Here is a 72,089-nt window from a genome sequence, read left to right as displayed (position 1 = left end):
AAAAAATATCCTATATTTTAAACTGGGGTTACACAAAAACCCTCTTCTAAAACAGGTATTGACAGAGACTAATAGTAGATACAGTAACAATCTTAGAATCCAAATGATGTCAAACCTCTTGAGCATCATATACAGTTTATGGTACAGTATTATCACAATCCTTCAATGGAATGACAGTTTTGTAGCTACTCTCTTCCTATCAGTTACACTACACAGAAACTGTGCAGTCCACATACAAAGAGACCACAGTTGTGAATGATTGCACTTGAGTCTTTTCCCCCAACCATATTTCTAAGCCTGAGAATGATAAATAGCACACCAGTTATAAATGGGGAGCAGAGTCAGTGGAACCAAAAGTTCAAAGTGCAAAGAAAAGTCTCAGTTCTTAAGAGTTCAGGAAAAGGCCAGAGACTGATGTTGCAATGCTGAATGATAAATAGCCTGGGTTGTTATACTCTAAGACAGGTGATTGGAAAACAACTGTGGCAATGTGAATACTACGGCCTCAGACCATCCAAATCACCTTACTATTTCATATTAGAGTTTTCCCATATTAGTCTAAAGTTTTTCCTTGTCAGAAACTGAATAGCCACGAATAAAACTGCCAAAAGAAGTTCTGACAATAAGGAAATTAATCAGATTAATTAAAAAATAGATCAGTCACATCTATGTACTAGTCCACATAATGGCACAAAAGTCTGAGAGGAAAGAGACCTTACCATTATGTCCATGAACAAGATTCATCATAGCAGCCAAATCTACTGCCAACTCAGGTGCCTAAACTAGGAAAAATTCAGGAACTGGAATTTCCACAAATCTCCACAGATACTTGAATCTGTGCAACTCAGAAGTAGAAGCTGACAGCTTCTCTTGTGGAAAAGGTGTAATGTTAGACCATTTTCTCAGGCACTGAAAAAATTGAGTTCTAGACACACTCACATTTTTGTTACTCTCACAATCCAGATGAAATCCTGCACACCAGGAGCATTTTCCATCCTACACTAGTGTACAATTAGGAGGTGAAAACAGATGACTCTGGAAGGAGCACCAGCAGGAGGGAACCTGGTCTTTTACCATTCCCATGCAGGAAGTAAACATAAGATGGTCCCTCGTTTCAACTCCAACATTCTACATTTTAGACAACAGACATTAATGTAAAATAACCACCATGGTGGGATATGGTCTGGAATAAATCTCCTTCCTCCTAGATAAGATCCAGATTCTAGATAAGCTAAACTGGCTAGACCTCCAGACATCTGAACAGACTTTCCAAGTCTGCATTCTAGGGTTTGTTTACAGCTGGAGGCACCAGATTCCCAGAATCTTCTCATGTCATAATCTTACATGGTTGAATTTACAGGATCAGAATCTAAAATTGGATCTCAAAAGTGACCACATACTCTCACATACAGGAAAAAAATAAAAACCACCACAACAAACAAAAACCTGCATTAGGAATTAAATTACATGTTTGGGTTTTTTTTTCTAAATCTTCCTCTTAAAAATAAACTGTGGTGGTTTTAAGGCTATGCCTTTAATCTCTTCTCACAGAATTGGAGCAGAAAAGTAAAAGAATGTAAATAAATCACAATTGGATGTAAGAAAGAAAAATAATGATTATTCTAAACGCTCCCATTGGGGAGATAGAAATGTTTAAGAGTCAGTACTCAAAACAAAGTTCAGTCTGTCTGGTGTTTCTCTGCTGGGCAATCTAGCAGGGTACTTCTGCATTTCTCTTCTGGCTTTGCTTCGGAGATAACACACCTGCATACTGACCTTGAAAGCTAAGTTCTAACAACCTCTCTGCTTCTTGTCTTTTCTTCCTTTTGCCGGTGGGTCTGGGGAAGGCAGGGAAGGGGGAGGCAGAGGGCCAGCTCTCCTGGCTTTGGCTAGGAGGGTTTTCTGCTGTTTCTGTTAATTGTACATATTTGTAAACATTATAAATAGTGCATATTTGTACATATTCATTGCATTCCATTGTAGACTGTAGTTTTTGCTTGTAAACACAGCTTCACTTGCTTCCAAGCTGAGCTAGTCTGGTGTTGATAATGTGGGAAGGGAATTTCAACCCACCACACTACAAACACAAACACAATCTTTACTTATTGATTTTACTTGCATCTCTGTAATAACAACGATAATAAAATACCACTCTGTCAAGTATGTTTGCTAGAAGATTCTTAGAGACAGACTGTGAGGAAATTTTACATGAAACAGCTGTTTGTGCTACCTGAAAATATTCTCCAGAGATGCATATCAGTACCTTCAATGCAATTACATAAAAGATAAATAATTAGCCATCTTCACTTACATATTATAATGTACATAATGGATTAAATGTCCCAGTAATGTTTAAATAATTAATCTATAAAGTCAATGACAAGGCCATAACATGTAAAAGAACTTGCTTATCTTTAAAGACTAGAGTTGCCATGGGAATAAGGAACACTGTTCACAGTATCCAGAACATCACTGAATGTTATTTTAAATATCACAATCCAATCTCCCCATCAAATCGCTCCTTACCATGGGACTCTCCCCTTGTTTTCAGAACTTAAGAATGCTTTCTTTTTAGTTAAGTAAAACATTTGTAAGACAGGAAATGGGGAAATTAATTCCCCATCTCACTCATATATACACACTGAACACAGAGCCTCTATGTGCTCATGTAACACTTGCTAAATGAGCATTCAGTCATTACAAATACTAAATGGGTAACTATTCAGCTTTTCACTGCAAAGTCACTCACTACCCTGGGTTTCTGAACTACAAATTGCTGAAGGTTAGGAAAATATTTTTGGGAAGTATCAGGGCACACTGCTATGTTCTTCCTTGAGCATCCACTACTGGCAACTATCAGAGATACAAACACAGGATCACAAGATTCTCAGGGCTGGAAGGGACCTCAAGGATCATCTCCTTCCAACCTCCTGCCATGGGCAGGGACACCTCCCACTACATCAGGTTGCCCAGAGCCACATCCAGCCTGGCCTTAGAAACCTCCAGGGATGGGATGGGATGGGATGGGATGGGATGGGATGGGATGGGATGGGATGGGATGCCTCTCTGGACAACCTGCTCCTGTTCCAGTGTCTCACCATCCTTATAGCAAAGAACTTCTTCCTAATACCTAATCTAAATCTACCCTCCTCTAGCTTGGATCCATTCCCCATAGTCCTATTACGACCTGACACCCTAAAAAGTCCCTCCCCAGTTTTCTTGTAGGCTCCCTTCAGATACTGGAAGGCTAAAATAAGATCTCCTTGAAACCTTCTCTTCTCCAAACTGAACCACCCCAACTCTCTCAGCCTGTCCTCATAGGAGAAGTGCTCCAGCCCTCTGATCATCCTCACGGCCCTTCTCTGGACACGTTCCAGCACGTCCAGATCCTTCTTGTAACAGGGGCTCCAGAACTGGACACAGTACTCCAGGTGGGGTCTCACCAGAGCTGAGTAGAAAGGGAGAATCACCTCCCTTGACCTGCTGGCCACAATTTTCTTGATGCAGGCCAGGATGTGATTGGCTTTCCAGGCTGTAAGTGCACACTGGTGGCTCATGTTGGGCTTCTCATCCACCAGCACCCCCAAGCCCTTTTCTTCAGGGCTGCTCTCCAGCCAGTCACTGCCCAGCCTGTATCGGTGCTTGGGATTGCCCCGACCCAGATGCAGGACCTTGCACTTGGTCTTGTTGAACCTCATGAGGTTGGCTTGTGCCCACCTCTCCAGCCTGTCAAGGTCACTCTGGATGGCATCCCTTCCCTCCAGTGTGTCTGCTGCACCACACAGCTTGGTGTTGTCAGTAAACTTGCTGAGGGTGCACTCAATGTCATTGTCCAGATGTCAACAAAGATGTTGAACAAGACTGGTCCCAGTAGTGATCCCTGAGGGACTCCACTTGTCACTGGCCTCCACTTGGACATGGACCCATTGACAGCCACTCTTTGGGTGTGGCCATCAAGTCAGTTTTTTATCCACTGAGTTGTCCATCCATCAAACCCAGACTTTATCAGCTTGGAGATCAGGATGCCATATGGGACAGTGTCAAAGGCTTTGCTCAGGTCTAGATAAATGATATTGGCTGCTCCCCCCTTGTCTATTGATGTTGTGACCTTGTCATATAAGGCCACCAGGTTTATCAGGCAGAATGTGCCCATGTTGATTGTACCCAATCACCTCTTCGTTATTCTTCTGCCTCAGCAGTGCCTCCAGGAGGATCTACTCCATGATCTTACCAGGCACAGAGGTGAGATTGACTGGCCTATAGTTCCCTGGGTCATCCTTCTTTCCCTTTTTGAAAAAGGGAGTTAAGTTTCCTCTTTTCCAGTCAGTGAGGACTTCACCTGACTGCCATGACTTTTGCGAGTATAGTAGAGAGCGGTTTAGCAATCTCATCCACCAGTTCCCTCAGTACCTGTGGGTGTATGCTGTCAGGTCCCATGGACTTGTACACTCTCAAGTTCTTCAGATGGTCATGAACCTGATCTTCACTTACAATGGGCAGTTCCTTCTTCCAACCCCTGCCATTATCTTCTGTGATTTTGGGAGGTGGTTGTAGCCCTTGCCAGTGAAGACTGAGGTAAAGAAGTCATTGAGAACTTCAGCCTTCTCCCTGTCACTTGCAACCAGTTCTCCCATTTCCTTTTTGAGGGGACCCACACCTTCGTCTTCCTTTGGCCATTAATGTTCCTGTAGAAACTTTTGCTATTTCCCTTGCTCTCCCTGGCTAGATTTAATTCTAACTGAGCTTTAGCTTTTCTAACCAGGTCTCTTCCTGCTCAGGCATCTTCCTTATATGCCCCCCATTCTAACTGTCCTTTCTTCCACTCCTTGTAGAGTTTCTTTTTGTGTGACAGTGTGTCCAGGAGCTCCTTGCCCATCCAGGCAGGTCTCCTAGCATTCTTTCCTGCCTTCTTCTTTGTTGGTATACTGTGCTCCTGGGCACAGAGAAGGTGATCCTTTAATATGGACCAACTATCCTGGCCCTCCCTCCCTTCTAAGGCTTGGTCCCATGATACTTTGGCCAGCCGATCCCTGGACTGATCAAAGTCTGCATGCCTAAAGTCCAGGGTTATAAGATTGGGATATGTCCTCCTAGATACCCTGAGGGTCTTAAATTCTAGTGCACCATGGTCAGTGCAGCCAAGATTGTCCCTGAGCCTCACACTGGTCACCAGCCCTTCCCTATTGGTGAGAACAAGGTCTAGTTGGTTCCTCCACCATTTGGAGGAGGAAGTTGTCATCTGTGCATTGCAGGAACATCCTGGATAGCTGGTGCTTTGCTGTGTTGTTCCTCCAGCAGATGTTAGGGTAACTGAAATCCCCCATGAGTACCAGGGAGTGTGAACATGAAGCCACTTGCTTATGTAGGACCTCATCTGCTTGGTTCTGCTGTTCAGGTGGCCTGCAACAGACCCCTACTGTAACGTCACCTTCCCCTGCCTTTCCTTTAATCTTAACCCATATGCTCTCAACCAGTTCATCATCCTTCCCCAGGTGGTGCTCCACTGATTCCAGCTGGTCACTGATGTACAGGACACCACCTCCTCCCCTCCTCCCCTGCCTGTCCTTCCCAAAATGCCTGTACCCATCTATCCCTACATTCCGGTCATGGGAATCATCCCACCAAGTTTCAGTAAGAGCCACTATGTCATGGCTTTCCAGCAGCACAGTGGTTCTTACTTCATCCTCTTTATTGCCCAAGCTATAAAGGCACTTCAGCTGGGCTGGTTGTGTTACCCTCTGTAACAGTGTGAGAGCTGAAATCCTCATCCCACACTAACAATAACCAGGCTAGCTCAATCTGGAAGCAAATGAAAGCTGTATTTACAAGCAAATCTACAATCTATGATGAAATGCAATGAATATGTACAAATATACACTATTCACAGCATTTACAAATATGTACAATAAAAAAGCACAACCAAGCCCCCTTTGCTTCCCCCAAGGGGCCTTCCCCAAGGGGCCTCTCCCCCAGCCAGAAGGAATCCCCCTAGACCTCCCCCGGCAGAAGGCAGAGAGTCAAGAAGCAGAGAGGCTGTTAGACTTAGCTTGTCAAGGTCAGTGTGTTATCTTCAGCCAGAAAAAGAAGAAACAGCAGACAGAAGCCCAGCAAGCAAGCTGAAAACCAGACTGCCCAACTCCCCAGCCTTGTTTTGAGTAGTAGTTCTTAAACTTTTCTCTCTCTCCAATGGAAGTGTTTAGAATAATCATTATTTTGCTCTCTTACACCCAGTCATGACTTACATTCTTTCACTCTCTGCTTGAACTTTGTGAAGAAAAATTAAAAAGACAATTTTAAACCATCACACCATCTTAGGCAAATCCACCTTGATTATCTTGGGGTGACTTGGTGCATTGTTCCTGGCTTGCCCCAAGGCAACAAGTTGAGAGTCCTCACTAGTACTCCATCCCTTTGCCTCTGCTGTGCTGCCCCACTGTGTGTCACAGGCAGGCATGAGATTATTAACCCCTTCCCCCCTTCTATTCTAGTTTAAAGCCCTGTCAATGAGCCCTGCCAACTCCTGCCCCAGATTCCTTATGATGAGAGGTTCCATGGAGCTGTGTGACTACCCAACAGGAACACAGCAAAAATATTGGGACTGTTTACAATCCTGGTATCACAGACATTACACATGCAGTTAACACTGCTTCCTTTATTTTCATGTCAGACAATTGTACTCACTGTGTCAGTTTGTTTGCAATATGCATTGGAAGACATGCTCACCTGAGTGTAAAGAACCTGTTTTCACATCTAGTTGTATATTTTGACATCTAATAGTCTTTAGAGGTAACTTTTCCAAATGAGTCTACCTTAGCAAGCAAGCAAGCCTGAGTGGTTTATAAATTCTTTGCATCTTAAAAGTCAATTGTTTCAAGTAATTATGTTCCAACCACTGGCTCCCCTCCTGAAACATGCCTGAACGCTCACTTGGGCACAGCATGGGCAAATCTTGTTTGGTCTGATTCCCCCGCTGCTTCACAGCCAGCAGCATGGGAAAGAGAAGCAAGGAGGCAAGGAGTAGTTGTCAGCAGTTTGATCAGAGGCCTGTGGTGGACAGCAAGGGAATAAAGTCAGTAGGAGACAATGATGAAAGACAAGAGAACAAGGCTGAAATTACATGGATGACTCCGAATAGATTGATCTAGAATAACACAGTAGCTCCCATTCATGAAAAGAATAAAAAACACCGACATAAGAATCAGTTCACAGAAATCCACTGTTGGACAGTCATCCCTTCCTGAGCTAACCATTTTGTAGCTCATTTAGGGGGGACTAGATTGATTTTATAGAGAAGTGGGGTGTCCTTTAACTTGTCCACTTGCCATCTTTTGCACTTACCTCCTTTTCCAGTTCCTTCATTATCTACATACCTTCCACAGCAAAGCTGGGATCTCACAGATAGCCTAAGTGCTACACAACCCTAATTCACTCTTTGTAGGTGATTTGGGCAATGCATGGCATTTAGCAAGTATTCTGCAAGTGGCAGAAGGTATGAGAGAGGCATCTGCTCATACGCCCTTTTGACCCTGTCAATAATACCCATGTGGTATTATTACAGACTGCCCTACAAACTAACAGAAATCCCCTGGAAGATCAAGATTCAAACAACAACAAAAAAAGTTACACCAGGTCAGAAAGAACGGAACTCAAAGTCTGCCATTCATTCACAGTTATGGATCTAGACTGACCTCAGAATCACCTATGCTCTCGGGGTACATACCCTACCCATCCAACATAGAGAGTCACATGGCTGATTTGCTTCAAGTCGGATTTTACATGACAGAGTTAATTCTTCTCAGCAGTTCAGAAAGGAGGTTTGAACCTTGGCCTCCAAGATGCCAAAACTGTAACTTCATTCAGCTATTTTAGATAAAGGACATCCAGCTCTGCTGGAGCTATTCCTCTTTGCATAAATGGTGGAAGAAGACCCTGCCTGGACAGCTGGTGGCTACCCTCTGGCCACACAGGAGAGACAGCCACCTCAGCTTGAACCTCAGCTTCCTGGTAGGAGCTTTCATAACTATGCTTTTGACAGCAGAACCTTTCTCTTTCTCTTCTGACCACTCACAATGTGATCAGGAAGATCTCCTGTGAATCAGAATTAGATTACATTTCTTTAAATAGAAGATTCAGTTCTATTCATATGAGGCAGATACAGGGCAGAGGAAAAGCTATGCAAGCATCCTGACAAGTGGTCTGTTGAAATGAAAACCAGAATTCAACTTCAGTGAGGTCTGCTTTCTCGGCAACAATTTCAACCTGAGACAGAATTAGCAACTTTGAGAGCAAAGATCAACCTTGCTTCAGAGCCTACAAATCAGAAGCTGGCAATTATTGCAAGGCAAACACTGAACTTTGAAGTCTTGTACTTTTATTTAGTGCAGTGAAAGTCCTTATCACTCACACTTAAACCACAGTGACTTCTCCAAAGTGCAGATTGCACTGAAGATCTCTCGCAAGAGACTCTGAACTGTATCTTCCACTTTGAGAACAATGCTCAATTTGGCACTTCAAAAGAGAGATTTGACTCATCCTTGTCTGAAATGATTGTCCCTTATAGCCCTAGTGCAACTGCAGCCTCAGGAGCATTTCAAAGATAAACGCTCTAGCACCTTATTCATTTGGTATCACAAAAAGTAATTAGTCTGAGCTAGTGTAATTCCTATTAGAACTCCCCCCCCCCGCTTTTTTTTTCCAAATGTACTACTGCTTAGTGAGAAATATTTTTCTGTCCTATTTTTAAGCTATGATACCTAATATAGCTGTTACTTAAGATTAAAAAAGGTGTTTCAATATTTTTCATTAAATCTGAAGAAAGTCATAGCTGCAGCTATTTGGGGAGTTAATAGCTGAAAAACACTACCAAGATCTTAAAGCTTGTGTTAAAATGTAATCTGTTATTCTTAAGGAAAACAATTATTATCTTTCATCTCAATGAAATATGAAGCATGTGTACACACATACATGTGTATGCAAATGCATGCAGGCACAGGTTTATCTTTTATTACATTTAAGTGACAGCACATGAAAACAAATAGTTTGTTTGCCACCAATATAGGCTGAGCAGCTGGCTTGAGAGTAGCCCTGAAGAAAAGGACTTGGGGGTGCTGGTGGATGAGAAGCTCAACATGAGCCACCAGTGTGCACTTGCAGCCTGGAAAGCCAATCACATCCTGGGCTATATCAAGAGAAGTGTGGCCAGCAGGTCAAGGGAGGTGATTCTCCCTCTCTACTCAGCTCTGATGAGACCCCACCTGGAGTGCTGCGTCCAGTTGTGGAGCCGCTATTAAAAGAAGGATCTGGACGTGCTGGAACGTGTCCAGAGAAGGGCCACCAGGATGATCAGAGGGCTGAAGCACCTCTCCTATGAGGACAGGCTGAAAGAGTTGGGGCTGTTCAGTCCAGAGAAGAGAAGAGACCTTATTGTGGCCTTCCAGTATCTGAAGGGGGCCTACAAGAAAGCTGGGGAGGGAATTTTAGGGTGTCAGGTAGTGATAGGACTAGGGGGAATGGAATAAAGCTGGAAGTGGGGAGATTCAGGCTGGATGTGAGGAAGAAATTCTTCACCATGAGGATGGTGAGACACTGGAACGGGTTGCTCAGGGAGATGGTAGAAGCCTCATCTCTGGAGGTTTTTTAGGCCAAGCTGGATGTGGCTCTGGGCAACCTGATCTAGTGTGAGGTGTCCCCATGGCAGGGGGGTTGGAACTAGATGATCCTTGAGGTCCCTTCCAACCCTAACAATTCTGATTCTGTATTTGAAAGAAAAACAAATTTTTACAACCCAAACAAAACAAACAAAAAACCAACAATAAACCCAACCCCAAACTCAGAATTACCAATATTTTTCTGCATTTCATTTAAAACGCTTCATTATCCATACTGCTTTCTATGGAGTTCTCAAATATGCTCTAGCTGATTTAAGACCTTATAGCAAGGTTACCAAGAGGAACAGAATCAGGTCAGCACATTAATCCAGATTTTTCTTTTATATCAGCTGCCAGGCAGATCTTCAGATTTTCCATGTTATTTACAAGGACATTAAGAAGGTCTTGTTCTTTCTACCTCAGTGATTTATTCTTCCATTATGCAGATGTGGTAATTCTTTTGAAGCTGCTTAAATATATGTTCTAGCAATAGCCTCTTAGTAGAATAACTTTGATTTACTAACCCTACAAAAACTCCATCCTTACCTTTCAGAATCTTATTTTACTATGGGATGTGCTAAATTAGGATAATAATTCTTTAACTAGGTTTAAAAGTCAGTATCTGACACCTCCAGATACAGCTGCAAGCACAGTAAATGCTTTCACAAATATTTGACAAAATATTAATGTTAAAAAAAATTGCAAAAATAATGTAACAGAAGGATGAAAAGCTGTTATTAGAAATGAGTTGGTGATAAGAGATGCTCTTAAACAAACACCTACTGGCTTTGTCAAACATGATGTGTGTAGCTGCAGTACACTCCTACACAAAGTTTTAAGAGATGAGGGAAAACAAGACCTTCATTCAGCTAGAATATTTTTTTTTACTAATATGTATTTTGCATTTAAAATAAGACCTTTTTTTCTCTTAAACACTGCTAAACTTAGCCTGAGCTATATGGATTCAGTATTACGGTGCAAAAGTCAAATTTTGGAAGTGCTTCTCTTCAGATATTTTACACTTGGACTATGTGGATTCTATTTAGAACCTTAATTGGATGCAAACCACAGCACATCTAGAAACACACATTTTGCTGACTTGCTTCATGCTGCATTAAAATATTGTAGGGGTTACTGGTCTACTCACCCATTTGCCTGTAGAGTGACAGCCTGGTGGCCAGAGCGCTATTAGTTTCTTTTCCCCTGGATCAGGAGACAGCTGAACAGCTTCTCCATTTGCAGAAGATTGCACCAAGGTACTCATTTAGACTTACTTAGAAGACTGTGTGTAGACCACACAACCTGCAGACTAAGGCACCAAGCCAGAAAACACACCTGTGCTTAACACTGCATACATGAGTAGCTACAAGGCATGAACCAGACGGTTCTAGCTGTTTTGTCTGGAGAAGACTGAGAGGGGATCTTATTAATGTTTACAAATACCTGAAAGTCTTTTCATTGATGCCCTGTGATGAGACGAAGGGCAACAGACACAAACTGGAACACTGGAAGTTCCACCTCGAGGAAAAATTTCTTTACTGTAAAGGTGATGGAGCCCTAGAAAAGGCTGCCCAGAGAGGTTGTAGAGTCTCCTTCTCTGGAGACATTCAAGACCCATATGGACTCGTTTCTGTGTGACTTGCCTTAAGTTATCCTGCTTTGGCAGGGGTGTTGGACTCTATGACATCCAGAGGTCCTTTACAATCCTTATCATTGTATGATTCTGTGGTTCCCCTCTTGCAGAAAGTTGTAGGTTGTTTGGATGAAAGTTTTCAAATTTTTTTTTTTTTAAATCAAAAATAGCTGATAGATCTGGAATAGTCACTCAGACTTACCCAGTTTATTGTTAGAGGCAGCACTGTTATGGCTTTAGGTAGTGAATTTGACAGGAAAAACAATTGCTTAAGAAACCTTTTAAAAGAGACAAATACCTGTAGAAAGGATCTGAGTAATATCAGATTTGCATGAGATGAAGAGCAAGTGGAAAATACATCCATTTGTTTTGAAAGATACTTAGGTAAAACCAGAGTCTGTTTCCTAAGAGGATGCTATTTCTGTATGTATGTATTCAATTTGGCCCAGCCAAAAATTCCAAACCTTACCTAAACCATAACAGCAAATGCAATTAAGAAATACAGCAAAGATGCTAATATTTATTTCCTTAAACATCAAATAGAAAGCTGTTAATTGTTCACATTAGAAAATGTCACACCAGTAGCACAACAAAAAACATTTAATATCCTTCCTTTAGAAATTGATAGTATACTTTAAATTACTGTTAGCTTGGCTGGAAAATCCCTTACGTGAAGTCTTACCTTATGTGGACGAGACAAATTAAACCAAAGTTTCAGCTTGATGCATTTTTTTTTTCTTTCTTCTAATGATGAATTTATCTGTTTTCAGTTCAATACCTCTGTGCTCTCTTCTGTCCTAACTTTGACTGTGATAAATGCCAGAGTTTCAGTAGAGTCACTTGAGCTCCTGTAAGAAAAGAACTGAACTGAAAAATGAATGCACTCAACATTCCAGCTCTGACAGACTGCTTGTCAGGACACTAAAAGCCTTGCAAGGCTATAGGTGAGGTAAAGAACCAGAACTGCCATTCTTTGACAAAATTGCATTTCAGTTTTCTAATAATTATTCTGTACTAACATAATGAAGTTAAAGCTGATTCAGACTAAGCAGGTCTATCAGACTGTACAGGTCTGATACAGGCTGTTTCATAGGATTAATTCCCAGGAGCATTGCACGGCTACAGGACATTCAAATTAAATTTCAGCCTTGGTTTAGACAGAAGAAAGATACTAAAGGCCTTCTACAGTGAGGCACTGCAAAGCACAGCTGGCCAAAGTTTTTCAATTTAACTACTTTTCTTTCTCTACCCATGAACCTTACAAGGAATGTTTTTCACTTGTTGGTAAAGGATCAGCAAGCAACATGAAAGTCTGAATGCAACTGCATCTGCTCTTGCAAAATTGAGCAGAAAATGACCACAGATGTGCAGGGTGGATATCAACCCCAACCCTTCTGCAGGGATCCCAGGGCACAGCAGAGGACCCACTATAGCCCATGCTGCAGGATGAGGCTATCAGGAAAGCTCAGGGATGGCAGATAACAAAAACAGGCACTGTACTGGCCAGGACCAACAGTTCTTCCAGCCTCGTGTCCTGTCCCTGATGCTACCTGGAGGAAATACAGGGACAAGCACATTGTGATTTTTTTTATCTACTGTATGCTCCCAGCTTCTGACAGCCTGCAGCCTTGAGGCTTACAGAACCAATTGGTGGTGTTTTCCAAGGCTGCTAGCAGATAAGAGCTCCTGCTTGCCAGTACTAAAGCCCTTCTGGATTTACAGGGCTCATTTTGTTCTGCCTCAACAAGAGAGAGTCCCTCACAAAGCACAGACTTCAGCTGGAGGGGAAAACTGAAGAAAGTAGATCAGGTAATCTCATTGCCACACACTGCATTTAAGGAAGAGTCTTTCTCTAGAAACTGTCCCAAAGTATCCAACACATTATGAACATTTGGTTTAAAGCCAATAATTAAATAGTACATGACTACATGGTATGTAATCTTAAGATAATTTAATACATGGTATATAATCTTAAGATAATTTAATAAAAACGTTATTAAAGAATTGTTTACAGTAGAAGCTGTACTGAACTGTGCTATTTTAGTACCATGACAACATCCACTGATCCACAGCAAACACTCCCAAGTAGTTTTAACTTACCGAAAAACATGCAAGTATATGACTATTTCTCTGAGATCTCAGTTTTCTGAACTGACAAACATTATGTTGCTCATGAGCAAGAAAGAAATGCCTAGTTCCACCTCTTACTAGCAATAAAAAAAAACCTTAAGATATCTTACCTGAAGCACACAAGATCGAAAGTTGGCTGCTTATGCTGTTAAACCCCACTTATTTCACATGAGAAAGAAAATACTTTTGTCACAAGAGCAAATTATCCTTCATTAGAACAGCTCCATTCTTCCTAGAGTGCCCCCTCAATACTCTGAAAATACAAAAATAAATGAACAGATAACCTTTTCTTGTTAAGGAACAGGGTTATCAGATTTTTGAACCAATAGTAAAACACAATATGGTAGTCATACTAAGCAAACAGTTTCCCAAGCCCATATGATAAAATTACTCCAATCTTAAAAGATTGTCTGAGGCTCTGAAAAGTCAATATGTAATAATACATGTCAAGTCTGACTTCCACATACCCAAGTGACCAATTAAAAATAATACATGTTTTTTAAATCAATATTTAAAACTGTACAGCTCCAGCTCTTCATTATTGCTAGAAAGCTAGGTAAATTCACAAGAGTACAGAACACAGTGTATACACATTGCTTAAGCAGCATCAAAACTTGCAGATCTGCATAAGAGGAACATATTTATGAAAGTATTTATAGTTCACAGTGTTGGTTTTTGAGGGATGAGTCAATAGCTTTCATATATCCTATTGCTTAAACATTTCATCTCCTTGGAAGTATTTGGATTTTCAAAGAAACTTTAAGCAGTGTGGTCCCCTAATGTCAATGTTACTATTGTGTTTACAGCCTCTTTTAAAAGCTCAACAGAAAATGTAAAAAAAAAAAAAAAAACCCACAGACATAGGTGTATTAATCAGAATAGAGAACAAGAACCAGAAAAGAAAAAAAAAGGGAAAAAAAAAAAACACCACCAAAACCAAAAAGAGAATGACTTGGGTACCCCAGATTCTCTTGCTTCAACATCATCTGAACACCCCAATACTTCATTCACTTCTGCCATAATATTTCTTTTCTACTGCTATTTTCTTCAATTAAGTAATACTATTATACACATAATCAGTATCAGAATACCAGTTATGGAAAACACACCAGAAAAAATCTTAAAAGCTTCATACTGGTAATCATTTGCCTAGTTTTTGCAATTCTATTATGAACATTTTTTAACTTGTACTTGAGTTGTTCTGACCCTTAAAACCTTTCCCCAAATTGTTAGACAGGATTTTAGGAAAAGCTGTTAGGACTGCGGTAGCGAAGGGAACAGAAAATCATGTTTTACGTACTTCAAATATTGCTCTCTGCCTTCCACGATTACAGAGGCAACAAGAGTTCCAAACCTGGGATGTGAAACTGCACATTTCCTCCATTTTCAAATCAAGAAGGGCATTTACCTCTGAGAATTGAAAGTGAAAAATTACAGGAGTACACTCAGAACTAGTTGGTAAAGCAAAATATTGATGGAGAGGTTATTATCATTACTTTTATTATACAGAAGCACTTATCATCAGAAACCAACAGGACTTACAACAGATATAACTCTTCCTTATATGTCTGTACCACAGCAGGAATCCTTGTAAGGCAACAGGTTTAGAATGCTATTTAGCAATTTTGCAGTCCAGCGCAGAAGACTTCTGCAAGGAAGCATCAACTGCTTGAAAACAACTCCTGTGAACTTGTCTGGTTTCTGTGGTGCCATCAGTGACTCTAGATTCCTACCTCTTTCTTCTAAAGTTTTCAGGGGTTACTTAATTCCAAAAGAAGTTTGCACAGTGGTTTGATCTACTACAATCAAGAGGACTAGAATGCAGACAGTTCTGACACTGATGACAGCAAGTCTTTCTCCAACCCCCAACCCTCCTCCTTCCTCAAGAGGAGACAAGTACAACTAAATAAGGACTAAAAGCTGCCACTAAATGGTCATTTCAGCAAGGTTGTTTTGCACTGGTATCCAAGTTGCTGCTGCTGTTTATGCAAACAGTGATCCATGGTAGCCATGCACAAAACATTTCTGACCTCTTACAGTTCACTTGGGACACAGAGGCTTTAACAGAGGAAAGAAGGTACAAACTAGAAGTTTAAGTCTCACTTTTGTCTTTACTATTTACCCCCCAAAATAGCTTGGCTGACATTCCATTTAGCACAGAAACAGCTAAAAGCTGAGTAATTCCCTATGGTGCACACACTTCAGTAGTTTTAATATCAGCATAATAGAACTGACTTTTAATTGCCTTTGTCATTACAGTTATTCTAAAATGAGTGTTATTGTGCTTTCAACTATATTGTGAATTACGTTTTCTTTCATAATACCTATAAAGTGACAATGGTGTTCCAGAAAAAAAAAAGGGAGGGGGAAAAACCCAACAAAAAACAACCAACCAAACAAACAAAAAAACCAACCCACCACCACAGATTAGACTTGGAGTGTGAATATATCAGACACCAAGGGCTAACTAACATTCTGAAACATGTGCTTACTCCACAGAGCATTCCAAAAACTGCATACCTATATTTGACCTGTAAATTTTTCCCAGTTTTCTTTTATACTTCTCATGTGCTTCATTACTTATGAAAGTGATTTTTTTAAATACTATTTTTTCAAAAATCAAACCAACAAGAAAAAATGTTAAATAATTTTTAAGGTTTCATATTTGCAGAGGTCTGAGCAGCTTTGAAAAAAAAATACTGATTATTAGCTTTCAAGATGGAACCACCAGTCCCTTCAGACAAACCTGCTCGCATGGCAGCTCATAGCCAGACATAAGTTAAAGTGTGAGTCTGAAGGCTTTGTCTTTTTTTCCTGAATATGCAGTATATTCTGATTTTTCCTTTGTGGAAGAAGAATGAGAACACACACACACACACAACATATGCATATACACACATTTGTGCCAATCCCAGACTACAGCCAGCAACTGCTCTGTCTAATCAAGAGGAGGAACAGATGAAGACTGGCCTCATGGTACATAATAAAGACTGGTTTTTAACACATTTCAGGCCTTCTTGAGGGGGAAAGAAGCAGCATTCAGTCAGCTTCTCTGGAAGCTCATTGCTCTAGAAGTAAAATTGAATACCTTAATCAGAAATGTAGTCCTCAAACACCTCTTACTTGACCTTGTTTTCCTTTCCTTTCTGCTTTTGTGTTCCTCCCTGCCTCAAGCAAATACCAGGTCCAATTGCTGAAGGGCTGTATTTGCTCAGGGATACCTGCTCATAAACTAAGACAGACAATACTTCACTCTCCAAAATTGAAAGCAAGTTTCCAAGAAGTGTATAATCAATCTTTCAGAGGAGAAACAGGGCAGGAATCAATTTTTCATACTTTTATAACCCTTCATTACAACATAGTACATTAGGATTTTTCCAAGTGTGCATCATTTTAGACCATACAGGTTACAACTACATATTCCCACTGAACATTTCCATTACAGCATAAACCTTGCTGAATGAACCACCTAGAGGACTTAGAAGCCTTGATACATGAAGAGGGGACAGTGCTTCTCTACGTTAGTTTTAAAAACTAACACAGAAATCACTCTGTGTAGTCTAGAAGGAGCTTAAAAATAGCAAAACCCAGAGACTATAACAACAGAAAACTCTAATTTACTGCACTTTCATTCTCTAACAAGGCATGCATATAGCTGAGAACAATGTAAGGGCAAGTAAAGTCTTGCTTGTTTGGAGTTTATTAAAAAAAAAAAAAAAAAGATGGTTTTATTTTAGTTTCCCTGTTGCTGTAGAAAAATTCCATAGCTCAGTCTGGCATTCCATAGCTACAAGCTGTTCACTTGAGGCTGACCACAGCTTAAAAAGAACAAATTGTTATTACTGCATGTGCTAACTCCATCCTTGAGTTTTGGTAAAACTTCTCTCTGAATATTTGGTAGTGAATACGTTGTTCAGCTAAGGAATGTTACTGCTACCTTTCAGTAAAGCCTGTGGAGCTATGGAAAAAGCTCGGCACCAGAAGCATTACGTATTTCCTTCTATTCAGTGCCAGGATTTTGATAGAGCAGGCTGGCACCTGGGAACTGCTGTCAGCCCTTAAGCTTTCCATTTTCAAAGTGACAGAAGTCCATCAGCAGCAGGCTGACAGCCATACGATGTACTGCCAGCAATCCACAGAGTGACACAGCTAGCACAGTAAAACTCAGCTCTGTGTAGCAGGTAGAACATTATCTTTGGTCAGGAAAGCAGAAAGGAAAGCAGAAATCACAGAGTAGCTTCTGTGTTCATTAAATCCATCAAATAGCAGTTCTTTGGCACAGACACTACAAATGGCCCAGTGCTGGCCTTAGACCTCCAGCTCCTGCAAAGTGCTATAACTAACAAACAGTGAAAAAGTTTTTATTATGGTGAGAAAGAAAAATACAACAAGTCTTGAGAGTTGGAATTTTTAAACTTCTTGTTGATACATGAAAACTGAACGTCAGAAAGATTTTGGGGAGAACAAACTGACCCTCACTTCACTACAACCTCATTTCAGATAGAGAGCAATAAGGTCTCTCTGAAGTCTCCTTTTGTCCAGGCTAAGCAACCCCAGCTCCCTCAGCTGCTCTTTATAATACATGTGTCCTAGACTCTGCTCCAGCACATCAGTGTAGTGCCATTTGGGCCTTGCACACATGGGACTGAGTGGCACAGAGAAGAAAATCACTGAGCACAACTTAAATTCATCAAGAATTAAAAAGCTGTCAACAATCTTCATCCAAAACCTGTCAAATACTAATTGTACCTTCCAATACATCCAGCAAATAATATTATGCTGCTTTGTAGCTTTCAAACCAAGCCCTGGCCAGTCTTTTTCAGTACTTTCTAATGTGCCTCTCAGGGTTTTGTGTAAGAGGAATTTCTTAACTGTCTGCAGGATGAAGAAATGCACTAACACCTGCCACAGAAAAGGCCAACAAAAGGCAAGACAAAGGATAGAAAAAAATCTTTAGGGAGAGTTTTCTTTAATTCAGTCTCCCAGTAAAATTCCAGCTAGTTTTGTGAGTGGTAAGCGATGCAGAAGGTAGGGACACAAACCCAGCCCAGTGTTACATGCTCAGAACCTGCAATTGTGCGGTCACAGCCAGAGGAACACCTTCCTCTCCTGCATTTTTTGCCATAGCAGAGCTGAGCACCAGACGTTTTCCCTGTCCTCACTTCGCCAAGGAGCCACCTGATCCTTGCCTGCACTCTGCTTGTCAGCCCTGCAAGTGGAACCAACAGCTGACTGCAGTTTAGCTCAGGATGTGCTGACATACCACTCCAGAGAGTCTATTTAAAAGGTTAATGACTTTTTAAATCCAATTAGAGAGCCTAATTAGCTAAAGTAATCTTTGATCTGCCTACCAAGTCTCAAACTAGGTGAACACAATAAAGATTAATCTTTTATTAATTTTTTCAAAAGGCACCAAATAGGACGTTGGAGACCTTCCCAGTCACCTCTTTTTTTTCAGGTGAGCACTGCAGTGATGCCTTCTGCGGAGCAACTTCAAATACAGCAAAAAAGTTCAAGCCACAGACTTCATGTACCAGTGCAATGACTGAAGTATTGTGATGTTGACACTTCAATCCTGACAAGCTGATGGGGGATGCTGCCATTCATGCTAGAATATAGACAGAATTGCAATTTTTGGAAGAGCTAGTGTGGCACATTGGGCCAAAACTATCTAATTTAAAAGGAAAAGTACTAGTTAAAGATACAGTGCTTCAAATTACAGACATCAGTTTTATTGCTTCACTCCAGTATCTTTGTAGAATTTTTCCTTTGTGAACTAGACCAAGTCACATCACCTTGTTTTCACTGCTGCTTCTTTACATGTACACACTTCCAAACAGACAACAAACCTGTTAGTTAGTTACTAACTAACCCAATAACAAGTTTCTAGTTAACCTGCTCTAGGCATCCAAATGAAACCCTGTTTCACTGTTCCATAAACTATTCTTTCTCTTCCCTGTAGGAATCAGTAGTAGCCATTAAAACCAGCCAACCAAAAGCCAACCAAAAACCAACCAAAAACCCCCTACACCCAACCAACCAATAACAAAAAAAAACCCAAACAATCCCCCCTCCCAAAATCCCAACCAAACAACAAAAAACCCCTCCAAACAACTCCCCAACCAACTAATCAAAAACAAACAAAACCCCAAACCAAACCAGAAATATTTTCCTAGAAACTCAACAATAACAAAAAACAATCTCAACTCACCAAAACACAAAACTCCAACTAAAGCTCCTAAAAACTTCCAGTATATGGCTACTCTGGATATACCATTAGCACACAGCTTCAAAGTAGAAAGATTAAATTCACAACATATCAGATTATTTTTAAACATGTTGTAATAAATTATCCTTAATCCTCATGTTCAAAAGCATCCCAGGGTCTCAGGAAGTCCCACCAGTTCCCTAGGAATGCTTCCTAGGAGCTGGAACATCCTGCCAAAGGCATGGGATCGGTACCAACCAAAAAGCCTATTTCAGAGCAAAAGGATCAGCTGAAACAGAGGTTGCACTCCCAGTCGCTGGCCATTTTAAAGTCAAAAAGCTGTTTAGTATGAATGGCAGCACACTACAGCCATTGGAACAAACCGCTGAGAGATGATGCATACCCTGACAAAATACCTAATCACTTCAGGCTCTCTCTAGTAAAATCTATACCTTATTTACAGCCCAAGAAAAAAACAATGATAAAATTCACATGAAGACATCAGCAAAAAGTGTAAAATCATTATTTTCCCTAGCTGCATGCACAAAGCGTCATGAAAAATCAAAAAGTACCGTCCCTGGAACCTCTAGATACGCTTCTTTGCCCGGGCAAAGCAAAGCACGCCATTAACTGCAGAAAAATCAAACGCATTTTCAAACACCCCGAGCTCTCTGTAATGACTCGAGTGGCTTCTGTGTTCATTCAAGCGCAAACCGTGGGCAAGGTCTGCACAGAACCCCTCTTACAGACCTCGCCCCAAGAAGTGCGCAGCTGCCACCGCAGACCCCTCCGACCTGCAGCAAACGAAGGAAATGGCAACAGTGAGCAACCACCTCCTGCTCGGCTGGTACCCGGAGCGCGGCCGTCCGGGGCGGCCGGTGACCGGCAGATGTCCCCCTAGCTGCGCAGAAAGGCCGCCCTGCCCTGGAGGGGACACCAGGCATCACAGGCGTCTCCTCGGGCACTGCTCGCTACCCCTCGCCAAGGACCAAAGTCCTCTGGGGTCTGGCGGTGTGCACTGCAGCCGACCCCGGTTACATGGCTCAAGAGTAGCCCGCTCCTTTTGGCGGCAATAGCAAGTTTGTCATTGTGTCCTAAAGGGTATGTTAGGGTGCCTAAGGATGAAGCTCATGGGAAAGTGGCCTCAAGGTGGAGAAAGTAACATCCCCTGTCTCGCTGCAACTGGAAATCTTACTACTAAGGGCAGAGAGTATTCTGGGCTTGTGTAGGACTACACCCAAGTACAAGCAGCTCTTCAGCTGTGGCTGTGCAGTTTCTCATCACCCAAACCCCGACTTTGACAGTTCCTGTAAATCTATGCTGACAGAAGAAATTTAAAATATTTCTGAATCCTTCTCCGCTGCAGTGTAAAACCCTACAGTCTTCCCAGATAAGCAGCTCTCTCCATCACTGCAGAAAGCATTCATTTTTCCATGGAGTGCAAGCAGGGATTTACCTCAGGTCCTAGTGGGCCCTGTTCCCTGAGACAATACATCATTGGAGCCTTTGAAGTGATCATTTATACCATTATGGTCTCTGAAAACACAAAAGGTATGAGGGCTATAGAAACGAACTAAACTCAGCCCAGACAAAATCCACAGGTACTGTAAAATCTGCATTATAAAAGCATTGCCAACAATACAAACAGTCCATGCACAGAAAGACTGTCCAAATTAACACATCAGTTTTACATTATTTTCAGGGAAAGTTTTAAAAAAAAAATGTTATGTATAGATTATCACTGAGCACTGATGTGAAAACTTCCAAATTCCTAGTTCAGGGAGACAAGCCATTTAAGGTAAGAAACAGAAACCTTTACAATATTGTAATACAGTAGGTAAGAGCTTGGTCAAAACTGAACAAATAGGAAATGTCAAGTATGCTAACAGTACTTCTCATTATTAGGCTGTCAGAAAGCAAAATTTTCAATTTCAGCACATCTACATTCATTTGCAGGCTGTCTGATGTCATTTTAACCTGAATGTTTTTCTTTCTCTGATGTAAGAGCCCTACTACCAAGTCCTGAAATTTGTAACTCAGGGGCTTAACATGTACAAGTAGCTTTCCAATCTCCTACACAACCCCATTGCACAGAAAATTTGTTACTAGTCTGGAGAACCACAAAAACTTTCAGGACAGCACACTATGCTGGTGTCAAAGAAAGCTGTGTCAAGTCCAACTACACCAGGTGGCTTTGTCATTACCTAGAGAGACAGATACCAGGAGTCTTTTTCCAAAGTTGTCTGGGCAATGTCACCCTTGGCATGGCATCATGGCATACAGCTTTCATGTTATTAGGAACTACTTTTCAGGAGAAGCATTACTAGTAAAAGAAGGGAAAGGATTCAGGTCCTGCAAAGACCTCTTCATCAGTGAGCTGAAATATAAGTTATACCTGATGAAATATGAAAATGTAAAATTTGAAGGAAATACATATGCTGGCATGAATCAGTCAGTTAATTCCAGGGTAGCTGAGACTACTCAGTGAGCTGGATTCAGTTAAGCACAGGTTTAATACAGGACCCTCTCCTTCACTGTTTAGGAAGTAAGAACATCATTTCACCCAAAAGGCTAGTTCCCTAGGAGAGAGGTTCAGAAAGGACTCAAAAAGAAGTAAAATTGAGCTTGCAGATGTGCCACTAAACAGGACCATCAGCAAAGCAGGCACCCAGCCAACAAAGCAGACTGCTGTTGTACAGATTTATTAGCTCTGTGCCCACTGCAAGAAACGGAACAGGCAGCATGTGGACAGCGACCACTATGGAAAAGAGAGCACTGTTCCCTCCCAACAGTTGTCATCCTTCCCAGTTCAAGAAACAACATGTCTGGCTCCCTAGGACTGCAACGATTTCCTCTGCCTCTTCTACAGCAGAAAGGAGTCCTGCTTCACTACTTATCATGGTGAATCCATGAAGTGCTAAGTCTCCTCTTGGGCAAAGAGCCTGCAGTTGATCAAATGCAAGGTAAGGGAACACAGCAGCCTTCACTCTCCCACCCTGCATAAATCCTGGTGGAATATCTCTGTATATTCACACCTCTGAGTGTTTCTGTAGTTGGTAACACCTCTCATTTCTCTTCTGATCCATTCTGGGATCTGAAAACAGGTGTTAGAAGCTCTCAACATTTGCTCATAGTCCAACACTTCCCTTAGACATCCTTTGTACAGCACCCTTTTACAGATAGCTTGTAAACAGCACTTATAACTACTAGCATACTACTTCAAACCAAATTACTCAATTTTAATAGCAGAAAGAACATGGATACAGATTACTGTAAATCTGGCTATATTGCTAGCCTCTCTTCACCAAAGCTCACCAGTATTTTGTAGCTGCCTTAGATGTCTTGTAATCCTCTTTGCCAAACAGCTAATGTTTTTTTATTTTCTTTAGAAACAACAAACACACAAATAAAACAAATAAACCCCCCAAACCATCAACCCCCCCAACCAAAAAAAAAAAAAAAAAAAATCCAAACCCAACCAAACCAAACCCCCCCAACCAAACCAAAGCCTGAAAATTCAAAAGAAACAAAAAAACACCACCAAACCCTCCTCCTTCACTGAACATTATAGTCTAGTTTCAAAAATGGTTTGGTTGGGAGCAGTGAGAAATTAGTCAGGTAAGAGGACAGAAATAAGTGAGGATAACTACAAAGTTTCACAACTTCACCGAATGTCTGATAGAAAATAGCCATCTGAACTCATCATACTTTCTTGCTTGTCACCAAGAATTGATCTTATGCATTTACAAACCAAGCCTCTTTAAATAAACACATATAAAGTAAAATGTCCATAAAATTACTACATAGCAGATAAATAGAAATACTTTTGAGCCAGCATTTTTAGTTGTATGCCTGCTACAGGAACAAGGAAAGGGTTGTGGCGCTTACCTGTTTTTACCTAATAGCTTCTACTTTCTTAGAAAAGATATTTAGGTTTCTTCATCATGGGGCACTGCATCAAAGGACCAAATTATTTCATTACCTAATTAGAAAACATTGTTATGACCCTCCTCAGACAGTGACAACCAGCAGGTAATTAACTCCATTATTTTGCATTTCAGTTAAAACCATTTCAGAGGGCACAAAGCACTACAAAGTCTCATTAAGAAGTGCAGAGAACACAGACATGTCACTGTCTTTAGTGGAAAAGGTAAGAACAACAGCAAACAAAATCAGTACTCTTCTACTTGCTCAGTGTAAGGCATTTGAATAACAGCACTAAACTAGACCAACAAAAAGGAGGAGAGTAAATTGTTAGAACACAGCAGTATAAATCTTTGTATGCAAACGAGGACTCCAGTCTACAGGTGGATGCTGAAGCAACAAATCACCAGTTCAAGCACCTCACAATCACCACAAAACTAAAATCACCATAAGCTGAGAGTGGAACAAGTGTCTGCACTAAATACAATGACAGGTCTTCATTTCACGATCAAAGGCATCAGAAGCAAGAATTTTTCCTTCCAAAACTCAAAGGGAAATTATATGTATTCCAAATACAAAAGTGGTCAAAACAGACTGTGAGCACAGAAGTGCAAAGAAGTCCTTCAAGCATCCAAACTCAACTTAGACTTCTCAGAAGAATATTATCTCCCTCAAGAAAAGAGGGATTGTTAATTGATTTTGTGGGGAAGGGTATTTTGGTTGGAATTTTGTTGTTTTGTTTTGGTTTTGTTTTTTTTCAAAGAATCTGCTTCATGGGATGCAAAACTTAATGAATCTGTCCAAACAAAACACCTTCATAAGCAATTACAAAAATGTATTTGAGCTATTAAAAGTTACACAAGACTTTCAGTTCCAAAGATCAACATTTCTCTCAAAACCTAACTCTCCAACCTCTTCCCTAAGAAAGCACAAGGATTTCTTTAAATTGTATCATTTAACATTAACTTTTTTTGGTTAAAACTAATTTGAAAATGTTTGGGTTTTTCCTAATCCATATCAAGGTTTACTATGTAACAATTACCTCCACCTTATGACTCTGAATTTTGTACAATTTAAAAAAAGCAATCCCTCCCCAAACTCCCACGAGTTTTCCAAGTCCTTACTCCACAGTTCAAGTTTCACTGTTACAGACTAAGGTCACACACAAAATATTGTTTCTTGTAGGAAGTCTGAAGAAATTATTGTTCTTTCCCTGCTGCCTGCATGTCCATGTAATACAAATGGGTTTCAAGAACACAGACAATGAGGAAGATACAGTCCCACAGTAATAGGAAATAATCTAGATACACAGATATGAGTCAGCACCCACAAACTCAAACCACCAAAGCAAGACTGATATTTTTTTGCCAGTAATTACTTTTGACTGCAGCTTTAATAACTCAAGATGAAGCATGATGATCAGGGTAAACTGAAGATTATTCAGCATCAGGAACAGCCTCTACAGACTTCATAAACCTGGACAGATAATGCTGAGACATAAGGTATGAGATACCCCTCATTCTTCTTAAGTGTCCAGTTTGGAGTGTTTGGTTCAGTCTCCAAAAAATTACCTGTTTTTTCTTTGATATGTTAAAAGAGAACACTGAAAAGGTCTACATTTTGAGCTATCCATAAATCTTACTTCAAGTCTAGGGAGATTCTCCTACCCCTCTCCCCTGCCCTGACAAGACCACATCTGGAATACTGTGTCCAGTTTTGGGGTCCCCAATTCAAGAGACAGGGATTTGCTGGAGAGTCCAACGGAGAGCTACGAGGATGATTGCAGGACTTGAACATCTCTCCTATGAAGAAAGACAGAAAACTGGGACTGTTTAGTCTTGAGAGAAAGCTGAGAGGGGATCTTATCAATACCTGTATCTGAGGGATGGCTGTCAAGAAGTAGGTGAAGGTCTCTTTTTGGTGGCATCTAGTGATAGGACAAGGGACAATGGGTGCCAGCTAGAACAGAGGTTCCACCTCAACACGAGGAGACCTTGACAGCGAGGGTGACAGAGCACTGGAACAGGCTGCCCAGAAAGGTTGTAGAGCCTCCTTTCCTGGACACTTTCAAAAACCACCTGGATGTGTTCCAGTAAGTCCTTCCCTAGGTGTTCCTGCTTTGGCAGGGTGACTGGACTCTGATCTCTAGTGCTCCCTCCCAACCCCTAATACTCTGTGATTCAGGCTCTCAAACACTGAGTAGCCAGACAACATGTGTGTGGACAGATCCTGTACAGGCATATACATTAGAGCAGTTCCAAGAAAACCACTCGAGGGCCTGTAGAGGTGAAAACTGAAGCCCACACTAATCAGATGGAAACAACGATCCTGGTCTGCATCACTAGCTCTACTGAGTAGCAAAGACATGGTGGTCAGACCAGCTGATGGTGAAGCACAAACTAAACAACTAGAAAGCTGGGAAGTGATTTAAATGGGGAACAACATGTCAGGGAAGAAGAGGGGGGAAAAAAAATCTTTATTTGGGAGGTACTTCAAGAAAAACATGGAGCAAAAAATAAAGGATTACCATATCCATAACATTCATGATGAATCCATCCAGTGGATGCCATTCTGAAAATAATCCTTTCTCACTATATGTTTCCCAGACTGTGGGAAAGGGATTTGGGTTGATCATAACTACCAGAAAGCAAATCAATGTGTTCTTTCAAAGTGCTGCCTCAAGCAGCAGTTTCAGAGCAGGGCAAGCCTTGTCCTGCTATTTACAATGAAGATCTGAACTTCACAGTGAAGAAAAGTTCGTAAGTCAAGTCCAAGATTTTAAATGCATGACAAGAAAGGTGGAGCACACGTGTACGGTAGTGATGACTGGAGCTCTAAGGAACTATAGGTGTCTGTAGAAGTTTTGTGGATTTACTCCCATAAGGATAAGAACAGAACCAGAAGAGCTGAATCAAGCAGGAATATTCTGTTGATGGAAATTCAGCTAGAGGAACACCAATACTATTAGTTTGCCTACAAAGAAGATGCTCCTTAGGAATTAAGTGTTTGCAATTACTAGCATCAAGCCTGAGATTTCAAAAGATCTTTAAGGACACAATACTGCAAAATGAAAAACTGCATATCAAACAAATGAAAAGTAATTCTGTTTCACTTGAAGGAATCACTTTCCTTTTGAATTCTACCCAATGCATTTTGGTAAAAGACTTATTTGGGTAAAAGCTTTGGTTTTTTGTTTTGTTTTTTTTTTTAATACCTGCGTGAATATCCTCTCCAGCAGCAAGTAATGCAAAGATGCAACTACTCCATGCCATGACTGATACCCATTTTTCTTGCATCCTTCTAGACAGAAAACCAGATTTATTTTTTTTTTAATTTAAGGTACATATATTGGAAAATGATGCATAGATGAGGTGATTCATTATATAGAGTGGGGCATTTTTTCAACATTCTTGTGTTTAATATAAGGCCTCCCACAGACATCTGGACTTAGTGGATTTTGAGAAAAAGAAACAGCACAAAATGAAGAATATAAACAAGTCACCATCTCTCTTTATAGACCTTTATGTTTCTATGACATAACCAGACTGTTTCCTGTGTGCTGCTGTTTGCGTTGGGTACTTTTCTGGAGATGCAGTCCTCACATGCATGCTGGAGTAGCCTAAAAAGAATCTGAAAGATATTTAATAAACATGCTATAAGGTTGGGGTTTTTTTCCCCCATTTTTAATCCCTGAACATGAACTATGTGCTTTTGACTATGCTCAAACTCCATGTTTTCTAGAGCAAATCCATTCATTGCACCAGTCACTCACTGCAGTTAAGGCACAAATTGTCCAAAGGTGAGTTGGTAATAGAGGTCTAAGTCTACCCCCTTGCTTCTGGTGTCACTTCAACATCACCACATCTAAGTAGTACAAATTCACTCCATCAATCCTCTTCATTTGTTCAGATATATTCTGCTTCTACTCATGGTCTTCTAGTAGGCTGGAACTAACAGATCTGATATAGCAGCTTTAACTAGAAATGAATGGATATTAGATACTACCAAGTATCAGTTAAAGTGAAGCAGTAATACAGGTCAGCTAAAAAGAACACATATGGCTAGGGGAAAAAAAAAATGGAAAGAGCACATTACTGAAAGACTGCAATGTTTTATGAGTCCTCCATGTTTCAAAGCAATAACTAGAAATAAAAAAAACCTCTTCTATTTAATTAATGGCACTGGTGATTTAGTAAGTGAATTTGGATTAAATTCCTGCAATCTTTGTGTTCTATAAAATGAAAAAAAAAACCTTATAAAAATGTCACAATTTCCATAACAAAGAGAAATATCTATTTACAAAACTCAGTCACAGGTTATTAAGTAGCCAAATTAACTGTATCGCTTTGCTACCTGACACAGTTATGTGTATAGGTTTTGTGCTAGGCATGACAAATCCAAGCTATCAGCTATCTTACTGTAGTGAAAAATGCAAGGTTGTAAAGAAAAAAATAGTATCTTAATGATTTAGCTGAAGGTTTAAATTCATACAAGATATATAAGATAGTAAAACAGTAAAACACAAATCTAATTTTGTTCTAATAGACCTTCTCAATTCAAATAAAAAAATCAAGTTATTGCAAATGAATACATGTATCTTCAGTACCATGAACTACAAATGGATATTTTCACATTAAAAAAAAAAAAAAAAGAAAAAAGCACAAGAAAAGCTGAAACAAAAAGAACAAGTAATCTTGTCCTTGACTGCTTCCTTTAGATTTAAAAATCTTAGGTACTCTTCCCAGGTGAAATACTTTCTTCTTCTTGGTTTAGAAAGAGTGCCTTCTCCTTTGTTCTCGTCATGGAAGACTATACAGATAAGGGTAACTTGGCTTTTGTAGGACTGGAAAGGAACTTCCTTTAAACATTTTCACAAATATTCAAATTCAAAATCTGTTAGCAACAAGGAAATAAAATTGCTCTTTCACTTTTAACTGTTTTCACCATTATTGGAGAAGGCAGACAAAGACTCTTATCTGTTAAAAACCTTGTTTAAAAATTAACAGTGCCAACTTTCTTGAGCTCCAAATCAAAGCACAACAGATGTAAAAAATGAAATTTTACAATGCATCTTAAGCCTTTTCATAATATGCGTATTTTTTTTCCTTGAAAGGTGGCATTTCACACAGCAATAGTTTCAGACCTACAGAAAGGCTCCTGACTAGTAATGCACTAGCAAGAGTTCAGTATTCTTATAAAAATATTTGATAAAATACATGAATAGTCTGACAAAAGTAGGCAGCATTCCAACATTGAAAGCGGAAGAAGAAAACATCCCTAGAAAGATTTTGAATTCAGGGTCACACTCCAATCACTGCATATGGTGAACCAGCATCCCTCAAAAGCAAGCAGCTTTGAAGACTGACATGTACTGATTGAACTCTGCCTCTTGCATATGAGATGCCTACATTTATTCACTACTATTTCTCTCCGGTCTGAGCTTAATTACTACTCTCTCTCTTTCTTTTTTATTTGTGGATATTCAAATAAACACCATTTGAAAGCTGGAAATGAAAGGTTGAGGGCCGCTCCAATAAATACATACAAACAAATATTCACATATTTTACTGTTTGAACACAAAATGTTCTCTATAAAGTCAGAATCAAAATAGTGTCAGGTAACAGGATCACCTAAGGATGCATTAAATTTCTTTTTCCACAAAATAATTATGTTTTTTCATTAAAACCAGACAGTATTTCAGTTCTACAAAACAAGTTAGATAGATCTTTTTCTTTCACTTCCAATAGAAATTTAATTAGGACAGACAAACAATTTCTGAGATAGTTTGTTGCAACAGTACGAACTCATTTCAAGTAAGGAATTAATGTAAGGTTTTATTTCTGTTCAATTACATGACTAAAATACCAATTTTAAAAAATTGATTAATTCTTAAGCTTCACAAATCCCCAGTTTTTTAAAACCTTTATTTTCTCTACTTCAACCAGTTTCTAGAAATTTTGCTCTGAGGATGTAATATATTTCTGCTCAAAATAACTTTTTTTTTCCTATTTTTTCCCCTAAGAATAGAAGGAAGGTGCCATTATTGTTTTGCTTCAGAAGCCAGTCTCTATCATCAGAGAAGACCTGGCATAGCCACACACACATACATAAAAAAGTGTTCAGGTGCAGTATCATACAGATCAGTAAAGAATATACAAAAAAAAAAAAACCTCATAGTGTATAATACTGTGACAGTTTTTCAATATATTCACATACAGTAATCTCCGACTACCTGTAACTAAAGTGGCCATAAATCCTGAAGAACCCTGTCTAAAAAATTAACTCATCAATAGACTGTATCTCTTCTAAAAATACCCGTATTTTACACTAATATACAAGGTATCTGCTTGCAAACACAGAAGTAGCCATAAATAAAACTTTATTCTTTCATTTCATTTACAAGCTACCAAGTACCATGTATTTACACAGCACTGGACACTTAAAGTAGTTGCAGTCACAAAATGATCCAGACAGCTGTTTTGATAAAGTAGAGGATCTTAAGATAAAAGCAAAGTAATACTGTAACAGATAAGTGGCAAAAAAGCAGTTTTGCCATAATGATCAGACTTGCATGTTGCATCAATTCAGGTTGAAACGACTGAGCGCCATGCGATTCTCAGCTTTACTTGTTTGCAGTCTGGCTAAAGTTTGGACAGTCATTTCTCTTTTGCAGTTATTAAAAAAAAAAAAAGTTAAAAACTATAGCAGCAACAAGCAAACCCTGTGACAGGAAGGCAAGGTTTAAGAACTAAAAAAGTTTATACAATGTGCTTAGGAAGGTTGCAGAATTTATCTTCCGTCGGCTGGAGTTCGACTGAGGGACAACATGATTCGAGCGTATCTTTCACACAGTTCATGTGTGGAGTAGGAGGGTAGCTTTGGCGGGTCATTGAAACCTTTAATCTCTGTAGAACAATCTAGCAGTTTTGGCAGGAAATCTGTCAGCTTTTCTTGCAAGTTAGCTGCAAATAAAACAAGAAAAACAAACATAAGCATTTATGTCTGCACGTGAAATTTTGCCTTTTTCTGTCCAACACTGCCTTTTTTTTTTTCTTTCTTTCTTTCTAATTGATGGGTGGGAAGAGGAGAAAGTTTCACTTGGAACAATCCACTTTCTTCAGGTCTGCCAGCAAGAACTAGGACCTACCAATTACTAGTAAGATGTTAATATAAATGCCCCTTCAGATGGTGTAATAACACAAACATTTTTCCATTTGGAAAGCATGTTCCCTTTAAGGCTTAACCCCCCAGTACAATATATGGAAAAGCCATTTACTTAAATGTGTACAGGAATATTCAGAAGTCAGGGTAACTCAAAAGACACTACCAAGGCACAAAAGATATAAGACTGAGTTCAAGACACTGAAAACACCACATCCATAAAAAAGGTCTCCAAGGGCCTGTTACCTTAATGAATAAATGACTTACGTTCCATTTCTTGTCCAAGATAGGAACACCAACGGTTTCTCATATCTTCCACAGCAACAATATCTTTTTCTTCCATTTCATCCACCAGCAGTAATGGCAAACACGGGACAATAAGCTCATTCATAATGATCAGGCCATTATTTACTTCCTGATCATCTCCTGATTCAAACAGTGCTGCAGCATGTTCATTTAGTTTCTTCACAAACCACCACAAAAAAGGAAAACCTTTAAGTACACAGCATTTCACATTCTACCATGCATCAGTTTCTTTTTGTTTTAAAGCACAGACTTCCTACAAGGCTACTTAGTAATTTTCATTAACCACATTTGCACTTTAACATTTCCAGCAAGGATCCCTATACTTTATTAAACTATTTGGACTTGTACTACCCCTCAAGACACTTCTTTCGATACTTGCCAACTCAACCTTTGTAGCTCTTCTTCTTTTTTTTTTTTTTTTTTTAATGACTGAGGTCCTGTCATCTGCTTTAGTTTTCTCACTATTGCTAAAAAGGACATAACCAAGGAAAAGAATCCTTTGTTTCCTGATGATTCCTTTTCCAGCATTTGTTTCCCCACCAAACTGTGGCAACAGGGTGAGCCTGCTCACCAGCACTGTTGACTTGTTCCTACCTAGCCACCTAGCCCAGAAATTATGGTAATGAGCACAGTATTTAAAATAATAAAGATAACTGATTATTCCAAAAAACTGGAATAATGTTTTCCCCTCTCAGTTTTGCCTTTTTTTTTCCCTTACACAAGTCTAAGTATTAACTTGAGAAATGAAAGGAGTTTTTTGTTGGTTGTGGCTCTGTTTTATATAGTGACAATACTTCTCTACTTATTAATTTTGTTAAAGCTATGCAGCAAGTTCAACTTTTTGAAACATACTTCACCCTTCACTTACTAGCAAACATTCTCGTCTGTAGTGAGATATCAGCTCTTCATCGTGCCCTCTGTATGGGCCTTTGGACAAGAGTTCTTTGTTATTCTGGTAAGCATAGATTAGGTAGAGCAAGGCTTCCATATAGCTGAAGTAGAGAAATAAAAGCATTAGATGCAACACCCAGGTACCACCTCTTTCAAGATAACTACTGTCTTCTTCAAAGGATAGGTACTTCCTGGTTTGACTGTAAGTCCATTTCTCCCCACCAATCCCTTCAAAATGTTTGGGTTTTTTGGTTGGTTGGTTGGTTTGGGGGTTTTTTGTTCGTTTTTTTGTTCTACCACACCAGTTTGTCTTTTATGCACAGTAGAATAGTTTATTTTATTATCAGGTGAGATCACTTCCACATGAAGTCTGATCCAAAGCTCACTGAAAGGGTATCATCTCACTTACTACAAAAGAGCTTTGGATTACCCTGGAGTATGTATTGATAATTCTCTGATTTATAGAAACACAGCTATGACAGAGAGCCACTGAGAGCAGCTACCCTAAAACCAAACAGTTAGGAATCTCATTTTTAATTAAACTAATAAATAAATAAACAAATAAATAAAAACCTAGGAAGAGAAGTTTCCCAATGGAGTAGTTAGAGAAACAGTACACTCACTGATTCCAAATGACTATGGGAAGTCATCGTTAAACTACCAAAACCAAACCATCAAGCTACTAAAAATGGCTAAAAATTGCATGAGCACACAGAAAGCACATCTTAAAAATAAACATCAGGAAAAACTCACAACTTAACAGTAATGCCTCCCAATAAGACAACATAAAAGGATGGGAGAAGGCTGCTTGAAATAGCAATGGTTCCTTAAAGCTTTACCTTCTAATATTCCTATTTAGAACAAGATGAATCCCAATACCATAATTCAGAATCTACTGTGAAGCTATTTCTTCCACCATGAAATCTACTCATAGTCTCTTGCAATACTAAATACTTGTTGCTTAAGTAATTTTAAGTACAGTCACTGTTGTCCAGTTTTTTTGTCTCAAAAGCCAAAGCTATGCTTTTATTAAAAGAAGCAGTGCTCTTCCAAAGCTTATTTCTTCTACCCATAAAAACCTTTGTACCACTGAGGACCAACACAACTGACCAGCTACTTAAAATCATTACTGTACATGCAAGCTCAGAGTCCTCATATATCTCAAGTACCTGCAGAGTAAAACTATAGTGTAAATTAGATAACAGATTCTGTCTTCTCACACCTTAAATGTATATAAGCTCCAGCCTATGAAGCCTAAGCCTAAAATCACTGATGTGGCTCACAGAATTATGGAGCCTACTAGGTATACACTTTGGAAAAGATGCAGAAAGCATGGAACGACTAAATTTTAGAACTGCTTTGAAAAAGGCATTTCAGTCAAAAGTGAAAAACTGTGTTGGGTTTCCAAGAAACTTGCAGAAGCAACTGTAAAGATCTACAGTTCATTCACTTTCCAGTTGCTACCACAAGAGTGAGCTGCAGGTAAAATTCTTGCTGAGGTTCATTAGCTCCCTGTATTCATCTTACCCTTCGCAGGTTCCTACTCTATAGTACAGTCAGAGGAGATATGCTTGCAAAACCTTTTAATGCTCCACCTGCAGTGAATCACAGAATGTTAGGGGTTGGAAAGGACCTCCAGAGATCATGAAGTCTGGCCCCTGGCCAAAGCAGGATCACCTAGGGCAGGCCACACAAACACATACAAACAGGTTTTGAAAGTCTCCAGAGAAGGAGACTCCACAACCAATCTGGGCAGCCTGTTCCAGTGCTCTCTAACCCTGAACAAAAAGAAGTGTCTCCTCATGTTCTACCCTGTACCCATTTTTCCTTGTCCTATCACTGGGCACCACCGAAAAAAGACTGGCACCTTGATCTCGACACCCACAGCTCAAATATTTACAGATGTTGGTAAGATCCCCTCTCAGCCTTCTCTTCTCAAGACTAAACAGTCACAGTTCTCTCAGTCTTTCTTCATAGGAGAGATGTTCAAGAAAAAAAAAAAGAGGGCCCTGTCAACCACCATAAGGGACTATGAGTGAACACTGAAAGTAGGCATGAAAAAGATACACCAAACTGCTTCTTTAATGTTAGTTCTGTGTCTGTTCCACCCAGTACAATTATTTAAGGAATTATTTAAGAGATCACCTGGATAAAGGCTGAGTTTTGGCTATAAGTGTCTAAAATCAGTGTTACTAAAACTAAGAAAAGTTAACCAAATGAAGGAGTTTCTTTAAAAAGCCCCAAACCAATCCTGCTAATGCAGGTCATATTTCAATTACAAAAGTCTACGTTTTCACAAGTATTTTCGAAGCTACATTTTTATGATTGCTGTGTTATAAGGGAATTGGAAGAGTTCATAACTTACTCTTGTCTTCAGAATAAGGGTACTGCCTGCGGGAGTGTACAAGATGTTAACCTCAATAGCTAGCTCAGTCTTTTGGGAACATGTAGCTGAAGCATGGGTGCATAATTGCAGTAGATGCCTTTAGAGCAGGTCATCCCAGATCCTCAACTGACCCTCAAAGCATGCTTAACTCTAGTCTTAACTGTCTTTGTATTAAATACCTCTTGAAGCATTTATGAAACTGCTTTTACATAAGCTGGTTAAGCTTATGTACATACTGACAAAGTGGTATACTGCAATTTAGACTATTGATGAATGTACTGTTTATTACATGGTAGCAACCAGAAGACAAACCAAGACTATGGGCTCATTGTGTTAGCTGTCCCAAAGACAAGGCAGTGTCTTCTACAATCAACTTTCATATTTTATTTGGGGCCTTTGTTTTTTGGAAGCATACAAAACAAGAGAGAAGTAAGAAGCAATTTACTATACAACATACACACATTAAAAAAAAATTGATTCCCACTATAATTTTCTTACTCAGTTATACGTGAAAAAACAGTGATGGATCAGATAACTGTTTTCACAATCCAGAATTTGTATCATCTGATACAAAAGGCTCAATTTTCACACCACAGATGTCAACCACTGGATATTCTACAGCTAATTATTTCATTCCTTTGGCTGGGAATGGGAGGAAAAGACTCTTCTACAGGATGTTTTGAGGCATTTATACTGTGATCACCATCTTTGATACACATGCAAATTTGAAGAAAAAAAGTAGCTGTAATGCATCGAGTACCTAAAAGTCACCAATTTTATACAGCCACAATTCCTGATAGTTGAAAAAGAGAAGGGAATGAATCACCACTGCCTCATGGAGCTAAGAATCAGCTATGTCTATGGTAATTAGGCATGACAGATTTCCTCAAACATGTTCTTTTTTCCCTGACCTTTAAAGCCCATCACAGGTGAAACTGACTCTGACAAACACAGAAGGCAAAACTTTGCTTCTGTCGGAAGACCCAATTAAAGACAGGCAAGACCAGGACTTGACTAATGGCGATTGCTGATGAAAGCAAGTAAGTATAGGTGCACTTATGGTGGCAGAGGTGAAAGATTTTTATGTCTGAGGGATACCCAGAGCACTTATGATTGGGAAAGGTGGAGGAATATGGGTGCATGTGGAGGGTGCCCTGAGAAGAGTCCATGGCTTGGTAAGAGATTGGAAATGGAGATTAATAGGAAATTGAGGGGAAACTTTAAGTAGATGCCAGACTGAAAACACTAATGGACTGAATAAATATTTAACTAAAATTAAGAACACATTAAACACTTCTTAATTTAAAAAATAGCCTTACTTATCAATATTACATTTTACCTTCAAATCACTCCACTACTTTTGAGGTCTACACTACCACTTACCTCTTTTTTTGGAAAAACTCCAATCCTACCATGAGAAACATGGTTGTTTCCCTGAAATTTTTATAGTCTTGATGCCATCTCTGCATATAAGAAAGGGTACACAATGTAATTCACAAACATGAAATACAATTTTAATTTTTTTTAATTATTATTTTTACACACTTAGTGCTGAATACTCATGAGTAAGTGTTAAGGATCCCTAGTAAGCTTTCATGTGGGAAAACTCCACATGAATCCACTCTCCCTCAATATAAAGTACATTGTTAAATATCTAAATCATTTCTAGATTATATTATTTTCACAGAATGTATTACCATTTGAAAGGAACACAAAGCATCTTCAGAGAACCACAGTCAAAATTATGTAAGATCCCCTTTGTCTTCTCAGAAGTAGTTGAGAAGCTAATAGCCTTTTTCTTCTTTCTGATGTTACACTCAGCTATTGACTCAGAAAGCATTAGAAAGCTTTTTCATACACTAAACATTAAGCTTACCTTTCAGTATAAGAACGACATAGGAAAAGGCTGAATTCTTTATGTGGAAAGTAACAACTCAAATGCAAATCAGACTGTAGAGATGTCTCTACTGGAGCAGCGGATTTATCTTACTGCATCACCATACATACAAAGTAGCTACTGGTATACTTTTTAGGTAAATGTTCCAAGTAAGAAAGGTGCTTTTACTGCAGTGGATTAGTACCCAAATTTCAATTGCTCATTAAAGATAAAATAGAGGACAGCACACTGTAATACATAGCCTCTTACAGATTAAACACAAAGAGTATGAGAAAGTGTCTGGGAAATGCCAACTCACTACACAGAACAAACAGCGATGCAATCTTTGGTGAACCAACCATCTGCCTCAGGAGCTATGAAAGTGGCATACATCTCCAGGGGAACAGAAAATACCTCCACTCCCCCACTCTTAAGTCCAGAAATGTTTATTCTACCTGTGCAATGCCATTCAGAAGACAGTAAAATATTGAGCCTTGCACCAGAAATCCCACTATGCAAGTCCTTTCCCCTCACAGATTAGGGAGCATACACCGTAACATGGTAACATCTACTGTAGGTCTTGAATCAGGTAATGAGAAATGACAAGTCGTATTTTTCATTTGGTTTGTTGAAAGAAAGATTATTCCCAAAGTCCTCCTGAAAAAGCTGTTTGGACCTAACAGCACAACAATGAGGTATAAAGTGGTGCACTGCAGTATGGCTAGGACATAAGTAGTCACTGTAGAAAGACCTTAATGAACAGCATTAAAATTAATTTAAATCAATGTTAAACCAGCTACAGACTCTACTTTAAAAAGGAGATTAATTATTTTGACAAATACTAGTGATGATTATTTAATATCTGAGATTAGCTCTTTTTTTTTTTTTCCTTTCTTAGTTTTCCTAAATAGCACAGGAGGAAAAATTAAGTGCATAAACTGGTTATGTATGACTTTGGCAAACATCAGAATACGGTGCAGTAAGTGAATAAGAATGGATGCAAAGATAGCTGGGGAAAAAGCAGAAAATGTGACTTTGCCTGTGACCCAGTCCTCCAGATGCATAAGGCTGGGCTTAGATCACTCTCATTGCTTCACTGTTAGCTGTTTTAGACAGAGAATGCCAGTTGGTTTACATGGCATTAAGATAGGGAACACTGTTAGAGACATTGAGACATGTTAAGTAGTATGTAGAGATGCAAACTTCACATTTATTTATGGCTCAAGTCACTGGAATTACAGATGTGGAAACAAAAAGCAGCTTTAGATCAACTGATCAGAGCAGCTTTTCTACAAATAAATTGTCTTTCAGCAACCAGTTTTAACTTCTCGGTGTAAGATTAGAAAAAATTTGAAAAGACGAAATTCCATCTTACTGATAACTGTTTCACATTATAATTTAATTTAAAGCATGAAAAATACTGACCTCATATTCCTCCATGTTTACTTCATCTGGCTTTATCATTTCAAGTTTAGCTTGAGCAACCTTCATGATGTTACGGCACCTTACAAAACGCAACAAGAAATCATGGAATATTATTAAAAGACATCATAAAGGACATTATTCATACAAAGCAGCCTCAAACAGCATAACCTACAGCCGTATGCAAAACAGGATAAAAATGCTGTGGAAAATATGCTTTTTATTATGCATGGTATAATCAGCAGGAAAGGGCATACTTTTGAAGTGTATGTGATGGAGCTCTCTGCTATTAAAGAATTACTTCTTGGGTTTTATTTTGCTAAATTGCCACATGACTCAGTCTTAAAGTTCAGATGGCTTGAAATTCCCCAATATTTATTTTGCAAAAGAACCATTAGAGCTTTATTCACTACACAGAAATCAGACTAATGTTCTCTATCTTTCAACTTATGTGTTTATATGCATAAGTAAATATATGGATTTTGATTGGAAAAGAGACACTGTCTTGCTTTCAATTAAGTTACCCATCTAGCTTGCAAGGCTATGCTGTCTGCTGCTGGCTTTCAGGACAGTGAAGAAATGCAAATTACACAGACTTAACACAGCGTTCTGAAAGAAGATACAGAAATCAATGTGCAATAATTATGAGCAACACTGAGTATTTCTCCTTGCTTCATGTCAATAGAAATCCAACTTCTTTTTTGTTCTTTTTATACAGATTTTTATAAATATTATACTTTTCACAAAATATACATGCAAGCTATTGACTAGGAGGCAAAGCCAAACAAAGGCAATAGCCTTCCCTCTACTACATGCACTATCTGAATACGTTTGGGCATCTCCACACAACAAAGAACGCTCCTGAGCACAATAAAATAAGACATACAGATCTTCTTACCTTTCATCAAAGCTAAGGTTGTGATCTCCAAACTGTTCCAGTAATGTTCTCTCAATTATCTTCTTTGGTGCTTGATTTTGGATGAAGTAAACAATTGCATGACGCAAACGGTAATCACATTCAGGAGGTGGATCTTCCTGGGCTAATTTCAGCAAACGTGTGTATTCCAATTTAATTGCCTAAAGAATTTTAAATATATGCATTACTATTTGTGTCTTTTAATTCTTAAACATCACAGGATAATTCATGTCTCATGGCCTTTTGCATAAAAAAATTACTTTTTTTTTTTACAATTTGATGCTCCACCCTTCTAACCAATCAACAAAAGCATACACACTCCCTCCAGATAAACAGTAAAGTTGTTCCTGTCTCTCCCCAACTAAGCCTGCCAAAATCCCAAGTAGACCTTTATTTCAAAATCAGTTCCAATCCCATGCTATGTCTTCCTAACAGTAGGTTTATCCAGTCCCTAGAAAGGCTTCTTCAAGCATTTACAGCTGAAAATCAGTCTAAGATTTGAGACACTTTAAAGAATCTTCTAATATTTTGTAAGTTAAAAATTGTACCTCTAATACATAGTTAAAATGCAAATACATGAATAAATGAAAGTCTACAGAAATTTTACTGAGCATATATGATTTTGGAAACACTAAAGGGGAATAGAAAACACCTTTCAACAAAAATCAAATTGTGGGATTCCTAAACAAAATAATTCTTCAATATGAACAGTATCAGTCTCCTATAGGATAGGACTAAGTCCTCACTGAATATATTAGAGAGAGTTTAGAGGTCATCAGAAGCATTTACGTTTCAGTAATTTTGGTCAGCTTTGCCAGCACATAACATTCTTAATGAACATCACCTGTCACGTTTGTTACATTTTTATTCACTGAAACTAAACAGCAGAAACAAGAGCAACAAGAAAATAATTAGAAAGATTGTGACAAATGTTATTACATTCCATAACTGATCTCTCAAAAGAGGGAGGTGATCAGTTGGTTTGCTAACACTAGATGTTGACTAGAAACAAGTGACTTAAGACAGTAGCTTAAGACAGAGTGGTGTTTCCATATAAGATATGCACAAAGTAAAGCTCCAAAGCAGGCAAAACAATATTCAGTATTTCAAATCCCTTTATGTTGAAATATCTGGCAGTAGCAGGTCATTTCTTGATATTTATTTAACTACCAGAAATTTGGGCTCCCGTTCTCTATTAATATACATTTTGTTGCAGGAGTAAACATGTGGCTTATTTGTACAGGCTTAAATACCAAGGAGAACTTCAAAACAAGATAATGGTCTGTTTCAAAATTTTAAAATACTAATATTATGCATTATCATTAATAAGAAAGTTTGGGAGAACAGATTATAAATACCTGAAGTCACAGAGAGTTTCTACTATCTTATATCAGTAGTTGTTCTACCATTAGAAAACTGTTTGTTGGGGTAGGCACATTTAATTTTTCAGAAAGTAAGTAGGAAAAAACTGCAACATAAATTCTGGCTTTTTTTTTTTTAATATATACATATTTAAACAAAATGGTATGCTACATATTTGGAAATCCTATGTACAATGGGAAAATAGTGCTATTTCCTTACAGGAAACACAGCAAAAAGGGGTAGTAGAAAAAAAAAAAGTAACATCCTTTCATCTTCTCCATGTTATATGAAGCTCTTAAGGCAAATATTCTGGAAGAAACTGAATACTATGTTTAAAGAAGAATGACTGGAAGAGGTCATGGATCTGTATTAGTCACATCTCAAGCTTGCCATCTGAAGGGGAGATGAAACCTTGGCAGTAACAATGATTTCTGTCAAATGGTTTTTACCTGGGTTACAGAAAAATAAAGACACCATAGGAAAAAAACACTAATTTCTGTAAACATGAATTTTACAAAAAGCAAACATGAAGAAAACCAGAATAGAATAGTATTAAAAATTATCACAGAAGCTTTTACTGTAAGTTTGTAACATGAGATTTCATCTGATACACTTCAAAATATGTATTATTACATACTAAGTAGGACCATCTCATCTACATATGTTCATACTAATGTATTAAAAAACAAAGCATGTTGCACCTCTTCTACACCACTACAAACATTATTCAGCAAAAAATTAGTAAGAAAACTTCTCTACTCTTAAGCTCCAGTTTAGTGTTGGAACATTCTCTCTCAGAGATAAATTGTCCCCCCATGAACTGAAAATGTTTAAACATTCAACATTTCAACCAAGCTTTGTTTTGATAGCTCTGAAATGCTGACTACATTATTTTGCATTGCATTTCTGTTTCAAAATTCTCAAAACATCCTTTGTGTTTAAAAAACAGTAACAACCCAGAACTGAATCTCAAACAAAATCCATTTCACTAAACAGCAGGTATGGCAGGTGTTCCTTGGTTCTCTGAGGAAGGCAGGCTTAACAGCAACAGCTCTGCCAACAAGTGCCAACAAGGTCACAACCTTCTTTAAGTATCTGATACAAAAACCTACACAAACAGACAAAATGACAAACTTATAAGATTTCATTTCCCTTGACAAGGCCTTGGAGAATTTATTTTGCTAGTGGGGCTTTGTTTATTTTCTTCTTTGTGTTTGTTTGTTGGGGTTTTTTAAATTATTTTTACAATGTCTTCGAGTGCAACTAAACCGTAACAGTTACAAAGAAAACAGACTCGTACTTTACAAGATTATTCCCACTCTCCTGATCACATTTCACAGGATTTTACATGATGTTAAAGTAATCCTCTTTCTAACACCCTCAAAATTCAAAAGATCACACGCTAAAAATGCTCAGAAGTTTGAGACAACTAACACATTTTATAATCTGGTATCACTCTGAGGAGTAATAACCACAAAAAACTTAATGTCTAATTCCCCATAATAAAACACTGCATAAATAAATAACATTGATATGCATGCAGTTACAGAGAAGAAATTTAGATTTACTAAAACATATTTAACAAGTACAAAATCAGAACATCTCTTTGAAATAAGAAACAACTGACTACACACTGATGTCCTAAAGTGAGAAATCTGATGTCCCCAAAGTCTAGTGAACATAGAGCTTTTGATACTAAGAGGGTAAAAAATACATACTCTTAGTGATCACACATCTGGATTTCATGGTACTTGCTACTATCACTAGAAAGCTACAATGAACAAAGCTACTGATATCAAGGTAGCGTACTGTTGAATCAATGGGGAAATCACTGCCTATTTCACAAGGGAAAAATGGAGGATTGGTATCATAGATGAGTATGTATAAATGCTGGATTAGTCTTAATATGCATCAAAGGGTGGAGGGAGAAGGCATATCTAACAAGAAGTCAGAGAAGTTGAAAATGTTAGTTGTACCTTAAAGAACCCTGCTTCTGGCCCACACCTGTCATAAACATTCCTGGCTTTACCTATAGCCATGATAATACCTTGCATGTTCGGGGTCAGCATGACCTGCCACAAGGGATTTAAGGTAAAAGTTTTGAGTGATTAATAATTTAATGACCAAATTCAATATGCTTTTAGTCTCATGCAAGATAAAAAAGCAACTTAATGCATGCATACGTTGAAACGGCACATTTCAATACGCATCTGGTGTGCATATTCTGCAAATCAGTCATGGCATGTGTATGTTTCTATTGTAACAACATATGATTAAAGGAAGCTTACAGAAAAAAAAAAACAACAACTTCATCTGTATCAAATATAATTTAAAAGGTACACGGGTAAAACTTCCTAGGAAAGGAACATGCAACTTTGAGCATTAGTATCCATCAGAAACTGCATACTGAATGAGTGCTAATCATGACCAAAGGATTATAAAAAAGAAAAAGTTTCCAGTAGAAAAATCACCCAGTCACACTCTATATATACCATACATATATACACACACACACACACACAGCCTGCATTTTATGTATCTTTCTACATCAAAATATGGGACACATTGCTGCAAATGCAATTGGAAACATTACAAAAAAAAAAAAACCAAAAAAAAAAACAACCCAAACTTGAAAATCAACCCCAAAACATTTAACAAAAAAAAAAAAAAAAAAAAAACCACACATAAGACACACATAACTGTTCACACCAGCTACATACAAACAATTTGATACATCTAGATTACTTTCCCCTTTGTTATCTGTGAACAAATTAAAACACTCCTTCTCTCTACGCCCAAGGTATAACCAGCACAGCAACTGGCACAACAAATGATGAAGAACCCTAAACTCTCTGGAAAAGTTTGCCACATAGAAGAACAACATTAAAAAAAAAAAACAACACACAAAACAAAAGGGAAACACAAAAGGAATGGGGAAATACCAAATTTACCATTCTCTAGAAAAACAATGGCATGACAACAACCATGAACAAAAAAGGGGAAAAAAACCCCAACAAAACCAAAACCCAACCAGCCAAAAACAAACAAAAAACATACACAAAAGAAATCGAGTTACATAGTAAAGCTAAATCCTCATTTCCTTAAAGGAGGAGACTACACATCTATGAGAAGCCAAATTCAGTGTGCTGATGCCAACAAAAATCCTTTTATGCCCCATCCCATACTCCCACTAACAAGCAATGACAATTACAGGGCTGAAAGACCTGAAATATCCATTTTCCTGGGGAAGCAAAAGTTCCCCATAGCCCACCAAGAACAAATGCTCAGACAGCTGGGAATAGGAGCTGCATCAACACTAGCCCAAACCAAAATAAACATGGAGGAAGCAGATGTCAAGGCAGGACAATTTGGTGACCTGGTGTGTTCTTTCTGCTGTTAAAATAGAACAGCAGAAAGTAATATCTCTCAGGATAACACGGGCCTTTCATCTCTTTCCTCAAGTAGTACCAGGTACAGGCCCTGGGTTCAAATTGGGAAAAAAAGAATTTGGGGATTATTATTTCTTTTCTTTAATTTTGAAAGAGTCAGCTCCATGTGCCATATTAGTTTCAGGTTATTTCCATTTATATTTTAATCCTTGAAGTCTGAAAAGGTAAACCTTGGCAAATAAGGTATTGGACTTGAACATTAGCTTTATTGGACTGACAAGAAAGCACAAACATTAAGAACATCAGTCACTATCCTGTCACTTTTTAACTAATGTAGTATAAGCCAGTCTATCACCAGCATTTCAAAGGCTATTTGGCCTAACACAAGCATTCAACTTCCACAGCTAAAAAGACAAATATACCTCCGGTGTATATGGTACCATGCAAAGCGTGCCCAATTAGAGTAGCCAGTGCTTTCCTTTTGTATTTCACTGCAAATTAAAGACACTGTTAAGGATACAAATTGCTAAGCATTTAGTTTTGCAGATATCTGTTAGGTGCCATGATGTGCAAACATGCCAAAAATTGTCATCAGGCAGCACAAGAAAGCACCGAGGAGGAGCGGTGCACACAACTGCAATCAAATGTACCTCATCGTCATAACCCCCCTCCTCTGACTGAATCACAAAAGTCCCTACATCAGGAATCGCCACCTCTACAACTCGCTGGTTAGGAGCTGGTTGAGCTGGGGCATTATCAGAGCTCTGCAGAAGAAAACCATTATCAGTATGTGTGTGAGGAACAATAAATAAATGAATCAGAAAATAGATAAAATTATGGAAAGACGCAAACTGAGAGGCCGATCTAGTGAAATGCTGGGCACTGTTGGAGTTCTGCAAAAAAATACAAATATCACATACTCTAATCACAGTTCCTTAATTTTTTAAGCAGTGCATTTCAAAATCAAGCCTTAGCTATTGAAGATATTTTATTTTTTCTTTAGTGTCTAATTACATCTTTACTGGTTAGTATCCATTACAAATTTAAGACAGTCATTAAAGAGGGAATCTATGAACCACTTCTTTTTTTACATTTCACAAAAAAATTGCTTAATATATCTGAAATGTTTGACGAATTCATACTGAGGGATGGCAACAAGGCAAAGACTAGCATTTTCCTGACACTAAGAAAAAAAAAGGAAAAAAAAAAAGGCAAGAAAAAAAATTTTTAGAGCCTGTAACAATCAAGATATATGAAAGAATATTTGAAGTTGCATTATATTCAACCATTTCAGGTTTTTGAGAAGAGTAATTAGATGTAACATCAGGGAAAGATTATGTTAATCATTTAAATTCTTGCTATGTTAAAACAAGTCATAAGCAACAATGGAGACAAATCTCAGCTCCTATGGTCTATCATTGTACAATAGCCAGTTTATAATATTATAACATAAACCTTGACTCCAATCTAAGCAGAGTGCTATGCTACTTGTTTTGCAACTATTACAACAGTCTCATTTTTAAACAAATATTCTAGACATACACAGTGTCTATTTACACCCCGTACTGTATAAATACAAAGGAAGACTGTGCAAATCACGGGGCAGAAAACAGGACAAAAGGGTAGAAAATGGATACAAACTATCATACGGTGACTAATCTATGACCCTGTTTGTTCCATGTTCTGATGTTGGTTTTCCTTCTTCTAAAACAGACAAGCAAGGAGTGGAAGAAAGGAACATATGCCTGCATGCCAGAATGCATATGGAACTGAGAAGGAAACACAATTCTGCCCCTGCTAAATTTGGCATACAGAGAGCAGCTTCTAAACATTAACAGAGTACTTCAACATTAGATAGAGATTTGCTTTAGATTCTAGCAGCTGAAATATGTTTGTTTATAAACAAAATAGTTTCCGCAGTTAGAGATTTTTGGGTTCATTCTTGAAGACCCATCTACCTTGTTACAGAACAATGCAGTGAAAATACTGGGAGTAAGACAACCTGCTTCTGTCTCATTAAGCCGATCATGATGTTGCCCATGTGGTTCCTCAGCCACAGTCTAGCAAAGTCCTAAGTTTGATAACTGTGCAAAATGTCACTAATATAAGTCAAAACACCCCATCTGCAGAATGAATTCTGTAAGATCTTTCTGTGTCTCATCAGGATTGGATGCCCATTGATCCCAGAAAGTCCAAATCCTTCAGCTGGAGGTAACTGCCATTAAACTAGCTCTCCCTAAGCTTTTGTGTGTTCTGGGAAACAAAAAAGTAGTCAGATACCTGGAGTACTGTGACCAGTTCTGGGCTCCCTGGTTGAAGAGGGATAGGGATATACTCAAACGAGCCCAGCAGAGGGCTACAAGAGGGGATCTTATTAATGTTTACAAATATCTGAAGGGTGGGTGTCAAGAAGAAGATGCTAGGCTCTTTTCAGTAGTACCCTGTGATAAGATACCTATGGTAGGACAAGGGGAAGTGGATACAAACTGGAACACAGAAGTTCTGCCCCAACATGAGCAAAAACTTTTTTACTGTAAGGTGACAGAGCACTGGAACAGGCTGCCCAGAGAGGTTGTGGAGTCTTTTCTCTAGAGACCCATCTTGATGCATTTCTGAGTGCCCCAGGTGATCCTGCTTTGGCAGGAGGGTTGGATTCCATCTACGGGTACCTCTTCCAACCCCTACCATTCTATGATTCTATGATACGTGGTCCCTTAAACTATTAGTTGTAGAGAATATTTTCATCCAGAGTTAGATTCGTTTCCCTGTTGGCTTTCATTTCAGTTCAGCAGAGAAAGCATGTTTCTCTGCTCTCCTGACAGCACAGGAGAGAAGGATGAAAAATGTATCAGATGACAGACAACTTGTTGACTCTCACATTTTCAGAGGTTTTAAGAGAACATTCCTGTTAGCCAATGATATTTCGGGCTAGCCTGCCTTTGTTTAATGACAATTCATATCTGAACTAAGTATACGACTCAAATTTTGAACAGACCTGAACTGCATGTATCTCGAGTGGTTACAAGGGGTGCTTAAGGAAGCTACAGTGTATATTTTGTATGTTGCATCCTTATGTTCCAAAACAGAAGCACATATTGCTTTAAAAACATTTACTTTTGTGGAAAACACATTGGTAATTTATCTATATATTATAGAAAAGAAAAAAAAATGCTGAAAGAAAAATTTACCAATATTAGTTTTATTAACTCATGAACTACTTAACTTTCCTATTCCTCTTATTATTTGTTGTATAAATTGAAGACAGGATCACCCAATACTGATTTTTATAAACATTTTAATACATGCATCTGAATCACAAAAAAACCCCACACTTTCATCAACTTGTGAATTTGCATAAAAGCTACAAAATACTGTTGGAAAAATATTTTATTTTTGATTTGCTTTGACTTCCATAGGTCTTTCAAGGGAACTCAATCATAATCTTGTATTTCTCAGACAAAAGCCTGAATGTGTAAAGAAGTATTTTTCAAGTCTTTTACATGGAATATCAATGTTTACTCCTCAAAAATAAATGGAAACATCTAATATTTTGAAAAGATGGTATGGTACAGACATGACTGTAATTTGAAAAATGCACTGTACTTTTGACAAGTACTTTAATCACATAAAAAAAATATTAAGATGTCCTCTTTCTACTGCGTTTAACTACTGTAATACACATTTTCTGGATGGATTTAGTGTTGGGACAGTCCTTGAAGAAACAGTGACTTTTTTCAGTTCAAAGTTTACATCCATACTCCCATTCATCAGCTATTACATCATGTAGTTACAAAATAAAAGCAAAAAGAAATATTTCAAGCTGAAAAATATCCTCACCGTATCCATTATAGCTTCTGGACCTCTGTCTTCTTGTTCAGCTAAAGCTTTATTGATTGCTTGTATAGAATCTTCTTTTAAGTGCTTTGAAGTACCAGTTCTTGATGGCTGCTCTAAATATTCTGGTTCTCCTGATTGAACTTAGTGACAAAAAAAAGATTAAAAAAAATTGTGTGTTAACATAAGCATGAATACTCAATTGATTAGTTTTATTTGGATCGCTGTCTCATAGATAAGACAACCCACACAGAAAATGCAGGGTAGGTCACACCATTCAAACACAACTTCACACCAGTCTATGTCTCAAGTTATCTTACACATTTTCATATAAAGACCCATGATTTTATGAGGAACAACAAATCTGTCGTCTCTAAAGGAATATTAAGGTTCTTGAGCAAGGGGTGTTCATCAATCATACGGAGAATGACTGAGAACAAAGATAAGATTCTACTTGGACTTTCTGTGGGGTACAGACCCAATATATGGAACAATCTACAGCCACTTGAATGCCAGATATGTTTTTACTTTGGAAAATAATCAACACAGTATATTCTTCTGACTTAAGGGAAATCTCCAAGTCTCCCCTACTTGAGGGCAAAGAAAATGATTTGCATAAATAGTGTCTTATATTCCTTACACAATGAAAACAAATTTTGGCAGATGAAACATTTAATTAGTACTTTCCATTATTAACAAAAGAACTAGTCTCAAAGTGTTTTGTGAAGTCAAAACATACACAAGATGAAGTCACTGCTCCATAGTTCATAGTCACAGGCAGTTATGAGGAATGCACATTCAGTCTTATTAACTCAAAAGACCACAACACATTATCTTCTACAAAATGCACATATAGCCTTCTCCAATGGAACAAAAGGTTGCCAGTGCTCTTTATTAGCTAGGTTCCCAACAGCACTGGCCGCCCTGTTGCTGTTCAGAGTCTCTTTCACATTTTTAACACCTTTATTTTTCACCTGCTACTGCTAACTCTATTCAATACATCACACCAAATAAGTTGTTCTCTTCAGATCTAAATTCTTTCCTAATTTAAAATGAGGAGGTAGGTCTTCCACTAAATTGCTCTGAACAGAAGATTACACATCACTTATGGACTGAAAGAACTCTCAAAATGGACTGGTGAGACTTGTTTATAACACCCTGTTTTAAAAGGACAAAGTTTGTATAGAAACAAGAAAAGGGGGAAAAAAATATTACTTAATAGAGAAGCACCACTGGGAGGGGAAAAGGCAGAAGAATCAGTAAAGTTTTTTGTGGGTTTTTTTTTGTTTGTTTCTCTGTTTGGGATTTTGTGTGTGTTTGTTTTGTTGTTTTTAACTAAAAGAAAAGTTAAAAAGCTTCCACAACTTCAAAAACAGTTTACCTGACCAAGTAAACAGTTGCAATTCAAGACTACACAAAGTAGCCTTTTCTTCCTTTCTTCAACTATAAAATACATACAAACCTAATGATTTCTGGTTCCACTCCTTTTAAAATTTGAAGCAGCAGCTAACCTGGAGCAGGTGAGGGTGCTGGTGCCCTGGGTATCTGAGATAGCAACTTCTCCTGCTGTGCTTTCTGAGCAAGTTCTGCATCCCACTCTTCAAGTTCTTTCTCAAAACGTTTATTGTCTTCCTTGACGTAATCCTTTAGATCAGAAGGTAGCGTGTCCATTCCAACGAGGATCTGTCCTGTTTCTTTGTTAAACTCCTCTGTTGTATCATCATGAAACATAAATTTCAAAAAGAAGGTGTAGGAAAAAATAAAGTATATTCAACAAATTTCAGGTGAATTACTCGAAACATATAACACAGCACCAAGACCCCCAAACTAGATTACTTTTAGCTGGTTTTATTATCTGTTGGGCACTCCTCTGCTACTGAGACATATGGCTACTGCTCCTGAGACTCTGGAATTGTAGGTTCTTGGCCACCATCAGATCATTATCATTTTGCAAGGTGAGCCTTTTAGGCCATGAGCACTCCATGACTGTGAACATTCAAACAACAACAACAAAAAAAAACCACCAAAAAAAAAACCCCACAAAAACCAAACACCACAAAACAGTCACAAAAAACCCCAACCCAACAGCCCACAGCTTGATTGCATTACTGCCACATGGAATTAGGCACAATTCAACTCCCTGGCTGAAAAGGGGCCTATAGGAATTCAGGAAGTCCACTGATAAAAACACCAGCCGCATTGAGTAGAGTATCTTTTTGCTTCAAGAATTCTCTCTGCAAGAGTATTCCACATCCTAGGGGACCAATTAGTTGCAATTTTTCCCTAGCAAGCAGACCTCAGACTTAGCATGGCACCCTACATGGCCCATAAATATTATGGCTGCAAGTCCACTACTAATATGAGCCATCTAAAAATGTCATGATTCGTATTGATTCTCATTTAAAACCTGAACAAACGCACACTCTAGCTTTCCACCCTATGAAAAGATAGGCACATGAACATTTTTCACCATCCCTGTGATGAATCTCTGAACGTTTTCACAGCTCCCTAGCCACCACTGTCAGGCCCCACAAAACTCATGCTAAGGGATCTCTGCCCTGTCTCCAAATACAAGCCTTGTGGTTATATACTACACGACATTTTGATATGCTGCTTCACATCTCCATGCTCTAGTAACATTCAGCAGAGTTCTGAAGCTTAGGATAAAAAAAATGTTACACAAGGATTTTAATCTCAAGAAGCTTTTTTCTGTATATCCATATTTTTGTTCTAATCTTCAGTGAGATAATAATCACCAAAATTCTAAATATGTCATCACCTGGCTAAAATGTTTACTAATTAGCAAACTCATGCTTATTTTGCTCTCTTAATGCTGAAACATTGCTATTATCTTTATTAATCCAGAAGTTGAGAGCAATTGTTCCACCCACAAAAAACCCAGTCTAAGAGTTTTGAGTATAAATAGAACTTTCAGTAGTTATTAGAACCATTTAAAAATCTAGAAATCCATGCGAAAGAAGTTTGGTTTATGAATACATTCAGCTATTCTACATCATGCAGAAAATACGTTCTAACATTACCTTGTATCAAGTATTGTTCCTTATCATTGATATACATTAAACAATATGCACTGGCATTCCTGTAACCACCGAAAGAGTCCCGTTCCAATTCTTCCCAAGTTGACTTTGTCACAGAAATATCATTGTATTTCATCCATCTGCCCTGGTGGTGGTCATAAATATATGCCCAGTAGTGTCCTGCATTAGCTTGACCTTCATGAACTAGAACAGCATGCAATCTATAAGGAACCTTAAAAAAAACAAACAAAAACACCCAAATGTCAAACCGTCCTTGGCATCATTTAGTTTGTCGATTCTGTCAGCAGCAAGAGATGTTTTAAGTAACATTAACAAACAATTGTTAAACAGGATCAGAACACAACACAGAGGAAAAACAAGAAGGCAAAACTAGCAACCCATTAAGCAGAACTTTGAACTATTTTACTTACCACTATTAGATACAGGAGATCTTAAAAACATTAACAAGTCCATAGCATAAAAGTCTGCCCTGCTGTCTTTACTCTTGGATGCTCTCCTCACTCAATTCCTCCTTATTCCTACTTTCTTTGTATCTACAAAACCCCCTTAAATATGTCAGTGTCTTGAGTACCAGTGAATTGATCCAATAAATGTGGTAAATGTGTCTGGAAAGGCATACGCAAATTCAAGGTAATAAACTGTGGTTTTTATATGCCAGTAAGAGAGTTTATTGTAAGGAATATCTGGGAATTTAATACTTCCATTATTCAAAGACAAAATTCTTACAGTAGAATAGAATTTCAGCTATTTTCCTGTATTTTAAACATCGGTTTCAGTAAAAGCACTAGGAGAAGTATGGAACACATGAAGACATCCTCCTTTCTCTTGAGGCAGAGAGTTCTACTGCTTCTAAGATCAATATAAAAAGTACCCCATTAAATTTAAATTTCTAGGTAAGTAGTCAGAAGTCTGAAGAGAGACACAGAAGCAGAATGAATGTGTGCTTCCTTCCTTATGAGTCTTTTTAAAGCATCTTAGTGATCAGCTCATTGTAACTTGCCAAAACAACACATCCAACAAAAAAGCAAAAACTGATTTCCCCCAACATGCACAGTATGTGTGAATGACAAAAGCTCGATCAGGATGAAAAACTTGTAAGACTCTTTTACTGGCATCAGCCTGGCCTGCATTTTCTTCCAGGCTATACTACAACCCCCTTGGACTGTAAAGCTAACTGACTGCACAGCAGCTGGAATCCAAAAGTCTGTCATCCCAGAGACCAAACTACTCTGTAAATCTCTCAAATGCAAGAAGTATACACAGAAGGAATTCAAGTCCTTAAATATGAATGCTCTGGAGTTTTAAATATCTGTTATCAAACCAATATAAGAGTCGTCTTAAAATAATTGCAAGCCCATCCATGTGCACATAAATATATGCAGATCCTAATTAAAAACAAAGGTAAGTAAGGTTTCTCTAGACTTCAACAATAAAATTTCCTCACCCTAAAAACAGGCCATCAAAAATGCCAGGTGAACTAAAATTACTTTATTTAAAACCCTGCTAGCTAGGTCATCTTGAGGGCCTCTCCTCTCTCCTCCAGCTGTCAGTCATCCATGACGACTGTCCAGGAAGATTTCCCCGCAGAGGTCTGTGACTGGGGGCCAGGCGAGCTGAAGGCCAACAGGCGTATCTTGTGACAAGCCGTTACATCAACGCTCATTAACAGTACAGGGCAACGCGACAAGTAAATAGCCAGCATCAAGCTTAGCTTAGTACTCATCCAAGAGAAATGGACTTGCAGCAGCCTCATCACATGTAGCTGCAGAACAGATGTATCAAAGCTAATATATCAAAGATGATGAATTCCCAGAGGAAAAACAGATGTGCCTCATTTCCCCACAGCAAGCTGATGGTATAGAATGATGGAAATAAGCAGGTGATGAAATCTAGTCTCTCAGGAGGATGAGACAATGTAAGAATTTCAGGAAGGTATTTCATATGACAATTTGACCAAGCTTTTATGAACAACTGTAGTTTCCTTAGAATCAAAAAGTACACCTGGAGAAGATGAGGTGCTTCTTAAATAGTTCATGCAAACACTAGGAAGCATCCTACAAGGATAGTACGTTTTCCTTAAAAAGTTTAGCTCTATGTGCTCAGGCCTTATTGACTCACAAGAGAAAAGCTGTCAGTCCTACAATTGTATCATTCAGAGGAAAACATCTATCCTGTGAAACTACTCCTAGAGAATGGGAGCTATCCAATTGCCCAGATGCAGAGGTAGGCACCTGCCTCCTTCCTACTGTGCTGTAAACCCAGAAGCCTTCACTTCTTGCCTGTGATTATCAGATGGGTTCAGTACCTACTTCAGTACCTAACAACAATTAAGACACATCTCTACTTTCAGGCATGCCACAGGAACCCCCTCTACAAATCTGTATTTTGAATCCATCTTCAACCTCCTCTGTTTCTGGAATTGTGTTTCAAAACCACCACCACCAAAAACCTGCTCTGTCCTTTGTGCAGACTTGCCTAAGATAAAGTGTTTTACTAAACAATCTTCTTTCTTCATTATAATAATTGCCGACCTCACTAGCCAGAGGTATTTTCTCCTGTAACACTTAAGCCAACACAGGTAGGCTCTTTGGATGCAAGGTGACAAAATAACTTCATTTTAACATTAGACAACATGTAAACTTCCTCCTGGAACATGAATGCTAAGAAAAAAAAAAGGCATGCCTGCCAGTAGCAAGCTTAAAGAAAGCCATCCAGGCAAGTCTGCCTGAAACCCTTAACATCAAGAGTCAGCTGCCAGGAACTATCACAAGCCAAGTACAAAATGAAAACATACACGAAGAGACCCTGTAAGCTGAGCAGATCTTACTTGGAAGGAAAACAGTTCTTTTTACTAACAGAAAGTAACAAAGGAAGCAATGCTTAACCTTAGAACCTGTCAAAGTGAGTGAACGTAAGTATGTGAACATGCAAAGCATTCTAAAAAACACTGTTCAGACTATACAGCATAAGAATCTCCCTAGAAGGCAGTTTAGACTAATAATCAGAGTGGTGATTGATAATAAATCCAGACACACAAAAACCCAACAAAAACCTCACTAGCATTATTAGCTACAAATTAAAATCAGGAGTCTTGAATTCCCAAATATTAACACAGGATCTGCAACACTCAACGGCAAGAAGCATCAAAGTAGAAACCTAATAGATTCTTGTGTCTTAATGTTTTGCCACCTTAAAGCTATAACATTTCCTAGCAATGTGGTGAAACCTGAAGTTGATCAGAGATGGTACATATTTGAGCTTCTCATCACAAAGTTGCTTCAACTTGAGAATGCCATCTGTAAAACACTGGAATGCTGTCTTTCATCTGTCTGTGCCTAACTAAATGGTTTGCAAAACCCATTACGACTTTCCAGAGAAATTTCTCAAATGAATATATATACTATCTCATACAGTTATCTATAACTGTACTTACTTGGACCATTGTTTTGTCAGAGTACATCAATTCAATTGTCCGATGTATCCTAGATATACTTTCTTGCAAATCTGAAAGAAAAATAATAAAAAGAAGCTCTCTTCCACAAAGCTGCATAATTGCACATGGCTACATCTTTATTTTATCTCATTAAAAGCCAAGCAAGGGCATATTTCACATTTGGTACATCCCTTTACCTATGTCCATGCCACACACTAAACCTTCTTGAATGACAAAGCCGAGTGATTCATGATATGCTGCCTCTTGCTTCCTAGAACTCAAGCAAGCCCACCCCCACCGGAACTACTCACTTTGCTTCCCTCAGAGCAACTGAACAGACTGTAAGCTCTACCCACTCCAGAAAGGCTTTGCTTAGAAATGCGCTGAGCTTTCTCTTATAGAAGGAGTCTCTCTACGTGCAGAGCACCAGATCAAAGCATAGGCCCAGTCACTATCACACTGACAGCTGAGACACGTCTGCAGAGACATTCTTCAGCATGGATCTCACCTCTGTTTCATGCTACTCCCCCAACAACACACACAGAAATGTGCATTGAAACACGTGTGTATGCTTCACTCAGTTTGCATCTTCAGTGTATACACCCCCAATTCAACACAGTCTCTGACCTGCCCTCTCACGTGCTAGAGATAAAGTTAGAAATATAAAACAGCAACCCAACAGATATATGGATATTAAGGCACTTTTTCCCCACTTCCAGAAATCCTTTCTGACAGCAAGCACACTCCTCCAGCTTGTGGCGTTACCTCTAGTGTCATTCTCTACTTCAGTCCTCCAGCGATGTAGACAGCCTTCTAAGACAGACAACTCTTCCTCAGTGATGTGCCTTGGTGCTGGATGCATTGGCAGATCAGGAGGAATTCGTGATTGTGTGAATGGTTTGTGTATTACTGATCTTTGTACAGGAGATGTGCTTGGAACATCTGAAGATGAAGGCCCCTGCTGCTCTGTTGTGCTGTGTTCATTGAAAACACAAAATATTGAAAAAAGCGACACCATAAATGTAAGCTTTTCATCTGAAAACAGAAATTTTAAAGGTAATCGTTTTCTACAGTGCAATCCAAGAAAGGTACCATAGGGGATTACTATGGAAATTCTGAAAACACTGTGTTGTGCTACACACTAGCACAATAACGACTCTGGATGCCATTACCAAAGATAAAGGGTTTGGACTGGATCAGTTAAGCCAGTTTGTTTTACGTGAAATGCTGTTCAACACTTTCAAATAAGGTCAGATAAGTAATCACTGTGGTTTGAAACATTTACTGACAAACTGCAGAGAAAAACCATAGCAGCTTGTCTTCTGGCCCAATGACCATAAAATCCAATAACCACAATGTCACTGTTTAATAACTTCTTGGTGTGTCTCACACCAACCAAAAAGACATTCTTCTTCCAATCGTCTGCCTACAACCTATGTTAAGTGAAGAGCAAGAACAAAGGGACCTCTGGTATTTATAGCACACCAGAAATTCGGCACCAAACCATCTAAGCTTGTTCCAAACAAGCAGCCCTCTTAGGAGACTTCTACAAGAGCAACAGAATATTCAAAATGACTCAAACAGACTTTTTCCTTTTCCCAGCAAAAAGATCCCCTATATGTAATTACATGTGTAACAAGAATCTCAAGATCTTTCTAGCAAGCCACTGACTTTTTAATTTGTGTATAACATCATGACATAGCCTGAGGACCCCAGGTTCTTCATTAGTTTGGAAAGTTCTGTGAACGTTAAGAGCTGGCGATGTCACTCCGCTTAACAGGCTGTTGTGTTTCTACAGATTGACAAAAAAAGGTCCTAATACTTACATTTTTACAGAACCAACTTCTATATAGGAATCTTAAGTATATTATTTTTGATATGGTATTTCATACAAGCAATGGTAGCTTTCAAAAGTTTGTCTTATCAATCATAATGATTTCTACTGGTATTTTACCAGTAAGGCATCTGAAATCTTTCAAGGCTTTTTAGATTCACCTCTCTGAAATGCAAAGTTAACTGCCTTGACTGGACCAGAACCTAGAACTCTACCTTCCAAAGTTAGGAACTGTTGTTAGTGTCCACCTAGTCAAGTCCTATGCTGTCACACTCTAATAACTAATAGCTACTAGCTTCAATAATAAGAAAAACAGTATTATTGGACCTTTATTTCCCTGATATTTTAAAAGTTGGAGTAAAGTTCCTGGTAAACTCAGCGAGCAACGTGAGCTGCAAAGCAGAAAAGAAGCTTAACTCTCAGGCAAAAATTAACAGGTAAATTATACACCAGAAACCTCGAAGATCTGCAGCGCATACATGTTGCCCAAATTCAGGTTCTTAAACCACACACTTGGGAAGCAGTGAGCTCACCAGATTATTGTATTTATTTGGAATTGTAGATGGAATTGTGCTTTGTTTGAAAAATGGTAGTTTTCCACTCAAAGACGTTTTTATAAGCATAGGAGACAAATCCGGATTAAAAACTGGATTCAGCCTGTTGTGGTGAAAAATGCTTCTAGGAAGAGAGTTCCAGAAACTTTATGGTATACTCTTTAGGAGATGCCTGGTTTCATTAATCTGGTGAACAAAGCAGTTAAATTTCCTCCCTGTTCAGCAGCCATGTTTGCATTGAGGGGGTGATTGGCCTCTCACCTTGGGAGAGCAGGAGACAGCCCTTACCTGGGCGAGGTCTGGACTGGCAGTGTGCCACTGGCAGGGGCACTAGCACCTAAGTCATCAACCGGAGATGTGCACACTGGCTTGCTGGAAGCAAACTCCAAGGCATACTGCAGGACATCTACCAAGGGGAATCGTTTAGGACCAGAACCATAGCTTAAATATCTGTTAACCATAAAATGTATTAATGCCATGACTCACAGATACACAAAAAGTCCCCCAAAAACCCAGCAACAACAATCCACAACCAAAACTTTCTGCTTGATTGCAACTAAATAAAGCACGACTTCTCTAGCACGTTTCATGCATCAGAATCACCACACTTATATACAGCGTCTAAGGAAAATGGTTAAAGAGAGAGATATAGAAGGAAAAATCTAATTATACACAAAGCATATAGTTGAAAGGAGTTATTCTATGTAGCCCTTAATATTATTTTCATTTACGGCTATCTACAGTACCGTTCTAATCTCTGTTGTAGAACTGTGAGGTACTCTTTGAGTCTTTTGATTTCATCCCGTTTAATTCTTGTTATTTCTCTATTTTTGTGCATATACCTGTAAAACATGACAAAGAGGTCAGCCCACAGTATCCCAACACTGAAACTGACGTCTGTACCCATCAGCCATACCACATAATAATAAAAACTCATACTCTCTAGAACCCACAACATATTAAAACAGTAAAACAGAACTGAACAGAAAATGGTAAACCCATTACACCTTCCCTCTTACAACTTCTATAAGATGCATGTATTAGAAAGCTTCCTAATTAAGTCACTTAAGAAGCAGCTACATAGCAATAGTCCCATTTCCTTATTTAGGCTCACAAATAAAATTCAGCATCTAACTGAAAGTCATCATGGTACTTCAACCCTACACAAAGAGCACACAAAGGCACCGACAAATCCTCTTCAAACTGTAGTCTAACTGAAACACCGTGAAGAATCTGCCTTCTCACCTGCTTTCTCAAATGGGCCTACAAACAGTATGACTTCTTCAAGAGTATTTTGCCTGTGTACAGAAATACCTAGCAACAAATCAAAGACTGAAGTGCAAGCAGGTTTTGGCACAAAGCAGTTGTATTTTCTGAAACAGATGAAACTCATGAAAACTTTAACTTGTCTAGCTACAACAAAAAAATTGCTATGATTTAATAGAGTAAATGTACCAGTAATTTTACCAAACTCAGAGGACTTAATTAATATTCACACTAGGACATTATTGATAATATTATACTGTTACCTGTCCAGATACAAAATTGGAGGAAATTCTAATTTGTTGTGTATCTTCTCTGGTCTCCCCAAAGCCTGGTTAAACTCGAATCTTGATAGTTCAAAAGTTAAGACAGGAGGAAGCTCAGTGAACCAGTGCTGAAAAAAAAGAAAACCAGAAAACCCCACAATGAATGCCTTCCAGTCAGTAGAACTTTAGTTACAGTGGTACAATACCTGCAGACTGACATAGGTATGGGACAAACTGGCTTGAGAGGGTGGATCAGCATAATATTTCTGAAGTTCCTCTCTTTCCTCTTCACTGTAAACACAGATAGTTTGTCACTCATGCTCCGCCACAGCTCTTTGACTCATTTACAGCTATCTGCATTAAAGCAGAGCAGACCTGAAGGTTTCATCCTTTCACAATTGTACTAAAAGTGGCCTATGCTTGAACTTACCTGTCTTGCCAGCTGGCCTGCTCTCTGAAGTCTTCAATGGTACTGAAAGAGTTGTTGACAACTGTATCAAGTGCTCTTCCCACTAGTTCCCTGAAACAGTATCAGCACTTACTTTGGTCTGGGTGAGACAAGTTCAATGCTGCAAAAGTGATATTTCTTGTAATCTCCTTACTAAAAACCTGTCCTGAGGTTTCTGCTCATGTCCAACCCAGTCAACACTTCATCTGTGGTTTTTTTTGTACATTCAGTCAAGATCTACCCTTAGTCCTCAGTTCATTCCTTACATAGTTTCTCAGCTACAAGACAAACTCAGCTGCAATTCCAGTATTAGAGTTCTTATATCGGCTCACAATTTACTGAACAATGACTATGCTGCAGATGTGCTGAAGCTCATCAATCATAATGCTGACAAATGTTATCTCATTTTCCTCACAATTCTTACTCCAAGTATGTACACTGACTTCCATCTTCTATTCAGTGTGGATTTAAGTCCCCTGGCACAGTGAATGTCTCTTCTATTAATTCATCTGTTACCTTGCTTGCTGACATCCTACTTATTGGAAGAGGTTTATAGGCCTCATGGTAGTAACAGTAATAAACAACACGTTAATACCCCTTTAGAGGCAACGGTGGGAACAAGAGAAAAAAGCCAGAATGCTACTTTCAGGATCCTTTAACACATATGACTACCACATTAATATTGCTCTCTTTAAGCTTTGTTATCTACCAACTCAGATGAATGCCACTTAAGGATTTTTTTCCAGCGGAGATGGACTTTGTTAAAACTACAAGAAATTCAGCTTCCTTCAATACTTCCAAACCTTCCAATGCACTGTAACACCTTTGAGGCACTATATTTAAACATAACTGCTTACAGCAGCAATTGCTTCACAGAAATGTAACAAATTTACTTGGCTAAGATAATAACACAGTAATGTTTCTCTAGTTTAGGACTTAACTCCTTACCATCACAACCTTCCTTATTTTGACATATGACTATATCATTTCCATTTACATATGCTAAGAAGCCAAGCTGATTAAAATGCTGACAGTTTCACAGTTAAAGCTTAACACTCCAGACCTGTACATGACTATCCTTCTGATCCCAATAGTTTCCTGAAATAACAGGTTAAAAACCCCTCAAACCCAAAACAAACACCAAATTTGACATTCCTTGCTAAGCGTTTATAACTGAACTGATATTTTATGCACGAATGCACGTAACTGCAAGACAGCCTTCAGCCCACAAGATAAACAATACTGTCAGTGGTGGTGGTACAATCCAGATTGTACCTTGCATAAAGAAACTGAATGCTGGATTGTAGCAAGATATTTATGAGATTTTTTTTTTCTTCCAGCGATATTTCAGAAAACATACTCATTGCAGGAAGACATTTCTAGAAGTGCTAGAATAAAAAGTAAATAAAAGAGCTGGGGAAAAAAATAAAAAAAAGTAAATAAGTAAGTTCTAACATTCTGTGGTAGAAGAGCAGATCCAGTAAAAACGTGTAAATATAATTAAAAATGCATATTAATATCCGATTTAGTTGATCAACATTTCACCAAGAATAGCTGACCAGAAAAATGGGACTGCATAAGGAATTCTATAAAATTGTGTTCATAACACAAAATCAAAAATAGATCATCAGACTGGAGGATGACTTCAGTGTGCATCATTAGGCTTAGTAATTAAACCCTGTGTGTAGGATTAAAGGAAGCAAAATTTCATCACTGCAGAAAACTGACATCAAGGAATAAACTACAGCTGAAGAAACCTCCTAAGATTTCACATCTTTAAAACAACTGCAATGAAACATGAACAACTCTATAAAGAGAAAGTAGCTCAGCCTTTACAGGCAATGGGGATTCCCCCATTTGCACATCAATAACCCACAGGTTGGTTATTAGAGAGAGAGCTCTGCCAGAGGAAGATGATGGGTACATACAAACATGCTTGCAGTAAGAAGGGATGTTTCAGAACACATCTTCTTAGTTCTACAACTGCCATCTGTCCAATTATCTCTTCTTCCCTAACCTGTGACTTCTGCAAAAGAAATCTCATTCATCACTTCATGCATTGTGTAGTCCACTTAACGTGGCTCCATCTGAATCCCTCCATCCACGCTTCCAGTGCGCACTGACAACAGTTCTCCAGGGAGAACTGCAGTCCATAAGAGCAAGTATTGTCTATCACCATGAGCAATAAGGACAATTGCCCATCACAGGGAACCAAGAGAACCCTGGGAATGTTACTAAAAAGAGGAGTGGGGAAGAAGGCAAGGGTGCTGGTAATTACGTGACAGAGGCACAGAGGAATAACAGCAATGCTCTAAAGCAATGGCTAAACACACAAGCTCACGGTTGCTGTTTACACATGACACAGGCAGCAAGTTAGTGAAGCAGTGGCCAGCTATCACACTCATGACCTCTCTGGAGATTAAATATCAGGCAACAGGTGGGAACCAGCCTGTGTCAAATCACCACTGTAGGCATTTAACTGTGCCAACTTTTAATAAACATGAACTTTGTATCATACGAAAAATACAAAAAAATGATACTCTAGCTACTCCAAAAGAGATACAGACCTCTCAGATTAACAATACAGTTATGTCAGACTTCAGAACCTGAATAACAGCAAGTCAAATAAACAACCATGAGCCCCAAAGAAAAAGCAGAAGCAATTAACTCACCTCCTGACCAGACTTTGCAGAGTTTTCTGAATGGAGAGATTCAATTTCTCCTTCAATCATTGCAGCTTCTAGGCACTCATGCAGATCTTTAAAGCCATTAACCTGAAGTGGATACTGGCCAAACATTTCTGTATTTTCAAATTTTTTACCTACACATAAGAAATTAAACAGTTATGGTTTCTGGGGGAAAAAAGGAAAAAAAATTAAAAAAAACACCCTAACAATCCTACATCACCTGACATGACTAACTGAACTATTCCAACATTTTCTTACTGACCAATTATATATATGAAAACAAGTTAGTGGAAAAATTCACTTGAACATAATATTGCAAATTAATGTATTTCACTCTCCAGCCCGTTTTTATGTTTTTGCATCTATTAGTAACATGCAAAACTGGAAATATCTTGGCACCACAAATGTATGGGAAGTTTTGCACATGAAAATCTAAGTTCTCCTCCTGCAAATAGCAGTTCAGTAATGTTACCCTACACTGAATCATCAAAGCAAGTGGAAGTGCTGGTATGAAAAAGCCCTTTGTGTAAAGTACATTTTGCAAAACTGATTTCTGTACTGAGAACAGAATTATAAACTAGTAACAGTGAATAAAGATATAAACCCTAACATGAGGAGAATTATGGGTGACATGTGAATTCAATCTACAATTTCAATTTATTTCGTATTTAGATATACCGCTCCAGGCTGAGGAACAACCTGTAAGCAACTTTAAAGATTACAGCTGCTTCATTCAAATGCATCTCAGCAGTCATCCACTATTGGAACAAGGGATGGAATCATCAACATCAAAAATGCTTCTCAGTTGCTGGTCATCCGGAAGTAGAGAACACTGCAGTTCTGCAGATCTACTAATTATATGCTGATAAGATAAAGGGAAGCTTGTTTGTCAGACTCTTCCTCCTCAGCACTCTCTCCAACACTGCTCTTGAGTGGGTCTGTACTGACTAGTCTTCAACTAACTGTACTTTTAAAAGGGTGACTTATCCATACCAGAAATTGTGCCAAACAAAATGCAGTAGCTGAAATTTTTAGTTGTATTAAATGAAGCAGAGAGACTGTGAGAGACCAGCTCAACTAAGTATAGTAACTTGTTTTCATTATGGAAGTGGCAAAAGTGCCATGACAATAATTTCTTGCAATCATTTTACTCAGCATCTCACCATAACCACTGCATCTCACTGCACTTACTTCAGTCTCGTATTCTCAGCACAAACGTTTTGTCACAGAACAAATACATATTCCCCAAGTATACTTCTGAAGAAACAACTAAAACACTCCAACTGCATCATTCAGCTGTGTACCTAGAAGAGTACTGAACAGACACGAGCACAGAAGTCCAAGTTAATTCAGATGCATACCTTCAAGTACACCTACTGCTAGAAATCGTCCATAGAACAACTCTACCATTGGGTTCTTTGGTTTCTCTCCATCCCTGAAAAAATAAGGCATGTTAGTACAAAAAACAAAGTCATGAACTTCTATAAAACTACATGCAGAATATTCTAAATTCATAATGGAAGCACTGCCTATTTCACTCAGTTACTGTTCATTTATCTTTGCACATTCTTCTAATGACAACAATGATTCACACACTTGCAATAAACATATTCTGAAACTTAAGTTTTAGAAGCACTTATTTCTAGAAAAAAACCTCATCTGGTTTACAGAAATTAAGTGCTGCAACACTCAAAAAACACTTATGTATTAATTCAGAAGGCATTTTGTAGCTGTTCACTTATACAATCAAGTATTTACATCTGAAAAAGATAAAAAAGAGCAAAGTTTTGATGTATTAAACTATAAGATTGAAAAGCAAAACTGCATTCAGTGTCTAATTGATTACACATTTTAGGAAATATCTCTCTACTCTTTTTGTACTTCAAACTTCATTCAGCATGCTTTCCAACATAAGGTGAAAAAAGGAAATCCATGAAAAATCAAAGGTATCAGCACATATGGAAAAAACATACATGAACTTAAATAACTTATAGAGTTGGATTTGCTCCAGCCATACAGTGAGAACAGGATTTTTGGTTGTTCAGTTTGCTTTTTCTCATCAAAATGTTCAATACACAGAGCTGGGGAAAAAAAATGTTACCTCTCTTCTTCAGCTTTTATTTGGAAGGCATCTTCTAGCCAGTCTAATAATTTGTGTGTAAATTCACTAACATCTTGCTGTTGAGAAAGATAAAATCATCAGTCTATGTTCACATATGTAACAGAACACAACATACAAAACCAGTGTAGCAGGAGCTCCAAAAGCACACTATCACATAACTGATTAGGCTGTAAAAGACCTTTAAGTTCAGGACCTTAACCTAGCACTGCTAAGGCCACCACTAAACCATGTTTAAGACTATGCCATACTACATTCTTTTTTTTTTAATGGGTGACTCTTAGAGCACACTAAGGCTCTGCTGTTCCTCAGCAGTTACATTGTCCTGTGATCCTTGTTACTTGGGCTCAGTTTTCAAACCATGTTAGTCCAAAGGCATCTTATGACTCCCATTGTTCAAATGCTTTGGTATCTAACAAGTGGTGACTAACATTGCTTTGATCAAGCACTAAATTCAGCATGCAGTTGTAATTAAACACCTTAGCCACAGAATCGCATATAGAAAAAAATGAAGCATCTGGGAAAAAAAAAACATTTCTCAGAAAACCAAAATGCACCCAGTATTATCTAGATAAGAATTCTGAATATGAATATCAAGATCCTCCAAAGCAGTGTCTACACAGACAAACAGTATACTAGGACTGTACCAGCTGCCAGCTGTGGATGTACTGTTAGAACTCTTTTAAAAACCACAGCCCTAGGAGTTAATCTAAACCCTAAAAGCAAGAATGTGGAACTGTTAGTTAATTCCTAAAACAACAGGAATAAAGTGTGCTGAATAAAACAATCATGACTATCTGGAATTGTTTTATTATCATTGTTTTAATTAATTTACAAAAGCAATTAGACAGCACAACACTAGAGAAAAGGTTCAAAGAATGAGATTAGAAGTTTCTTTTCTGTGGACATTTTGAATTTTTGTTGTCCACTGCCAGCTGACTATGAAACCATACATAAGCTTGAATGAAAATACATAGAACTTACCTGCTGTGAATCGTTTGACTTAAAAGCATCTTTAAGGATTTCAACTGCTCTTGACGGGTCAACATATTTTCTCTTTGAACCAACTAGAAGTGCAAACAAGTACCTCAATTCACGCATGAAAGGCAGGTTCCTATGTTCCTGTATTTGAAGAATTAAAAATGTTTAACAAAATGATAACAAAGGTCTACTTCACAGAAGCATTAAACCGTGAACTAAGCATATATATATTATGATGACAGGCTGGATAAGCTTACTTGCACTACTACCAAGATAGCGTTGCATGCCTTTCACTTGTCAGTTTTACAAAATAATGTAGTTCTCTAGGTAGGAAATTGTATCTCTGAAACTGGCAGCTCCCTGAAACCACGTGTAGATATAGTTGTTTAACTTGAAATGGGGCTGTATGGACAAGCTGAATTGCATTTAAGAGAGAACACTTTGAGCCTAAAAAAGCCTTAAGTCACACAGTGAAATAACATGCATTGATTTTATTGACCACATTATTCCATATACCCCTGGCAGAATTTTTTCTGAGCATATGTACTGCCAGGTACCTTTTTAAGCTTACTTTTAACTGAAAACTAAATTTACAAGGTGTACACGAATCACTACTACTTCTCTTGGCAAAAGTCAGAGAAATAGCCTGCTCTCCTTTCTATGTGTTTTTTCAAGTATAGGTCCTGGAGAATATGGAGTTCTTTTTCTGGCTTCCAGGAGAGAAGCAGAATACTGTCTACCTGCATAAAGAAAAGTAAACTGAAACACGGATCTGTCATACCATAGATTAAACCACAGGTTACGAATGCTGGTGGAGACTGGATATCACTCATGCCCCTGAGCGGATGACAAATACTTGTGAAATTAAAACCCACATTAATATCCCTTTGTATTTAGAACAAAGTACTATTCAAAGGCAGCACAGATTTCAGATGCTGGTCAAACTGGAATTACTTGATGACAAATTATTTCACATTCTCAAACAGAAAACTTGTTTAATTACTCCTATGTCAATCCAATATGTACTAGCTTTTTTGTACATGAAATCTGTTTTATTTTAGCTCTGAGATATATTCTGCACTGACAGCTAGAAAAAATACTTTTAGTCATGTAAATTGCTGAGTTCTACTTGCTCTCCTAGTCCACCTTGCAAAACGGCTACCAATTATAAACAATGTTCACAGAAAAGGCTGAAGACTTAATCAAATGCCACTTTGATTAGACATTAAATAATTGTAATTTAATAATATATTCAGTCTCACATTTATATAACACAGTTGATAACCAAACAGAAAAACTGTGTGATATTTTCTATTTTCGCTAAGTAATCTACTAGAAATTTTTAGAATTTCAAGTTTTAGATATCTATTTTATCAAGATGCTTAAGATGATAACTTAAATGCATAATATAGATGACTGACTACAGAATACTCCAGATTTCACCTTTCTTTTGTGAAATTTACCAAAAAAATTACACTAATTTGGTTGAGTCGTAAGCATACTTGTAGCTTTAGGTTGAAGAGCTGGCTACTGATGGCAATACGATTACTCAGAACAAAGACACTTGCAAAGCCTATAAAAGTTCTCTAAAGCTAGAAAAATACTTAGTTTTGAGAAGGCTCAATGTAATGCATTAGGTATGATCCTTGACCAGATTATATGGGTATTACCACAAGACTGTTTTTGACTAAACATTGGCTAAAATCTTCAAAAGGATGTGAGCCAGTCCCCAGGACAAGATATACAGTTTCACAAAGACCTTTCACTTTAAAACAAACGATCACAGCACAGCATGTGGATCTCAATTTCTACGCATACAAGTAGGTGCACAAACAGAATGGGGGGAGAAAAAAAGCAACAAATAAAATCAAATTTTAAATAAAAACTGGATGGAAAGTTCATAATATAAAACATTCTCTGTTTTATTACCTATTCTGCATGCATAAATAAATTTCTTAATACACCAATGCTGGAGCAATTTATGATTAAGAAATGTTTCTAAAACCTGCTTGTTTAATATATAGCAAACATTCATTACTGTCAATCAGTACACCAGGACATCAGCATAATCATAATGTGGAAAGAGGGGGAAGGATGTGCTAACCTGCAGCACAGCAAGCCACTTCCTCTGACAATAAAATGTTTCATGAAGATATCGAGGCTAAATATTTGACTGGCCTCACTGCAAAAAAGATCTTTCCATATGACAGAACGAGGTAAGAGAACTGGCTGAGCAAAGAAGCTGCAATAACTACAAGAAACCATATTTATTATCCAGAAAGAAAGTGAGGAACCAAGGGATCAAAATTAATTTCAAATGAAAAAGAACAAAACCAGATGGGATATTTTAAGTGTATGCTCAAGTTTTAAATCCAGAAAAACAAAGTCCATTTAGTTGAGGCAAACAGGGTGAAATTGTTAGGGTTTTTTGAAGTCAAAATTTATACCAATGACTTCTGGATCAAAAATTTTGCATCTGAAATTATTAACAGCATTTGAACTCAATATGTTGATTGAAAAGAACAAAACCATCCCATTATGCCATCAATATTCCCTGAAGTACAACCACAACTCAATTTTAAATCAAGAGATTATCATAACCCTAAAATTAAATTCTACTTTCCAACAACTGTAACAACAGGATATAAACCAAAGTCTACGAATCTAAAACTAAAAATCTGTCTTTATTAGAATTAAAAAAAAAAAAATCCTATGTAGTGTTAATTCACACACAATACTGAGTACTAGGTTAAAAATAAAAACATGACTAAATTGAGATAGTTTTAAAAACAAGTAAGCAGATGGAAGTCAGCTCCAGGGCTGGCCTTTTTTTTGTCAGCTGGTAGCTTACATTACAACTTTAAAACAATTTATCTCTACTTGCCTTCACCTTATAAAGAAATAATAGTACTAATTTGGGTGGCACATGCTTATTTCTTCTATTTGCCTAAGTTCCAACTAGTGAAGTCTTGCCTTTTCTTAAACTGTGCCCAAAATATGCTTCAGCACTAAGACAATCCTTTTTCAGCTGTAGATAAGACAGATAAGATCAATTAATAATGTTATTTAATTCCAAAATTTAAGTTAATAAGAGAAGGGAGATGAAACTCACGATAGCTCTTAAGAACAAGTCCTGTGAGGAGTGGCTGAGGGAACTGGGGCTGTTTATACTCCGGAAGAGGCTGCAGGGAGACCTTAATGCTCTCTACAACTATCTGAAAGGAAGTTGTAGTGAGGGGGAGGTCAGTCTCTTCTCCCAGGTTGCTAGTGATAGGACAAGAGGAAATGTCTTCAAGCTGTGCTAGGGACGGTTTAGATTGGATATTAGAAAAAAAAAAATTACTGAAAGGGTAGTCAGGCATTGGAACAGACTGCCCAGGGAGGTGGTGGAGTCACCATCCCTGGAGATGTTTAAAAAAACATGTAAACGTGGCACTTCGGGACATGGTTGACTGGGCATAGTGGTGCTGGGTTGATGATCAGACTTAACGATGTTGAAGTCTTTTCAACATCAATGATTCTGTGACTAATGTCAGAGATTTTTTATAGGAGGCTTGCAAAAAGAAAGGTTTCTGCACGAGGTTACTTGCCTACTGTCACACCATTTCACACAGCTTTAATATTTGTCATGGTCAGAATTTCAACAAACAGCACTCTGGAATTGCTGAAGGCATTTGGCTGTTAACTGTCGATGCTCCAGCAAGACATTTTTCAAAAACAACAGCTTACTATTATCTAGAGTACACCACCTCTTAAATGCCAACTACTTTTTATACCCTGACAAATGAAGGTGAAGAGCATTGAAGAATATTACCAAAACGAAGTATATGATGAATAATGTAATATTTTTTATTTTCAGATTGACTTTCTATTTGATATTTCAATACAACTCTCTGGTAAAGCATGACATTATTCTCTCTTTCTTACTAAAATACACCTTCTTGTGCCATATTCCCAACGGGGCAAAAGGAAATAGTGTAAATTTTGGACACACAAAAGTTCACTGCTCTGGAAGCCCTTGCTAAAAATAAGGCCATGAAGTGCCTTTGCACTTCATACAACCACTTTCTCCTCATGTTTCTTCCTTTCTGGTACTTAACATAGAAACCAAGGTGTCTTCATGTATGTCTCCTCAGAGAGATTGATGAAGAACAAAAACTGGGTCCGTTTTGTCCCTCCATACACAACCATTTAGCAACCAGGGGTTGCCAGCTTCTAATTTTACCTTTTGATTTCGGGGTAAGTCTTGAGCATTTGCAGGAGGATTGAAATTCAAAACTAGTCTTCGAAACTCCAGTAGGTTAAATAATGACTGAAAACAAACAAACAAAAACCTCATAAATATATGTATGTTTAAAGTTTAAGCATTTTCACCAACAATACTAAATTCTTCCAAACATGCTTTAGTGAAATAAATGAAATATTACACATATGCAATGCTAACACTTCATTTCAGAAGCTAGAGTATTTCACTTAACTTTGCTAAAAGTTATTTTCACCAGAAGACAATTATTTTTTCCCAGAAAGCAGCTGAATCAAAACCCCACTTCCTTACATCACATAAATGGGACAATTTTCAATGATAACTAAATTACTTATTAAAAGAATTTTATTAGTTGCATAAATGTCAGTTTTCAAACTGAAATTCAAGCCTGTTTAGCCATGTAAAATTCATCTTGTAGCCTCTGTCATATATACCTTCTTGGTCAGAGAACGTGTATCTTTGTACATGCTACTTAAATGCATCCACACTTGTTGCATTCTGTCTACTCCCCCCATTATTATAGGATCTGAATTATGTGAGTTAAAGTAAGAAAACTGGGTTATGACCCATCTTTGCAGGTAAGGAACTGATAATATTCTCATTTTATGGAAAAGAGGACATGAAAACAGGTATCTACAGACATAAAGAACTTCACAGGGTTACAGAGCCTGGAGCCAAGAGAGGACAGGAACAAGATGACTCTGGGTTGCAAAAATAAAAGTCCAAACTGAAGTTCTCAGCACTTGCGTAACTGCATCATTGCTTTTCTGTACAGGCAAAAAGCACTTAAATAAAGGTCACTTCATTACCACAGACTAGCATTTTGACAAAGAAAGGGTAGCAAAGTAAGTCTAAAGTATTTTAAGCATGCTCATCAGAGAAACAAAGGAAAGATCTGCCCTCCTATTTATACCCTTTGGTTTCATAATCTACAATTAACTTTTTTTTTTTCCCTCTCTCTGTTGATCACATATTAGCTACTTATTTTGGAAAGTTAGTTTGCCTACCCCAGCAACTGACTCTGATCCAGCAATTTGCCCTATACAGGTAAAGACTTAAGTCACAGGCCATAGCAGGCTTAGTAAGATTTCAACCCCACCGTGATAAGAAAGCAAAACTCAAATTGCATTTCTTCTAACAAAAAAACCCAAATGGCAACAAAAAAATAAAACCCCACCAAACAAGACCTTTCTGGCCTTGCCAAATCAATACAGACAATTGAGTAATTTTTTTTGCACACATATACACCCTTTTTTTTTATGTTATGCTATTCAAAATACAGGTTCCCCTTTCACCCATCCTTTCAGAGAAGGGAGATTAAAGCAGAGTTCTTTGTTTACTTACTCAAAGCATAGAAAATGTTAATATTTAAATCAAGTGTCATGCTAAAACTTGATACTAATGGAAATTATGTCTCATGATGTAACTGCATTCCACTGGTGGGTTCTTCATCAAGCAAAACATAGCAATGTCTTATGTACAAAATAAACCAGCTGCTGAAATACCATGTCCAAAGACTTACTCCTCTCCATAATTAATCCAGATTCCATTAAGTGCCAAGCAGCTGAACTGGCCAATTTTGTAACAGATATGCACAAATCAAGTACAGAAGACTGTACTAAAGTTCAGAATTTTTGCCTGGCATTCAATCCATAAGTTTTTCACAAGAACTCTATTTCTTTAATCCAGAAGTTTAAACTGTGAACATGCAGGTCCATCCTTTACTAAGCTGAATGAACTGATTTCTGAAAGCTGCTGAATATAATCAAAAGGATTGTCAGAGATGCTCTTTTATAATTTCCCAATGTAAGTGTAAACAAGTAACTGTACCCAAGACTAATTTCTGTGCCCAAAGCTAAAGAGAGAGAGAGAGACAGGGAACTACCAGAAAGACTACAAAGGAGGGCTACAAAGATGACGAGGGGACTGGAGCACCTCTTTTACAAGGAAAGAATGAGACACCTGAGGCTCTTTAGCCTGAAGAGGACGGAGATGCCATCTTATCAGTGCTTGTAAACAAATATCTAAAGGGTGGGTACCAAGAATATGGGGACAGTCTATTTTCAGTGGGGCCCAATGATAGGACAAGGGGCAATGGGCACAAACTGGAACACAGGAAGTTCCACCTGAACACACTGAAAAACGTCTTTGAGGGTAGTGGAGCACTGGAACTGGCCACCCAGTGATTGTGCCTGGATGAGTTCCTGTACAGCTTGATTCAGGTGAACTTGCTTTGGCTGGGTAGGGGTGGGTTAAGGGCTGGACCAGATGACCTCCAGAGGTCCTTTCCAACAACTACCATTCCATGATTCTGTGAAATAAGCTCACCTAAGCACTCACAGCAGCAGAGATCTCTCATGGCCAACCACCAAGTGCTTCAGAAACAGGATATGCAAAACAATTCCCAATTTGCTGAGCTCCCTCTTGACTATGCTCCCTACATGCAGAGTAGGTGACACCATGGAGCAGAAGCTGTTCTTCTGCAGGCACCTAGATACAAAGCAGAGACTGATCCTGGCCTGATTGCAGTCTGCTGGCCCCAGGCCAAAGCACTGGCCTTCTAAACACGTTGCATGGGCAGCACTTCATCTCTTACCTACTTGGCTTCAGCTACGGAAAAGGTGTCAGGAATTCCAGAGCACGAAAACAGGCTGGTTCTAAAAGGTGGATACTTCACATCTACTAGCCTTGACCAAATACTTGAAAAAACCTTACCAGTGTAAAGTATGCAAAACTTACACATGCAAGAAAAAAAAACTTCTAAAAGCTGTGTTGGTTCCCCCGCCCAACTCCCCCCCCCAGTATAACTTAAACCCCATTAAAAGCTGTCATCTGAAAACTCGTCCAAGCTAAGGCAAGTTATAGAAACTCAATTTATCATGAAAATCAACAGACTTTTAGAATACCTGCCTCTTATTATGTCAATTTGGGGGCTAAACAAGATAGTAAAGGAAAATGAGAATAAACAACAACAAAAATCCAGTGTCAGTTTAGGGAGTTCAAATGTCCTGTGGCTCTCCCCTGCTATAGGTGGTGATGATGTAGACATACTTTCTGTCATGTCAGAGAAAGTCAGGTAGAGCTTTAGCCTCAAGACTGCAAGATACCAAAAACATTAACTTTTCCAAGTAATCTCTACCCACACTACATAGAGTCCAAATGTAATTTCAGAATATAAACTGCCTTGGTTTCACCTAAAACGTCCCAAATATCCCTTTTCCCTACTTAATGTCCAAGATTATCAAACATAAAGCCAATAGCAGAATTTAGGTTGCCTGAGTAAAGTATTAATTCTTAGCTTTCAAGAACTGAGATGCTGCATTAATACTACAAGAATATAAATTAGTCACCATATTAAGCCTATTAAAAAATAGGCATGCAACACAGATCATTAAAAGCCATCAGCAGAGTCCCAAAATAATAGAGTTCCTGACATCAACAATACTTGGAAAGTAGGAAAATAGTACTTCTGAATTAGATAAAAAATGGCCTATCAAGCTGCTACACAAAGCTTTAGCCAGGGTCTCTGACAGATTCTGCAAGTTCTGTAAGCACAGGGGACTAAATATGTTTCATCAAGAGATGTATGAAAATCTTTTGTTTTCTTTGACTAACAATTTCGTATTTGTTTCCACCACTGAAAACAAGAAAAGGGGAAAAAAAAGCACAAGAACTGGGGAACTGTTAATATTGATCACCTTTATATAAGTTTACATGGAAATGTTGGTTTCACAATACTATGAACAGAGCTATTTTCCCATTCAAATCACGAAGGTTAAGCTTGGAAGGAAGGAAGGATCTTCAAACTGTTCTGTGAAACATTTATTACAGCAATTCAGACTACTAATTCTAGGCCAGTCAGTAAGATCCCAAAAACATTCTCATTTGGCAGAAAATATCTAGGATGCTTAAGAAGAATGAATCTATTTCACCAATGTTGTAATGGCTGTAGAAAATTTAAACTTCTAAGGTGATAAGTAAATAAAATATATTAACAAACAACCACACATAGCATAAAAACTGTAATTAAAAACCAAATCACAGTTATTAGTGAGCTTAGCAAGCAAAAATAATAGAATATATCTACTGGATCAC

At 38.3% G+C, this 72,089-nt stretch overlaps 1 protein-coding gene across 3 annotated transcripts; it reads right to left on the bottom strand.

Moving 5' to 3' along the window:
* Positions 1-29,728: 29,728 nt before the first annotated feature.
* On the bottom strand, positions 29,729-63,865 carry USP25 (ubiquitin specific peptidase 25). Of its 3 annotated transcripts, XM_054381145.1 has the most exons (20): positions 63,734-63,865; positions 62,732-62,808; positions 61,992-62,065; positions 60,616-60,764; positions 57,496-57,623; positions 56,713-56,808; positions 56,255-56,416; positions 54,344-54,552; positions 53,579-53,649; positions 50,128-50,356; positions 48,598-48,795; positions 47,090-47,229; positions 43,903-44,016; positions 41,840-41,935; positions 38,484-38,662; positions 37,589-37,667; positions 35,671-35,750; positions 31,879-32,002; positions 30,972-31,167; positions 29,729-30,505 (listed from the first exon to the last, which is right to left on the bottom strand). In XM_054381145.1, the coding sequence occupies exons 1-20, from the start codon at positions 63,848-63,850 to the stop codon at positions 30,333-30,335; spliced, it is 2,691 nt and encodes an 896-aa protein (XP_054237120.1). In that variant the 5' UTR covers positions 63,851-63,865; the 3' UTR covers positions 29,729-30,332. The 3 variants fall into 3 exon arrangements, with proteins under 3 accessions (XP_054237120.1, XP_054237128.1, XP_054237136.1); XM_054381153.1 differs by lacking the exon at positions 43,903-44,016; XM_054381161.1 differs by lacking the exons at positions 41,840-41,935; positions 43,903-44,016.
* Between the last annotated feature and the right edge of the window lie 8,224 nt (positions 63,866-72,089).

The sequence above is a fragment of the Indicator indicator genome, chromosome 1, assembly GCF_027791375.1.
Source record: "Indicator indicator isolate 239-I01 chromosome 1, UM_Iind_1.1, whole genome shotgun sequence".
Taxonomy (NCBI): domain Eukaryota; kingdom Metazoa; phylum Chordata; class Aves; order Piciformes; family Indicatoridae; genus Indicator; species Indicator indicator.
Note: the sequence above shows the minus strand (reverse complement) of the source record. Positions and strands in the feature narration are given on the sequence as shown.

Bases quoted from the DNA above. Each gene is read 5' to 3' on its own strand.
- USP25 (XM_054381145.1), bottom strand. From the start codon at position 63,850: ATGCGTGAATTGAGGTACTTGTTTGCACTTCTAGTTGGTTCAAAGAGA. The intron at 60,765-61,991 runs GTATGCATCTGA...TCTTATGTGTAG, and splicing joins AGCAGTAGGTGTACTTGAAG to GTAAAAAATTTGAAAATACA. The intron at 48,796-50,127 runs GTAATGTTAGAA...ATGATACAACAG, and splicing joins GGAACAATACTTGATACAAG to AGGAGTTTAACAAAGAAACA.